Consider the following 72,089-nt stretch of genomic DNA (forward strand, 5'->3'; position numbering starts at 1 on the left):
TCTCAAATGTATTACACGGACACATTATTTTTAATTGTGTTATTAACCAAAATTAAAATTGTGCTTTTTAAGTTTTACAAAGAGTTGAAGTTTATTAACAGGACCATTTGTGACTTTGTATGATGAATGGAGTAAAGTAGCAGTAATTTGTCATAACTTAGAAGTAAGAAAAGGCAAAATACATACATTTTTTAATTTGTGTTTTAAAGTCCGGTTATTTTATTATAGTTTTATCATCATGTATCTCAAATTTATGATTTTATTTCTTTGTCTTTAAGAAGGATTCACAAAAAAAGAAAAAAAAAACTAGTTTCCTAACATATTTATTGTCTTCTAGTAACAAATTTTGATCAATAATTTAAAAAGTTGGCAAAATAATATTCTAAAACTAAATGTAATTTTAATGTATTAGCCGTTTATTTTAATAAATGTTCAATTTGCATCAATAAAATATATAAAATATGAATGTAATTCTTATATTAATATCAATTTTAATTCAAAATTTTAAGACAACAAATTTATAAACTTTAATTATTAATGTTTAATTTTTTCACGTTTACTCAATAAAAAAACTTATACTCACACTTCAATCTTTATTAACATCAACAATTATATTTTACTTTATCATTAACAACACATATCCCAATCTTTATTCTCAAAAGAAAAAACATCAAAAGTGATTCTAATGAAATTAAAAACTAAAACTATTCATGCTCCTATTAAGATCTAAAATTATTGACTACTTGAATGTTTAATTCAGCAAATTATATAATTTTATGTTTTAACCTTAATTTTCATATAAGAACTTTACCCCAAAACATTGACTAAAACTTCCAATACTATTTATTATCTCTTCTATAGTTTTAGAGCATAATGAAAACTGTAAAAATTATCCTATGATTAGATAAAAGGAACATTCCTACGAAACCTACGATAATATAGCAAATTATATAATTTTATGTTTTAACCTTAATTTTCATATAACATCAAACTTTACCCACACAGGACAAAACATTGACTAAAACTTCCAATACTATTTATTATCATTTTATAGTTTCAGAGCATAACAGCAATGAAAACCATGAAAATTACCCTATGATTGGATAAAAGGAACATTCCTACAACAATTATGATAATTATTGTCGAAGAACATAACCTCTCATCATCACCAACTTCACAACTACTTACCTAAACTAACCTGATAGGTATAATGCAACAGAAAAGTATCATAGAATATATCATACATATACCTAACAATTGTACTTTTGTGTAGTACATCCCTACAAAATCACAGTCACTTTTTTTTTTCTTCTTAATTCACGTAACTCGCTAAATTTAAGAGAAAATTAGAATCGGTTCCCTTCAAAATTTTTGATCAATTTAGTCCTTTAATTTTACAAATATATGAATTTAGTCCTTTTAACCAAATCTGGTTAAGTTTATTTAACGTTTCAAGCACATTTCATGATAATATTTGAATTGTTTACACCGTTTGACTCATTTTCGTTTAAATGCTAACTCAAATATTATTATAAAACGTCTATGAAACTTCAAATAAACTTAATAAAATTTGATTAAAAGGCTAAATCCATGCATTTCTAAAGATGAATGGCTAAATTGGTTCAAAAATTTCGATGAGGGACTAATTCTAAATTTCATTGAAATTTGAGGGAACAAAAACATATTTAACTCTATAATTTATATTGGTGTTACTGATTTAGATACTTATAACTTGATTTTACACATAAATTAGGAACTCCTTCTGGTAGAGAACACGCAACAAGAATAACACAAAATTTGTGCTAATTAGTTCTTAATTAATTCTTAACAACAATAACGTTGTTGAATACTTAAGATTTGTGTTTTGTGCGTGTGTAGGTGGATGAATATACTTGATCTTAAAGCAGAACAAAAGTGAAGTCAAAATTTGGCACTTCCAGACTAATCTCCAAACATTGAGTGGCTTTTAAGCAAAATAATTATGCATTAAACTTGTATTTTAATATTAGTGTCAACAACTTTCTATTCCATATATATATAAACCATACACGTGCTCAAGGTTTTCATCAAATCCTCATCACTTTTCCAGTTATTGCATTCCATAATTACTTGTTTCACTTCCAAAAAAAATGGCACTTTTGCCATATTCAGAATGCATTGTTCTTTGTGCAACCATTTTTCTCTTCTTCACATTATCATCATCATCAATGTCTCAAGCAGAGCTTGATGCTCATTACTACGATAAAACATGTCCACAAGCAGAGAAGATCATTTCAGACACTGTTCTCAGAGCTTCCAAATTTGACCCAAAAGTCCCAGCTCGGATCTTGAGGATGTTCTTCCATGATTGTTTCATAAGGGTAAGAAAAAATTAAGGTTAAATATGATTTTAGTCTCTCAAGTTTCAGTAAAATTTAGAATTAGTCTATTTTTAAAAATTTTGACTAATTTAGTCCTTACTCTTTAAAAATGCGTGAATTTAGTCATTTTAACTAAATTTTATTAAATTTATTCATTTCAAACATATTTCATGATAGTATTTGAATTATTTACACTATTTGACACATTTTCGTTTCAATGTTAACTCAAATATTATCATAAAATGTATTTAAAATGTCAACTAAACTTAACAAACTTTGGTAAGAAAGACTAAATTGGTATAAAATTTCGAAGAATGACTAATTTCAAAATTCACTTGAAACTTGAGGAAGCAAAAACATATTTAACATATTTAAGCCAAAAAACTAACCTCATTTCATGTCTATTCTTGATTAAGGCTAGTGTATGTTAAAATGGAGTATTTATTCTGTGTGTAACACATTATTATATTTGTAAAATACCTTTTTTGACATTTTTAATTATTACTTGTTTTTGAAAATAGCTTCTTCTTTTTTTTTTCTTTCTGAAATTTATATATTTCAGTAAGAATTTTGTTCTCTAAAACTCTTCCTCTTTGAACACTTGAACTGAGAAAAAAATATTGGTGTGAATGATAGGGTTGTGATGCATCAATATTGCTGGACTCAACTCCGAAAAACCTGGCTGAGAAAGATGGTCCACCTAATCTCTCTGTTCATTCATTCTATGTTATTGATGAAGCCAAGACCAAGCTTGAGAAAGCTTGTCCACACACTGTTTCCTGTGCTGATATAATCGCCATTGCAGCTAGAGATGTGGTAGCACTGGTAAAAAACTCCATTAATCCTTCAAACTATTTTATAATTGCTAAATTCTTGCTACAAGATCAATATTTCAAGACATATTAATGCGGAGTGTAATTGGCCCAGATAAAAGGCACTAATATACTATCATGTTTGAATCTAGTTGCATATCGAATAAAAAAAAGAAAAAATTAAACATTATACAAAAAAACTCATAAATCCAATACATTGAAATTTTGAGTTAAAAATGATGTTAATATTTTATGTGAGTTGAATTGATGTAACATTTATATAATCTCTCTAAAATAATAGACCCATCAATTAGATACTGATTTTTAAATAAGAGTTAAATATGTTTTTGATTTTTTAATTTTAAGTAAAAATTGGAATTACTCTCTCTTCAAAACTTCTTTCTCAACTAATATTTGAAAAAAAATTCTGTCAAATAATATAAATAATTCAAATATTATTCTGAAAGACGATAAGTTTTCATATGTTTAATGATCATTGTTCATAAATTTTCCTAGTCTGGAGGGCCATCTTGGAATGTGCTAAAAGGAAGAAAAGATGGAAGGGTGTCGAAGGCATCAGAAACAGTGAACTTGCCTGCTCCAACCTTAAATGTGAATCAACTGATTCAGAGTTTTGCAAAGAGAGGTTTAGGGGTGAAAGATATGGTGACTCTCTCTGGTGGCCACACTCTTGGATTTTCACACTGTTCTTCTTTCCAAGCCAGAGTTCATAACTTCAGTTTGTTGCATGACATTGACCCTAGTTTGAACACTCAGTTTGCACTAGACCTCAAAAGGAAGTGTCCTAAACAAAACACAAACCCCAGTGCTGGACACTTCCTGGACACAACATCATCGGTGTTTGACAATGATTACTACAGACAGTTGCTGGTCGGAAAGGGTTTGTTCTCATCAGATCAATCTCTCGTTGGGGATCAAAGAACTAGGTGGATTGTTGAAGCATTCGCCAAAGATCAGGGCTTGTTCTTCAGAGAGTTTGTGGCTTCAATGTTGAAGCTTGGGAATGTGGGGGTCTCTGAAAATGGGGAAGTGAGACTTAATTGCAAGGTTGTGAATTGAAGAAGAGAGAGATCGATGAACTTAGCATCGATCTTTTTTGCTTCTTCTTTTCTTCCACCTCTGGTCTTTGGAGAACAATTGTCCAATGATGTCTTGTTATTGTGTGTTTGAATAAGAGAAAAATGTTAACTTCTTCATCTATTTCTGTAGATTAGCTTATAAGGTTTTTAATGGTTGAAGAATAACAGTTGAAATAAGCTTTCATTTTACATTAACCAGTATTTAGAATATCCAATTTATAAGGAATGTTTTATTTTACCCAAATTTCCTATACTTGTTATAAGAACTAATAGTGGAAACTATAATTTTTCTGAACATAAAAGTTCTGCTTGTTTTATTTCTTCTAAAAAAGTTTTTTTTTTTTATAGTGATAAAGCTCTCGTGTAATAATCAAGAATAAATAAGTAATTATTTTTTGTGTTTTTTTATCTTATTGCTTATCATATTCATTTCAGTATTTATATTTTTAAATTAAAATAGAGTTTGAGAACACAAAAATTAAAACCAAATATAATATAATATGTACTATCTGACCTAAAATCTAAAATTGGTTCAATATCATATCAGAAGTTTAATAATAGAAGGTACACTATAATAATTATTATTATAATTATAATAACCCTTGATATCCAATAAGTCTTGTATCGCTTAACAGTCGATGTCAAGTGTAGTTTAAATACTCATTTCTTCCTCTACTCTTTGAGACACCTTTTAAGGACAAAACCGTGACAGATCTCCAAAACGAACAATAACTCAGAAACACAATGGTTGTTCTAAAGATGACTACTGGACGGACTTGGGTCGGAATCGAAACATCTATATTTAAATTATTATTTGAAAAGATATTACTCTTATATTCATATTGGGCCGGAATCAGAACATCTATATTTGAGTTATTATTTGAAAGGATATTACTCTTATATTCATGGATGTAAATTTGTTTAATATATCATTCTATCACCAGAATAATTCATTTAATAATCTTTTACTGAGATAAAGTTATATTATTATCATATTATTCATTCACTCTTACAATTTGATCATGAAATCGTGGTGATAGAAGGGAGTCTTGGCCTCCCAATTTTATTTTTATATTTATTTAAATTAATATATAATTTAAATTATTTATTTAATTTTAATATATTTGTCATCCAACAAATTTTTATATATTTATATAAAAATTTTAACACTCCAAAAATATTTGTTGAATATTTGTCACTGACTTTACAACAAAGATTCAATAATTAGAAATCTCTCATCCGCTCCTCTTCAAATTTCTGATAAGAACAATATGATTAAATTCATCGTACTATCTCATGAATAATATTCTCTTGTACTAATAATTTGAGTACCGGTGTGAACCTTGTAAGATTAAAAAAGATTCAGCAAACTCAAGTTACAAGGAGATGAAAGTAAAATTTGGAATGTTCCTGCATGGATAATGTTAAATCATTATGGGACCTAAACTTTATCTTACCACAATTTTCAAACTTCTCGGATGAATACTCCTCAGTTTTGTTCATTATGCCTTCGTCACTCGATGTTTGATAGAACATAGAGGGTTACCTGTAGAAAAAGGCTCTGACAATCAAGTCAGTAAAAGCTCTCAAAGTCAAATATTAGATTATGCACCAATGAGATGCATACCATTAATTATTAGGGTCCACTCTTATTTATAAAGGATTAATATGGTTTTTACCTTCGTTCAAACCATGGGCCTTGATTATGCTTATAGTAGCCCAATATTTATTAGGCTTGGTATGGATTTAGTAGGGCCCAAACTTCAGGCCCATCACTATTTCATAGTGGCTTTAATTGTCTTTTCCCCAAGTCGGAGTAGGCGGCATTCTCTTGCTACGACTGGTTGGTGTAGGTGCTATCTTTATTTTTAGTGAATCTGCCTAGTTGACTGACCTTTCCGTTATACACTTCGGTTGATTCGTGTTTATTGACTTGTACGTCGACATGTACCTGGTTATGGTATGTGTATAACTCCATTAGGCCTGACAGTTTGTTGAAGTTAACAACCTTTTAGGATAACGACTAATCTGGCTATTATAGTGTAGTTACCTTAAGTTGGTGACTTTTTAGGGTAACGGTCAATCTGACTACTAGGTACAATAACTAAATATATTTTTTGCTCAAACTAGTCTCAAATGAGATTTAAAGAGAAATTTGAAATATAGAGTTAAAGAAGATGATGATAAGTATATCATCTCAAATACAGGATAATATTGTGAGAATTCACCACTTGAATCAAACAAGATAAGAATAAAAAAAATGGGAAGAGAATCACATCGTTTGACACATTTTCACTTCAATGTTGATTGAGAAACGCGTTTAAAACGTCAAATAAACTTAAAAAAAAAATAATTGTTCAAAGGACTAAATCTACATATTTCGAAAAATGAAAGACTAAATTAGTTTAAGATTTACAAAAAAAACTAATTCCAATTTTTAATAAAATTCGAAGGATAAAAAACATATTTAACCCTTTTAAATAATTGATCGTAAAAAGAATGTTGAAATATGATTCCTATATATCCTAAGAGAGAAATTCAACCATTATATGACTAATGAGCAATCAAGTATTTGATATTTTTATTGGATGATTTTTTTTTTTCTTGAGGTAAAGGTGGATTGAAGTTTATCTGAACCATCTTGATCTTGTTCTTCAATTTTTTTATTTCTTGATTTTCTTGGAATCTGAATGTTTGTTGAATTTGAAAATTGGTTGAGTGTTCTTGGTTGATTAGATGATTACAGTAACTGAAGAGGTGCAAGCTGTGTCCTTAGAGAGCAGTGTTGAAAGTGGAACAGATGTTGGAGTAGATGAAGTTTAGTCCCTTTCTTTTCTAGTACTCTCAATCTTCTCCCACATCAATGCACCATCACCTTATTGTCTGCAACAACAAACATATTCAAAACTACTTGCTTCCACACTTTAAACTTTCAGTTCTGCGTTACGGAAATAAATTGTTACAAATTACTGTTCTTGTTATCTTTTTATGCGTAAATTTAGGATAGGTAAGATTTCTACTTGTAATAAATAAAATTTCAATTTATTATTAAACAACTGAGAATAATAAAATATAAATACCGTAACAAATTAGTTGGACTATATTTGATAGGTTTTTTTGAAGGAGACTGGTATATATACCTTCGATTTAAAATTTTAAGATATTAAATTTTTTTATATAGTTTTTAACTTTTTTTTATGACTTATATTTATTTGGATTTTCAATTATTTTTGTTGTTCATCGTAATAAGACATATTTGTTTAACTTTTCGTAGGAGAGATTTTAAATACATGGATGTATTTATGGTAATCATCAAAACGAAGCTTTTGACTCATTAAATTATTAAAAAAATACAACAGTAATAAAACATAAATAAGTGTAAGGAATTAAAACTGCATTAAATTTAAAATCTTCAGTGTGTCTTTTTTCTTATGTTCAATTTTGTTTGTCCAAAAAACAATTTATAAATCTTAGTCATAAAAAATATAATTATATTAAAATAATAATTGATAAAATAAGTTAGAAATCCGGTATGGAAACCTAAATTAACCTAAGAAAATATTTTATTATAAATAGGGGGATAAAAAAAATACATAACATTATAAGTGTTGAGTGCTCTAACTAGAGATCATTATATCTGTTGTTTGTTAGCTACAACACTTATAATACATATTATTTTGCTGTATAAATTTTAGTTACTTTCCTTAACATTTTATCATTTTTTAATTAGTAATTTGAATTTAAAAATTAGAAATATTTTTTTAATCTGATCATGAAATATCAGCCTTGCATATCCTTATTATTTTTAAAAAATAGAAGGATTGAATTAATATTTGTTTACAATTAATATTTTTTTTGGACTTTAGTCATTATAGTTTTTTTAAATTTTAATAAACACTTTTACTAATTAATTACTCGAAGATGAAAATCATAAAAAAAAACAATTGTTACTAAAAGCAATAGAATATTATTAAATTTAACGTTATATATTAACCGGTCAATAACAATAAAGCTTATCAAATTAAGCTTATAAGAAGCTAATTTTGACGAAACCAAACATAATTTTATGATTTTTTTTACTACCCTCTAATTTTTTTCGTTTTTATCCGTTTATGTGTGTGTTTTTTCTTTTCTTTTTTTTTTATCAGGCAGGTTAATTTTTTATGAAATTCTTAATTTGTTGTTGCATGGTAATAGGTTTTGACCTCTTCGGGTTGTCGGTTTAATTTTTTTTCGCTAATATATTTGAGAAATATAATAAGGTGGATTTGATGAGTTTGGAAGGAAGGGTGGAGAGGTTATAGGTTCAATTTCTTCCACTAATAAAATACTAATAACTAACATTTGATAAAAAAAATCAAATTTTATAAAAGAATGTTATAATTTAATTTATGATTTTTCTTATGCGTCTAAATATTGATTACAAATTTTGTATTTAGAGCACTTACAATCCAATAATATTAATGCATTATTTTCAAGCAGCTACCATTCTTTATTTGAACAAACGAAGTGACCTATATTTGAGTAGTTCTTTTAATCTTAAATATTATGTTTAGTAATAATAATAAAATGTTACTTTTTACTTTCCTCTTTTTTACTTTCTTGTTCTTTCAATGGGTAGTTGGAATGTCGAGATTAATTTATTCTAGAGAAATGATACATATTTTACTTATATTATGGTTGTTATAATTATACTTTAAATATTTGTCGTCTCTTCCTTGAGAAATTTTTAGTTTTTTTTTTAGTAATTGGTTTCTTTGATAGCCAAACAGTGATACACTACTATTATTATTTTAATATTATTTAACTGCTTGTGAAGGAGAAATGAGAGTTAAATTAAATATAAACTTATATTATTTTTAACTCAAAATCTTAAAAGTGGTGTATTTATGTATTCTTTTCTTATATATTATTTATTTTTATGATTAAAGTTGTCAAAAAGGGTTATTTAATCTTGTTCGGCTCACTCTACCACAGGTTGGTCATTTAGTAAGTCAATCCAATCTGGCTCATTTATTAGCAAGTAAAAAAAATGATTCCGATCTAGTCCACCATGGGTTGGTTGGTGAGTTAAACGGATTGATTCACTTAATTAAAAAAAAATTTTTCTTCCGTCCCAAAAAACTAAATTATAATAGTGATTAAAATCTAAATAAACTTATAAATACAATCTAAAATAATGTTCAACCCCAAATACAAACAAAAAATATTAAGTTTGCATTTGCCAACTCAATATGTTGGCTAAATAAAATAGCACAACTGAACCTAAATACAAAAAAATTGTGTGACTCTTTATCTGCGGGTGGGTTGGTGAGCCAACCTGGCTCATAATGGGTTCAACCCAGTTGAGTTGGGTTCTTGGTGGACCAAGTCAAAAATTAACTCGTATTGAAATTTGTAAAAGAATTTTAACCCAATCTGACCCAAACCCATGGTGGGCCGAGTTGACCCACAGATTCTGACCCACTTTGACTAATTTTTAATTAAAGTAAGAGTTAAACTCAAATTATTGTTTTACTATTTAATTTTTGTTATGAATTAATGATTGTCCATTGATTTGATACATTTACTGATATGATTCATTACTCTTTATGGTAAATATTTGTATTGACTAAGTTGATTTGTTTCCTTTATGGATTACATATTGTATCTATAAATAGGACTCTTCCTATCAATAATAATACACAGATGAGTTGCTCCCTATTCTCTCATTCTTTATTCTCTCTTGTTTCTTCTCTTCTCTATTATCTGTCGTCATTCTCTATGTTATTCGCTTTATTTCATAACACGTTATCAGCACGATGCTCCAACCAATTGAGGACTAGTGGAAGTTTTTTCTCTATAACGACAATGTTATGCGTGTCTCAATCCAGGCTCTTTCTAATCCTTTCTCAAATTATAATTTTACCTTATATTCTTCCTCTTGTGATAAGAATTATTTAACTTTATCAATTTTCATCTTCATCTTATTATTTTCATTTTTATTATGATGGTGATTATTATTATTATTAATATTATTATGTTATATGCTAGTTCTAAACACGCGAAAAGTTGCAAAATTTGGATTTGTGACTCTTGATATTACAAGGAAGAATTCCTTATATTGGAATTTTAAATGTTGAAATACATTTATATGCAATTGATATTGGGATACCATTGAATAAAGAAATAAAGCATCTAAGCAATTAATTTGCTCATGCGACAAAAATATTGTGAAAAGAGATTTCACAAATATTATGGATTTATTTCATGCCTATGTATGGCTGGCTGGACAAAGCAATAAAGATTTTGATGAAAAATCATGAGATCCGCCTAATATGCTTCATTCCCAGAAGTGAATGCAGCAATAAATATATGAATTTGTTTCATTACTTCATGCCTTTGTATGGCTGAACAAAGCAATGAGCTTTTGATAGAAAATCAAGAAACCTGTCCAAATTGGTTCTGCTCCATTCCCAGAAGTGAATGCCGCAACATTTGATTTATATTTTCATGATCGTGATCATGATATTGATTATGGACATGGTTATAAAGAAAATTTCAAAGACACATTTTGTCACCAGAAGTGACACAATAATGTGAAAAAGGGTAAAGAAAAATGTGAAAATGCTGACAAAAAGATGAAAGTATATATTATCATTATGGTGGTAAAGGCCATTTGAGTTGTACTTATTGTACACCAAAGCATCTTACAAATAATGAGAAAAACATAGAAACATATTTTACTTATGAAGATGGTGATTTTGATTATGGCCATATGGATGCTACTCATCTTAATATTGTTATTTTCTTTGCTAAAGCAAATGAAAGCATTGATCACCTAATTGATTATGAGAGTGTTGAAAAAAAATCTCATATTGATATTTACGTTTATATGAAAAACGAATGTTTTGCACTAGTACCAAAAGATATGCGTCTTATTGATAGTGCAACAACTTATACAATTCTCAAGAGTAATAAATTTTTCTCTTGTTTGATAATGTGAGACATCGATGTTAGTATTATTTATAGTACTACAAATATATTTGAAGACTCTAAAAGAGCTACTATACTTCTACCAAGAAGTTGAATAGAAACTTATTAAGTTTCAATGATATTTGTCTGAATGGATATTATATTGAGACAAACAATGAAAAAGATATGAAATATCTTTATATCTCTATGATTGAGTTGAAAAAGAAAGTGTATTGGAGAAATTATCAACATTCTCTTATAGTTTGTACTACAAGTTTATTAGTACAATTAAAATGCATGTCATGGTAAACCAGAAGTTTACAAATCAAAATGATTACCTTGTTTGACATGATCAGTTATTATGATGCGAAAAAAAAAAGGGTTGAAAAACTCATGTGGACACGTTTGAAGCGTGGTAGACCTATTGGTTCCAAAGATAAAAACTCTTAGAATGAGAAAGGGAGCTAATATGCAAAATGACCTAATCGAAAAGGTTGAAATCCCAAAAAGATTCATTTGACATAATTAATGGTTCGGTTCCAGAAGAACCTCAAGTACCTGAAATGGTTGAAAATGATGAGATCTCAATAAATTATGTCATCAATCATATAATATGGAACCAAAATAAAGTTAACATTGACGAAACTTTTACTTATAACATAGCGATGAATGCTATGAATGACAATGAGGATCAATAAGCAATGATCATTGAAGATTGTCGGCAAAGAAAAGATTGGCCAAAATGAAAATATGCAAAGAAGCATAATTATATTTGTTTGCTAAACGAAAGGTTTTTGAACATATAGTTCGCACACCTGAAGTTATGAAACCCGTTGGGTACATATGAATTTTTGCGCAAAAATCAAATTAAGAATGATGAAATTGTTAGATACAAAGCACAATTGGTTGCTCAAGGTTGTTCACAAAACCTTGTATTGATTTGTGAAAAAACATATTCACTAGTATTGGATGCAACAACATTGCAATATTCGATTATCCTAGTTGCACAACAAGGTTTGCATTTACATCTAATGGATGATGTTACAACCTATTCGTACGATTCTTTTGAGAATCATATTTATATGAAAATCCCTGAAGGATTTTATTTGCCCAACAAGACAAATTCTTAAGGGGGTTATTCAATAAAATTGAACATGCTCTTTTATTGATTAAAGAAATCAAGACGTGTGTGGCATAACCGTCTTATTGAGTACTTATTAAAAGAAGGATATAAAAAATGATCCTATTTGGTCTTGTATTTATATGAAAAGATCCAAATAATGAATTTGTCATAATTATTGTTTATGTAGATGACATAAACGTCGTTGAAACTACTAATAAGCTCACAAGGCAATTGAAAGAATTTGAGATTAATGATCTTTGAAGGGCAAAATCTTGTTTGAAATTAGAAATTGAGTATTTAAATAAAAGTATTTTTATACGTCAAGAGGCTTATATGATTAAGGTACTTAAAATGTTCTAAATGGACAAGTCATGTTCATTATGCACTCCAATAGTTGTGAGGTCGTTAGATGTTGATAAAGACTCTTCTTAGACCTCAAGAAAATGATGAAAATCTTCTTGGTCTAGAAGCACCAAATCTTAGTGTCATAGAAACACTAATGTATCTTGCGAATTATACTCGATCTAATATTGCATTTGCTATAAATTTGTTAAGCAAGATATAGTTCTTCAACTACAAGAAGAAAATGGTTTGGAGTAAAACATATACTTCGTTACTTTAAGGGTACTACGAATATGAGCTTATTCCATCCAAATGATTCAGATTCAGACTAATGGGTTATGGATATGCATGTTATTTTACATATTCTTACAATGTCACAATGGTTGATCACAAACAAGATGTTTGTTCACATGTGGTAGCACAATAGTTTCATGAAGGTATATGAAACAAACCATAGTAGCAACATCGTCTAATCATACAAATTACGAGGAAAGTTGTGAATATGTTTGGTTAAGGTTTATAATTCAACATGTGCAAGAAACTTGTGACTATCCCCGAGAAAGATGGAATCAACAACCATATATGAAGATAATAGTGTATTGTTCAATTGAAAGGATGATATAGATATCCAAAAATTCGTTCATCTGAAAATATGACAAGTCTATTTGTAAAGTTTTTGCCAAGAAAAACTTTTGAGCAAATGACTCACAAATTCGGACTCACCTTAATGATGTAAGTTTACATGAGGGGGAGAAATAGAATATGTGATGAACAATATTGTATTAAAGAATACAGAATGTTGTACTCTTTTTCCTTCACTAGGTTTTTTATCCCAAAGGGTTTTTCCTAGTAAGGTTTTAACGAGGCACATTTTTTATCAATGGACACTCAAGGGGGAGTGTTATGAATTAATGATTGTCCATTGATTTGATACATTTACTGATATGATTCATTACTCTTTATGGTAAATATTTGTATTGACTAAGTTGATTTGTTTCCTTTATGGATTACATATTGTATCTATAAATAGGACTCTTCCTATCAATAATAATACACAGATGAGTTGCTCCCTATTCTCTCATTCTTTATTCTCTCTTGTTTCTTCTCTTCTCTATTATCTGTCGTCATTCTCTATGTTATTCGCTTTATTTCATAACAATTTTCAATTTAATAAATAAATTGTTTTCATAGACATTAAATTTTGCTAAAAAGTATGAGTTATATCGAGGAAATAAGCATATGTGATTAATTAGATTCAACTAATTAAACCTATTTACTGAAATTTTAACATGGAATCTTGTTTGCTAGAATTGAATAGGCATATATTTTGGTGCTAGCTTGTGGAGTTGTATCAAAAAGTAAATTTTGAGTGAGGCTGAGTTTCTTGTTTTGAGACTATCTCATATGTGTATGGTTGAGAAGTTTTATATTTAGGTTTATAAGTTGTGGATTCAATTGTCACGCCATTAAAGATATATTATGATAACTATAATGCAATATCTATGGCATTAATGCAAATATATGAGTTAATTATACAAATAAACAAACTATGATTATAAAAAAAACGTAGTATATGCTAATATGTGATATTTTTAAAAATATTGTCAAAGATATGATTGAAAAAAAAAACACTGATTCCCTCAAGGAATTGTAGCCTAAAGTGAGACTATCTAGTCATAAGAGGACGTGTTAAGGATATTGACATTAATTATCTCGCTATGAGAGAATGTGTCAAGGAAAAGAAAGTGGTTGTTAAGCACGTTAACAATGAGTTGATGATTGTCCATCCTTTATGCCACCAAAGAATTTTAGCACAAATGGGACTTGGTTCCATGGTGTGACAATTAATAATTTTACTTTGACAAAACTCTTATTCAATTTAACGTGTTTTTCCTTTGTTGTGCACATATTTGTTTATTTTGATAAATTTGATTTAATTTGACCTAAAATAAACCTATGATTTATTCAATATAATAAGAAATCTTTAATGAAAGACTTGATATATTATGATACATAATAGAATCTATCGTCATGATTCATATATTTAATTTATAATTCTGATTGATAATAGGATAAATGCATTAAGTAGAAGAATGTTAGCACATCATTAGTTTCTATCTTATAAAAATATGGATATAACATGAGATATACCTAACAAATTACCCATGTACCAATTAACCCATATTACATCAAGTGTTGTCCATTTTCAATTATTATCAAAATGGTTGGATACAAGTTTTGGTATCACATTTACCACCATGTTCCCATGTTCTTTGGAACATTGTAGAGTTTTATAAATACCACATGTAATGTGTGCTTTTTGTAATAAAATGTGCTCTTTTCTATGGCATACTAAACCATTAAAGTTTTAAAGAGTAACTTAAAATCATAAGCACATTGGAAATAGGTTTTGCAACAACAACAATGATGGAAGGTTAATTTCATTCTCTATTTCGGCTTTTAAGATCTCAAGAACCCAACTTCACATTTAATTAATTCCTCACCAAAGTTTATTTTCTTTTTTATAAATTCCTTTATAAATTTTCTCTCCCTCTCAGTCTCACTTTTGAAAACTTGAAGCTAAATAAAATTATTGGTTTATATTTGTAAGCATTCGCATTCAGATTTTTGTGGCATTCATGATGTGGCCCTTGAAAATTGCTTTAGGGATAATAATTTTGGTGAAGAAAGCGCAGTTGAAGGAGAGAATAATTGTTGGCCTAACATTGATAATGGAAATTACAGCACGTGGGACAAAAACCCTTTGTTTCCACATTGATATGGTAAGGTATTTCACTCAGATACATAACAACCATTTCTGAACTCAAGACATTATTTCTCAAGAAACTTCATCGTTTACTTCTGCAACCTTTTACCTTGAAGACAACAAAAACATCATTTGATGGGTACGAAATGGTAAGTTTCATTGCTGGGGGGTAGTGTGTGTCTGTGCCTCTCTATTAACCAACTACGAGTTCAAATTCTCTAGTAATTTTTTTGTGTTATTCTATGCTGAATATTAAAAATACACTGTGTTGGTAATTTAAATATCCTTTTAATATATTTTAAAACATCAAAATTAATGATAATCAGTATATTATGAAGATACAATAAAAAAAAAAAACAGAGAATCCAAATTCACCAACTACATACCATAATCATCCCTAACCAAAACTGTCTAATTTATTTGTCTTTTTATTCAAAAAATTATGCAAAGTGTTGAATTATTGGGTAGAAGGGATGAATTAAGAAGGTAACTGGGAAAAGTTAATGGATAGTGACTCAATTGGACCATGGCACACAAGAAATCATCAATATCTTCATACTTGTCTTCTACCAATTTTGAGGTAGAATTTTACAACTAATTTTCAACATTTGCCTCCCCAAAATACAACAAAAATTCAAAACTCTCCCTATCGCTCCCTACAACTTGTACCAACTATCAATTAATCGATTCATATAATATTTAAACTAATTATTACAAAAATAAATAAATTAAATGATGGTACAAAAAAATTCTACATTGTCAACATTTTTTTTTATATTATTTTTTACCATAAAATATTTCTCACAGATAATATTAATTTGTTTTTACCACTAATTCTTGTACATTTTATATGTTCACTAAGTTATTATGACATCTGACCATTTAATAATGCAATACCTTTGTACTTTGCACAAATTTACATCATTTATTACTCCCATCATGTACTCATTTACAAGAAGAAAAATGTATATATATATATATATATATATATATATATATATATATATATATATAATAGGGGTAAATTTTAGTAAAACCACTTGATGTTTTCTTTTTTCAAATTGAACATGATACTTCGTGCCTATTTTTTTTAATGTTTATAATTTCCCTTACAAAAGTATATTATGTTTTTTCTCATAATTTTCTGGTAGAAACAGAAATTTTTTCAAATATCATTGTGACTTCTTAAAAATAATTAAGGTAGGGACAGACAAATGAAGGTACTGTGTGCAATAAAGAAAATATGGTTTAACTATATTTCTACAAAATCCCACGACTGATTAATATTATATATTTCGAATAATCTATTTTATACAAAACTATAATAAAGTGTTGGACATTCAAATTTGAATTTAAATCTCAAATCAAATCAAATAAATAAATCATAAGCTCACATGTTGATTTTAATTTGGTATTAATCTTTTCGGTAAATCTCTTCAACTTCCCAAAAAATTTTTAATTTTTTTAAATTTGTTAGTTTGATTTTTATTTCTTTTATAAAATATAGTATTTAATGTTAATAAATATTAAAAAAAGTATATAATAAAAAATAATAAAATTTGTTGAGATATTGTTTTTGTTATTTCTTATTTTAAATTTCTTATTTTGTTGAGATATATTACTCTTCTTGCATATTTTTATTTTTTTTAAAAAGAATAAAAAGTTAGACACAAATTTATTCTCATCACTCTCATCTCTCATTCGTTCTCTTTTAAAATAAAATAAAATAAGTAACTCTTTTGTATATTGATAAAAAAACATTAGTTTGATATATAGATTTTTTTTAACTTATGAGTTTTTTTGTATTATATGATTTTTCATATATTCATAATATATATATATATATATATATATATATATATATATATATTAATTATGAATACAAAAGAAAAGTTATGTATTATATATTTTTCCATAACCATTTTTTAAATATAACTTGATTATTATAGATTTTATTTTTTAGTAATTAAGTCTCTTACTTTTTTGTTAGATTTTGATAAATTATCTTTTAGTCTTAAAAACAATACAAATTTATTTTTGTTATATACTTTTGTTACATTAATAACATTAATTAAATATATTTTATCCCTTGAGCAAGAGGAAGAAAGTTTGGATGTAGTGAAAATGGATTTTTGAGGAGAAGGGTGGAGATGGTGATGTGTGTTGCAAGGATTATTGTTTTAGGTAAGTTGCATGAATAGGGAATGGGAGGGTCTGCCAAGAGTTTCATTTTTCTTTCCCATACTCAATAATGGTTGCTTTTAAGGCTGTAAAATTCAAACAATACCCAGACAATACCATCAGACACATATATACATGCTCTCTCCTCTCTTCCTTCCCATGGCTTACCCCATTACCACCCTACCCTACCCTAACAACACACGCTCCCCTCTTTTCCAATTACATTTTTCAATATTCAAACAAATCTTATTATCATCTTAACAATTCAAAACACTTCTAATTCAAAAACATAGATTATGGAGCAGTGTGTAAGAGGGTCAGGAATAATGTAAGGGGGAATCTGCCAAGTTTTGCGCAAAAACTGAATCTTGTTCTAAAGATGACCTCATGTGCACATTCAAAATTGATAAAAAAAAATGAAATAATACAGGATATTATTTATTTAATGTTCACATTTATTAATAATATAATTTAAAAACTAAAATGCAAACGAGTGTAACGGATAAGATGTTCCTTTCAAAATGCAAAACAACATCGTTTTGAGTTGAGACATCACTGCATTATTATCATGTTCTCTCTCACGTGCCCTCTCCAATGGTTTCAAATTTTCACAAGTTAGTTAACTCGGTTACCATTTTAAAACTTCGTTTCACTTCTGAAATGTTTCTCCCATATGTGAGCATGCATTGAAAAACTCGAAAACAGAGCATATGCATTGATTTGAGCGTTGAGTATATGAAATTGTTCATAAGATTTGGAAACAGAAAAAAAAATGCATATTATAAGTATTTATCTGTATCCTGTAATTTGATTTAGAAGGTAAAAAAAGTGTTGAAAGTTTCACATCGACTAAAGATAAGATCAATTAACAATATATAAGTGAGTGTAAATTTCACCGTACAAATCAGTTTTATAGAATTAAATTAGATTTAAAACACACTTCTAATATAATATCACTTCTAATATAATATCAGAGTCAAATTATCGATCAAACTTCTAACTAGAAGAGAGAATTTGAATAATGAGTTTGTTAATTTGAAGGTCCATAATTATGCAGGATGTATTATTGGGACCACTTTTACACAAGACTTCACTTTCGAAAACGACAGCACATTTAATTACCCAGCCATGTGAGATGTGTGGGAAACTAGAGTCATATCAAAGATTGAGAATAGAAACATTTGAAATCAAGGCCTTGTGGTCCCTTTAATAACATAACATGATTAATTACCACCATGCCAACAAAAAATATAATGTAATAATTTTACTTACCCTGACATATACAACATTGGGTAATTTTCTTATACTAGTTTCACCTGTCGGACAAAATGCACACACTTTTCTGATAATTATGCTGCCACACGCTTCAAAACTTCATCGTCTTCATTTTTTGTTCCTACTGTTCTTCATTCAAACGTAAAAGCTTCTTACGACATCAATTATGTTTGTCTCTCTACATTGGATTTGGATTAATTTGAAAGCAACTATCATTTGATTTTCCATGCGTGTTTCACCCAAATCCCTTTACTATATTGTTAACGTACACATCATATATATACATATATAACTAATTAACAACTATTTTCATATATTCTCTTTTCAACATTAGTATTATTGGAAAATTTTCATAATCATAATACTCAACAAAAAAATAGTTAAATCTTAAACTTGTCCACATTGATAAATAAAATCCATATTTTTGACGTAAAATTTTAGGATTTATACAAACTTTGCTCTTAATATATTTTTTTTGAGTAAATTATACTAATTACTTTTGAAATTTCCTGCAATTAAAGTTTTCACCTTCTTTTTATCAATATGATATATTTTTATTCTTTGACAAACTATTATAAGTTTAGAAAGTAAGAAGAAATGTTGAAAATATTAAGTTCCGACAAATCTTTGGTATAGAAATATATGTAAACTTCACTTTACAAGTTGATTTAAGTTGATTTTAAGATTGAGTTAGACTTAAATTTCATTTTTTAAGATGATATCAAAATAATTTGAAACTTATCATAATGAGATTTATTGTTTGTTACCACCTTTATGAGATTACTATTGTACTCATCGATGTTTAATCTCATACTTTATATGTACATATCTCAACATAATGAGATGTATTGGAGTTTTTACCTATGACTAAACATAAAAAACAATTACTATATAAATGGTACAAACCTTATCTTACCGGTCAATTTTCTAAGATTGAATTGTATTTATTTTAAAAAGAAAAATTATATAATTTTACAAAATTAATATGATATTTTTACATAAAACAACAATAAATTTTAAATATAAGATGTTTCATAAACTAATCAATTTTCTTACAATAATATTTTCTTTTTTACGGTACAAGGATTTTATTGTCCAAATAAATGTATACTCGGTATTAGTGTAGGTTAACCTAATATTTTGAATAAGAAAAGTTATTAAAAAGACAGTACTAAAAAATTTATTGGTCATGTGTTTGGCTATGATAGAGAAAGAGTTAAATCACCTGAGGGGAGAGGGGAATCAGGTGGTCATTTTCTGACATGATTGCCCTGCCCAAATTAATAATAAGTCAAATCTTCAACACTGTTGTGCACCAAATATTTTCTCACCCATTAATTTCCTGCTTCATAATTCTCATTCATTTTTGGTTGTTGATTTCTTAACAAAACCATTTAATTTCTTGCATTTGTTATTTACTCCATTTTAGCAACCACTTCACCAAATGCTTTATTTCACAAATTATTTAACTGGACGCAAGCTAAAAAAAACAATATTTTCTAATTTGCATGCTGCTCCTTAGAGAATGAACTCAACAAAATCTTGTATTTATGAGGTAGACAAGACAATGCACATGCACCAAAACAAACTTCACAGTGATTTTTCATTATGAGGGATACAAAAATGGCTCCTCAACTTAACTAACTAGTGAAATCACTTACTTTTTTATTATTTCATTTAGAAAGGAAACCCTACTCTACCATCTACTACAAAATTCAAAAGTATGGTGCATTAAACACTCCAAATTAATTACCACTAGATATTTCTAATGTAACTTTGAAATATATTGATATATTAAAAATGTTTATAATATATTTTAGGGTTAAATATGTTTTTGTCCCTTAACTTTCAGTGAATTTTGAAATTAGTCCATTTCGAATATTTGAACCAATTTAGTCATTTATCTTTCAAAATATGTGGATTTAGTCCTTTTAATCAAATTTTGTTAGGTTTATTTGATGTTTCATATGCATTTTAGGATTATATTTGAGTTGTTTATACTGTTTGACACATTTTTGTTTTAATGTTAAATCAAATACTATCGTGAAACGTGCTTGAAATATTAAATAAATTTAACAAAATTTGATTAAAAAGACTAAATCTACGTATTTCAAAAGATGAATGACTAAATTAGTTCAAAATTTCAAAATATACTTATTTCAAAATTCACTACGAGATAAGGGACCAAAAACATATTTAACCGAATATTTTAAAATATGGACAGCATAGAATTTAAATTTCTCAACACTAACTAAATATTTACGACATGAAACATTTATGACCAAATTATTGAACTTGGGTTTTATTCAAAACCAAACATTGTTTTTAAAACGATTATTACTGTATTTTTTTTTTAGTTTGAATATTGTTGTTACTTAGTTGAAGACTGAACTCTTATTCCCACCATAATAATAATAATGAATGCAAATGAATTCAATACAATTAATATTGGTAGATGAAGTTTGAAGTCTCTTTCAGTCTTTCTAGTTTCTTTCAAATTACCTTCATCGATTTCAAATGGAAGGTTATCAAGAAAAGTCAACAGAAACCTATTTGCAAGTGTTGGACATTTATGATTGATAATTGATAGGGAATTGAACTGGTCAATAATTTCACGCGTGGGAGCAAGTTTTATGTAATTTTTCGAGGTAGTGTAAAAACAATTCTTCAAAACCCAAAAAAAAAAAGTACTAAATTATAAACTATTTAGATTTATTGATAATTTTAACTTTTAAAATTTCTATATTTTCAACGTATGCGTGAACGAATTTATTTACCTTTTATTAAAATTATTCAAACTAATTGTGGTCGTCTAGACCCGAAACCCGAACAAGCTTTAACTTACGTTTAATGTGTCTTTCATTTGTAATATGCTTAATTTTATAGACAAATCACACTTTTTTTTATCACTTTGTCTATTATTTATAAAGGGGATTAATTGGTATAACTTAAAAAAATGATTACAAATTTAAAAAGCTTTTAGGGAATCTAATTAAACCCATACATACCACTGGCACGTTTGATTTTATATTGTTGGGAAGTATGGGAGAATATCCACGAGAGTTATAATGGACTAATAAAATAAAGATTTAATTTTTTTTTTCTGTTTTTTATCAGAATTATTTTATGTGATTATTTTATTTTATTTTTTTATTATAGTCTTTTTTTCGTTAAAAAAAATCAATGTACTTTCTTTCATGTTGCATCATTTACAATGTGATAATGTAGCAATGACATGTAACAACCGCCTTGAATATTTATAATATCGCATGTCATTTATACTATTTTGTTGTAACTGGCTAAACAGTGTCATTATCAATTTAACAAAAAAAAAATCATATTAAATCCTTTCACCACAAATGAAAACTATATTATAGAACAAAAAAAAAATTGAACGACCGCATTGAATAATTTCAATAAAATTTAGGATAAAAATAACATGAAACCTAAAATAAATTAATCCAAAAAATTATCATTTTTACACACAGAATAACACTACACGATTTTTATATTTATCAATGAATTTTTATTGATAAAAAGAAATCTGTCGATAAACCCAAATTGATTGTGGACAGACAAATTTTAGAATTTAAACTATTGATGAATATTTTTGTCAATAAAATTTATTGATAAATTTGAATTTGTATTGTTGACAAATATTTTTACAGATAGTATGAGCAACAATTTATTATCAAGTATGATGATTTTTTTTTTGTATATTAATAGAATGTGACGAGAAGAAAAAAAAAAGAATGAGAAAGAGGAAGAGGAAGACAAGAAGGACAAGAAAGGGGAGGAGGAGGCGTATCACCATTGGTGGCGAGAAAAAGGAGGAGGATTCGAAGGTCACATCAACAATGGAGGTGGAGGGGAAGGAGGAGGAGAGGATAGGAGGAAGAAGAAGAGGACGAAGAAGAGGAAGAAAAAAAGAGGAGGAATAGGTGGAAGAAAAAAAATGACCAAATCACAATATATACGGATAAATTTTATCGACAACCAAAATTTATTGGTAATTATCGATAGATATTTATCAACAAATTTGAGATTATTAGTAATTATTGACGAAATTAAGACTATCAGTAATTACTGACAAATATTTAATACATAATTCATATAACAATTTGAATGTATATGAAATATTATTAAACTTATACAAGAAAAGAAATGATTATTATTATCTCTTTGGCCCAAAATTTAAACCATGCATAGATATTTTTTAGTTTTCGAGCATCTAAATAGTCACTTAACTAATAGTACTCTAGAAGATCATCAAAAACAATTTTTCAAAACTATATTTGTTTACTCTAACTACTCCAACATGTTTGAAATGTCATTTTTTTACTTATATAGCACATAATTTCCTAACATGCCCATTATACCACAATTGGACTCTTCTAATCAAACATCAAGTTAAAAAAAGCAACTAATTCTCTTTAAACATTTAAAAGGAAAATATCAATACTAATGCACAATCTATATACTAAATATAGAATAAATTTAATTCCACTAATATAACCAAAAGTCACATTCTAAAACAATTACAACTTAAAATACATCAATTAAATCACATAACAAGATAAAATCTCAACACTTCTAAAAGTATTATATATGTTCCAAGCCAATAAAAACATAATTACAAACTCAAATCAATTCAAACACTTCAAAGTAAAATACTAACAATATTAACAAAAGATACTTCATGAATCATAATTAATCAAATTCAAGTACCTTTCTTTACCTTAATTCATACGTTCTTTAAGGAATTATTCCAGAAACTTAAAAAAAAAAAACTTGAGAATATCTAACTTACTCTCAAGACACTGTGGACCAAACATATTTTAGCATACATGTGCAACTCACATGACCAATGCAAGCAATGTCATTTTTTCTTCTATGTTGCAAGTGATTCTCTCTCTCATTGTCTACCCTATCACCATGCTTATCAATATATTCAATATCCTATCCTCCCAACTTTACCACATTCACAAAAATAATTATTGTTCTATCCTCTGTACTCTATTACATTACAAATATAATCTTCCTCTTGTTTTTATATAAAAGAATCTCAAATCGAAGAAAATACATACTATTTATATTGAAAATCAAATAAAAAAAACTAAAATTTACTCAATGCAACATATAACACAATTTTTCTGATATTTTGGTAATATAATATTCAAAATACAAACTTCCAAAAAGTAAAACAGTATAATTTGTTGTTTGTGTAGTACCTTCAAACTCAATACTAGTATGCTTGCCACCCAAATCAAAATATATTTAATAGAGTTAAGCAAAAAACTAAAAATTAAGGCAAAATATACCCACTACCTTGAATTTATCTAAAGCAAAAACTATGAAAAGATCACACAAGAGAGAAAGAGAAGCAAATAGAAGAGGAGAAAATAAGAGAATCGACGAATGAAAAATAGAAAAGTAAAGCGAAAATAAAAAAGTGTTGAAGCATAAAAGTAAGATCTGCTTTATATATGTTGTGTCTGTGATAAGAAACAGTATATAGTGTTAGTGTGCGTAATAATTTAAATAAAAGGTTTACAAGAAGAATATACGATGTTATTAGAAGACATGACAGGACATGATCCAATTTCAATTAAAGTTAGAGAAAAAAGTTGAAATCACATCAGAAAGTTGTGGGAATCACGTTGCGAAAGGAGGCACCTGGTGTAGGCATGTGTAGTGTACAGTACCTCTCTGTGCAACACGACCGTAGGATGATACGTATGTGGTTCTGTTCTGTAACTAACAATGAAAGAGAAGAGAGAATCAATATGCGTGGTCATGTCATACCCTCGTCTCTTCTCTCTCTCCATTCTTAATTCCTTAACCATTACACTTCCCAATAACAGAGCAGCCTCGCTTCTGCTCTTGGTCTGGTTTTCGTAATAGCTTGGAAGTGAGTGCTGTAAAGATAAAAAGGTACACAAAACAAACAAAAACTCTCTCTTTTTAAAACACACAACAAAAAAGAAAACATTTTTTTTAAAAAAAGTTAATTGAAATGTAAACAAAGCACACCCTCTTGTAAGTTTATAATACAGTTCCATGATTTTCAATTAAAGGTTCTTCTTTTATGAAGCAAGATAAAAAGAAGTACACGCTTTGTTTATGATAATAGAAAATGATCATTGCTACTATAATGAAACACAGATGAGAAAGAAAAAAAGATGGGCCATGTGAAAGATAAAAGTGAAAAATGAGTGGGAAATTAACAATACAATTATCTGAAAGTGAGTTGAATTTCTTATTGAACAGTCATAACTAACATTCAAAATGTGACATATATTTTAAAAAAACATGGTGTATATGAATGTGTATGTCTTGAGAGAAGAAGTTTTGGTCGATCGAGGGAGTTTTAAAATACATTTTTTCAAAAAAAGGGTGACGTCATGTTGAGTATGTTTATCATTCAAACAATTAAGAAGGTACATATTTTAATAATACATTTTATTTTGTTCCGAAATATTGAAAAGGTATAATTTATTATGGAGGTGGTGTTCTCAGCTCAGTGTACTTAATTCCTTACACTGTGACCGTTTTATGCTTCAAGGATCCGCTTTTCTCGCTTCTTCACTTGCAGATCCCACAAAGTTTTTGCTCTCTCTCTCTCTCTCTTTCTCTCTCTCTGAGGCCACTGCTTATTGTGTCATTTTCATTCTGATTTCATCACTTGTGTGACACCCCTTTTTCCACACCATCTTTCTTGTTTCTAAAGTTCAGCAAAGCCATAGGCTTACCAATTATGGGCAAGGAGGGTTATTTTGCTGGAAGATCATCAAAGAGAGGTGTAGTTGTTGGAGGAGGTGGTGGTGGTGCTGCTGCTGCTGCTGCTGATGCTGAAACACAAGCACCTTCTGGTTGCATGTGTGCTGTTTTTCAGTTCTTTGATTTCCATCCCTTTCACTTTCCCAACATAACCCAACAACAAAACTCTTTCAAACCACCCTCATGCACTTTAGAAGACCATGCCACAGTCTCCAAAGGTATTATTCTAGTTATTATTACTCATGTTTCAAACCACCCACCAACTACCTTTTTCTTTTCATTCTCATGTGGGTTTTGTGTAATTCAGGTGCTGAAGCACCTAGGAACAGCTTGGAATCAGAGGATGCTGATGGGCCTGTTTCATCTCTCTCATCAAAAGAAGAGGATTTTAAAATTCCTGTAAGTTTATCAGATTGTATGTGAGTTTTGTTTTTGTTTCTTTTATGAGTTTAGCTTCACACACACACACTCCTAGTTGGGTTTTTGTTTGTTTATTTGTAAAGTGAGTAATGATGGCACAGCACTATGGTGATTATTTTGATCACTTGTTTTGAAAACCCAGAAGAATATTATGCAAATTAAGACAAGTGGAGGCACAAGAACAGGTGGTGGAAATTTGAATGACTTGTCTGCAGAAATCACCAGCTCCCCAGGGACAAAGACACCAACTTTGGTTGCCAGGTTAATGGGTTTGGATCTTCTTCCACACTCACCCTCTTTTTCTTCTCCTTCTTCTTCTTCTTCATGTCTTTCTGCTCCAAACACACATGGCAATGCGCCACATCTACACCACCACCACCTGAGACACAAGCAACATGTCCAAACGAAGCACAGAAACAGCATTGACAGCAGTGAGATTGCAGCCACGAGATCTTTGCCTGAGACACCAAGAATCTCCTCAGCAAGAAGATCAGATGGTGATTATTACCACCACAGACTCTCACTCCAAATCAACAAGGAAAACATGAATCTTGCCGAGGATTTAGAGCTCCCTCGACTCTCGTTTTCCAAAAGAAAGTGTGATGAGAACAATGGCAGAAGTCCAAGCCACTATGCTAGGCAAATAGTCAAACAGGTTAAGGATAGTGTGAGCAGAAAAGTTGGCCAAGACATCACCAACACTCTCAAAACAAGAGAAGAAAATTCAGGCCAACAACACAAAAGCAAAAAATCTTCCAAAACATCACCACTGAAAGCAATTGACGAAACTGAAACTAGTCCACCCAAACCACACTCAAACACATCTTCCTATTCCCCGAGGCTTAGATTCATTGACAAACACAAACCATCGCCACTCACCCCAAAAGACCAAAACATGATGAAACTACCAGCACCTCCTCCTCCTGTTAACACTCAGCTTTCGAGAGTTTTAACAAAAGCAAAGGCTCAAACATTATCGTTGCCGGAGCAGCAAGATTTTCATCAGAACAGCAAATCTGTCCCAAAATGCAAAATGGGTAGCAATGAAAAGTTCAACTCAAGGCTGAAAAGGCCTCCTCAGACATCGGACATAATCAGAAACAAACAAGAAGAATCGTTCGTGATTCGTCCCACATCGCCTACTAGAGCCAGTGACACCAAAACTGCTAAAAGCAAGAAAACTCATCCATTGTCAAGTAATCTCCTCAATAACATCAACACTGTACCAAATCTTCTTCCTGTCAAGACAGACCCTTCTCCTCCAGCAACCAAAATTCCTCCAAAACAGGTAACTCATTATTCAATCTTCAACTATTTCAATTATTTTACTTTTTTCCTTTTTAAGTCCTCTCTTTTTACCAGTCCCTACATGGGATTCCATATGTTTAACTTTTTGTCATAAAAATACTATTTTTATCAACAAAATTTGCTTTTTGAAGTTTTAAATATTCGTGTTTAACTTTTTTAAGAAAAAGATCAAAAAAAAAAAAAAATCAAACTCCGAGTTGTTGTACAAATTTATTTTGAACATTTTCTTAAATAATCGTTTTTTTTTTCGAATTTACTTTGAGTACTTTTCGAAAGATTAACTCAACTTACCCTTTAAAGTAATTTATATATATATATATATATATATATATATATATATATTTAAAAGTTGTGGATGATTAAAAACATGTATCGAATTTTCTTGAATGTTATAATTTAAACTAATAAAAAATCATTATAGGCTTAAATTTTGAAATAGTTATTTATCAAATTGACAGTCTTCTTATAAAGACATGTCTATAACTAAATGACAATAAAAGAAACTTCCATCTTTTAAATTAACTTTTTTTATTGTTTTCATAAGAAGTTTTTAGGAAGAATATAATTTTTTAAAATTAACCGATAAAAAGATGGTGTGAATTATTTCCTATTGTTTTTTGAACCACCAAAACATTAAAAATCTATGTATGTCCCAAACAGTCACAGGTGTGTGATAGTCAAGAGTCCAAAAGCAGCTCACAGTTATCTAGTTGTTCGCGCCAGAGGTACAAACAAGAAGGAACAACCACACTCGCCACCCGAGAAACATCACAGAACAAACATAACAGTGCCTCCTCCGCCACCATTGGAGCACCGCAACCTCACTCTCACACCCCACAAGAGCTTCACTACATCACAGCAATCCTTGCCCGTACAACTGCCCTAAACGTAGAGGGCACCCCCACAAACCCACCATTACCGTCCCACCAACACCACCACTGGTTCTCCCCAACCCACCCACTTGACCCATCGATCTTCTTCCACCTCGAAGCCGACAAAGATCTTAGCTTTTCCCCGAAAGAACAACTGGGTCAGCACTGGAATCGGAAGTTGGTGTTCGATCTGGTGGACGAGGTTCTGAAGGAGATCCTGCAAGACAGAGGGAAGAACGGGCTTTGGTTTTCGAAGGGTGTGGGCGGTTGTTGGCACGGTGGGAACGTTGTGGAGAGGGTGTGGAAGAGGGTGGGTGAGTTCCCACGTGCGAAGTGTGAGGTGTTGGAGGACATTGATGGATTGATTGAGGGAGAAGACATGCAGAGAGATAAAGATGGTGAAAGGTTGGAGGAAGAAGGAGAAGGGTTGGTGGCAGAGATTGAAGGGAACATATGGGACACGTTAGTGCATGAAACGGTTATGCTCACAGATTGCTTGGGAAATGTGAGAAAAGAGAAGTTATTAGATGATGATGTGAAAATATCACATGTTTGTACTGTCTCTCAATTTTAACCTAATTCTAGTACATAATTGAGTTTCAATTTATTAGTTATGTATTATTAAAGATCATTTATTATAATAATCAGGAATTATTATTCATGAAAATTTTTGTTTTTTATTTAAAAATTGTTTAAAATTTTCTAAGTTTAGGATGAATTTATGTAGTGATTTTGCAAGATGAATGAGTGTATGTAAAGTATTATAGAATAATATGTGTGATGGATGTTAGTGGAAGTAAGGGTAGAAAGGAAGGATGTCACGTGACATGGTTGAGGGGTCCACGTGCATGGGTTTGAAGTTTGAACCCTTCGATTGTAGGGTCAGAGGAAGAATTTGACCCCTCGACAAGACTGCTCTATTCATTGGTCATTAAAAGACAAGATTTGACAGAGGAATCCACGCCCCACACTTTCTCTCTCTATATTCAATTTTATGTCAAGTACATATTTCTAGTATTTTTATAATTTCATTTGCTATTTAGTTATGCTTATCTTGAGTTTGGGTTTTTAATACTACCATATTTGAAGTATCCAACCCAGGTATTAATGTAGCTACCATTATATAAAAGATTATATTTTTTAATTTATCTTTTAGTTAAATTTAACTACTTTTTGAATTAAAATAACTAGTTTATTGTTTTTGTTTATAAAATATTTTTTAATGATTATTTATTTAAATTTGACTACTTCGAAGTTAAATTAATTGAATAAAAAACATACATTCATATAGTGCAAATGTTACAACTAGTAATTAATAAAAAAAAATTAATTTGTGATTTTTTTTATAATTTTATTTTATTTATCTTTTATTTTGTAACTTTTTTTCTGCTGATTTTAATATAAATACTCCTTTTATATAATTATAATTATATTAAAATTATTAAAACAATATTTTTAAGACTACTCTATATAGATTTAATATATGTTAGTAATATTATTATTTTAATAATTATCCTAATTTTTAAATTTATTTTTTATTATTTCAAAAAGATGGAGATGCAAATTGTGTTTCTACTTGTGCATATGAAAATTATTTTATATTTATGTTTATCAAACATATAAATTCTTAATAATTATTAAATTCCTAAGATCCATTTTTTATGTACTTATTCAACTCCCACCCTCTCTCTCTCTATATATATATATATATATATATATATATATAATCTCTTACATTTGTTATTTTATACCATTCAACAAAGTTTCATATATGTAGAACTCAAGAATGTATTATTTTAGAATTAAATATGTTTTTAGTCTTTAAATTTTAATTTAAAATTGAAATTTGTTTATGTCTAAAATTTCGATACATTTTCGTTTCCAAACTTCAAAATTGAAAGAATATAATTTTTTTAACCCAATTATGTCAATTTTTTCAAATGTGTCAAAAGCGTTTCATGTTAATATTGAAGTTGTTTATACCGTTTGACACATCCTAATTTAATATCTACTGAGAAATGACACCTAAAAAAGTTGACGTAATTGGTTTAAAAGAATTATATTAATTTATTTTTAAAGTTTAAGGACTAAAATATATTAAAATTTTGAACATGAACAAATTTCAATTTTAGATTAAAGTTCAGAAACTAAAAATATACTTAACCCATTATTTTACAACGACCTTGTGCAGACTGGTAAACAAAATTATCCTTGCATATGTCGGTCCATTTTATGAAGCCAAAATTAACATAGAAGTTTTACTTGGTTGATAATATTTCTAAAATTGATTTTTTTTTCTACAGTAAATACATGCATTTCTTTTGTATATAATTCCTTTTTTTATCATCAAATATAAAAAAATGGTCAGTAATCAAAGTAGAAGATATCGTGTTGTTCTTTTAAAATGCAAGTTTATTTGATTTTTAAAATTTTAAAATTTGATATTTATGTTAATATGACCAATTAAAGCGAATATATGGATAATCGATTATAAGGTTAGTTAAAAAGGTAATTATTTTAATTATTTAAGTTTCTATATCTTTTAGACTTAACACTGAAGACTTGTATACCTCGAATGCGGCTTTCCAAGACAAAAATCTGAAGAAAAAAAAAAACACTTTAATGTTAGTAATAAATACTATTCAAAATCAAATCAACTAAGTTAAGTTCTATTTACACTGTTTCTTATGGGCTTTTATCCTATTTTGGGCCTAGGTAGATAGTATAATAGATTTACTTAATTAACTTGTTAATTAGGTGTGATTTGATTAATTTGGATTTATGATATCGAATAGTTGGTCTACAATTGAAGTTTAACAAAACAGAGATGGGTTGGAAAAAAAATCAGTATATTTAATTACATTTGTTATTACATTTATTACAGTTTAACAATTTTTTATTACATTTATTATTTTCCATAATTTTTTATAATTATTTTTTATTTTTGGTTATGTAGATTTACAATTTGATTTATTTTAAAAAGTATATTGTGAATCAACCCCTCAACCGTTAATAAATCGGGTTGATTCACATATTTGACCAAAACACAATAAATATACTTGTTTAGCTTTTAAAAATAATTAAAAAACTTTAGCAAAATATTCTTTGATATACTATTTTTTCTATTATTATTATTATTTAAATTTGTTAGAGTTCATAAATTTTGATGGATGTCGTATCTTATTTGTTATCTTCATCTCTGGATTTTTCATAATTAGAATAAATTTCAAACAATTATGAAACGGTAACACACGTATGATATGAAAAGTAGATAAATTGTTTGGCTTTTAGCTTATGGGAGTTTGGGATTGTAAGGTAGAACAACCCTAAAAGTAAAGCTTTTATGTTTTAATTTTTATAAAGTGATTTTTGCATGGAGACATCAACTTTAATGCCACTTTTTCTTTTCTATCACAAAGAATGTTGAAAAAGAAACCCGAGACAACGACTATTTTTACTTTTATTTTATTTTATTTTGTTGTGAAACTCAACCAACGAAAACAAATCACATGAATGAATAATGTTCAAGAACTTGGATCCAAAAGCATGAGTTATATAGATGCGAAGATTCCTAGTATATAGATATATGACCATGCTTGATTTGGCAACCTAGTACTTTTGTTTTAAAATGGATAACAAATATTAAAAACTGATAACATTTTATTGAGATGTGTGATACCTGATGTTACCATCTCCTTAATACCTTAGACCATGTAAAAGCACATCAAATCTAAGCTTTACCAGGGTATTATGCTTTTATTCATATATATTTTTTTATTAATATATGAAAACCAAAATTAGTTTTGAAATTTTGGTCCAATTTAGTCTCTAATTTTAGAAATATGTAAATTTATTTTTTTAATTAAATTTTATTAAATATATTTAAATTTTTAAATGTATTGCATGATAGTATTTGGATTGTTTATCTCGCTTAATATATTTTCACTTTAATGTTAGTTAAAAAACGTATTTGAAACATCACATAAATTTAACAGATTTTGATAAAAAAGATTAAATCCATATATGTCTAAAATTTAGGAACTAAATTGATCAAGATTTTAAAAAATGACTAATTTTAATTTTTATTAAAAGTTAAATAATCAAAAATATATTTAACTTTTTTTTATTATATAGTAAGTAATATTACAAAGTTATCTAGAAAAGACTTAATGGGATTATAATTATTTTATTATAAGTTTCATAAACACATTCGAAAATCCTTCATTACAAACATAAAATTTACAATCTTTTTATTAATAGGTATTTGTTGAAAATTTAAAATATGAATTTAAATCTGATATTAAATAAAAATAAAAAAATTAAACAATATATAAAGTTGGATCGAGATCTTATTAATATTATATATATATTATTTAACAAGTTAATGAAAATAGTATTATATTGAAAACACAGCAGTGAAAATGTATCGTAAAATTGATAGTTTTTTTTATTGAGTGACCCATTTTGTACTAACACTTATTAAGATTTCTTTTCCTTTTTGGATACAAGTGCTCCATTAAATTGTTGAGTATGATTAAATAAGAAGAATGATATCTGTAATAATGATAGCATGTGTTAGTTATGATTAGAAGAAGTTGTGAAAGAAAAAAGAGCGCCAAAAATTCAAAGAGGAGGAAAAGTGAAGTAATGAGTCGGAGACATGTGAGTTTATGTTGTCTCAGCAAAAATGATGGAAACAGATAACACACTCTCTCACTCTCCATTTTAATCATCTTTACCTCTTAAATCTATCATTTCTTGCTGTTTATTATTTATCAATCTCTGTGCACTTTTGGTTCAATATTACTAAAATTAACATATTTAAGAAAAATTACTTTCGATAAGTTGGGTTTGCATTATATATAACTTTTGTTATTGTAAAAGTTTTTCTTTTTTGTCTTTATAAAACACAGACTTCAATTCCACATTTGACTTTTAATTAAAATTTTGATTAATAACGACAAATTTGATTATTGAAGTAGAATTCGTATAGGAGTGACAAATTTTAATAAAATTATAGAGAGTTTCAATGTTATAATGAATTATAAATAAATCCATATAATAAATTAAGACACAGTTTTTAATATAATTTTTTTAAAAATAAGACTTATAAATCATTATATTTATATGCTTCATCTTATTTATAACTAGGGTAAGATTTCAATTCATCTTGAATTTTTGATATTTTTTTATGTACAAACTATTATTCATAAAACTTTTGCATATACGAAAAACACTATATACTCTGAGGGTGAATTAAATATCTTTAATTAAAGTATAAACAATGCATTATTTTATGATTTTTTTATCTATGATTTCCAATAAAAGTATAAAATTATTTAACTATAGTGTATTATGGGTATAACTTTACGACTTTATCCTTTTCATATTCTTTGAATCCAAAAACGATACAGTTTTTAGGTTTTACAAAAATTTAAATCAATTGATTAGTTTTCAGTGAAATATTATTTTTTCTTATTTTAATTTATCCTCAAATAAATTATATTAGAATAAATATAACTAATATTTACCGAAAACTTTCCGTATTATATTCATTCCCATTAAAATAGTCTTTTCTATAAGTGTAATGTTTTTAAATTTGAAAGAGTACACGTATAATGAAAAAAAAAATAACAGTGTAATATTTCAAAAACGAAGATTTATGTAAAATTTAATGTAATGATATTTTATTATGAAATCAGAAAACCCCATGTCGAAGTAATTTATTCATTATTCTAATATTTATAGTTGTAACAAGTGAGATTATGTTAACAAAATTCTTTTAATATATGATATACTTGTTTTAAATCTAATTAGAAAACCTTGGCACTTTATAAAGAAGAAAGTGTTATTTTTGGAAAAGAAAAACATAATAGGCTTATGGATCTGTTTGTTTGAGTTTCCTTGTTCAATGATAGGGATTGTGATTTGTTGGGTACTTTTTATGAACTATTTTTAGAATATGAACTGAAGTTTGGTGAGATTATATGAACAATTAATTTATTGTATAATAATGAGTCATTGATTGGGAAGTAGCATCGAAAAAGGTGACACCCTTTTAATTAAATAAATAAAGAAAGTGCAATGGCTCAAACTTTTTGTTTAGTGTGAATTAATTAATGCAAATTAATTATGATTATCCACCTTTAACACTGCTCCCAAAGATGGGGATCTTTCCATACTTTCCAAAATTAAAAAGTTTAAACAATTGAGAGCAAATCTTTCCCACACTTTTTGTTTCACCAAAGTTCAAATATTTTCTCTCAAAACTCTAAAATATAATAACATGAATGGACTAAAATAATGAGCTAAATGTAGAGATAGTTTGTAATGAGATAGAAAACTAAAAATATTAGGTGTTGTTTGGATAGAAAATTTTACCTAAAATGTTATATTTTAATTATTTTTAACTACTAGTCGATAAAAGTATATCTTATAAAAGTTCATTAAATATATTATCTTAAGGTACTTATCAAACTATTTTTTTATCGATCAAATAACTTTTACTGATCGAACTAATTTATTCAATATTTAAACTAATAATAGTTAGTTTATTAAATTTATCTAACACACTCTGTAGTTAATTTGAATAATATACTAAAAATAGAAGAGAAATAACATACACTAAATGAAAAAGTAAATTAATTGCAATAGCTAAGAGGTATGAAGAAGGACAACACCAACCAGTGGATCATACTATGGTATGTTCAAATGAGTGGTAGTAGAGAAACCAGAAAAAAAAATAGAACTCTAGCTTATATTAAAATAGAGTTAAAAGAAAAAAATAAAAAATAAAGGAAATGTAATAGAATTCGACCAAATATATAATAGAATTCAACCTAATTTGAGTAGTATTAAATGTGTTTTCTTGTTTTACAAATTTAACAAATATGCATAAAAATTATCAATAGTTTATTTAATTGAAATTTGTTTTGGATATTCAATATGGCATATTTTGAATAATGTAGAAAATAAGGAGAAAAGTTTAGAAGTGATTTTAAATTTTAAAAGTTTCTTTGACTTTTGATGAAGAGAAGACACCCCAACTCATCTAAATTTTTGATACACACAAAAAAGATGGGTCACAGAGGTACATTAGAGAGACAAGGTGGCAGAAGATCATAATTGCAAGAAACACAGAGTCAGTAATGAGTAAATTCTTCTGAGAAACGTAATTCAATCAGAAATTTGATGCTGAAAACGGCTTTGCCCCCACCATCTGGACAATTGCAGATACCCATCTTCCTCAACTCGATTCATCAAAAAATTCAATCATGGTTTGAAAAATTGTCTCAAATGGGACCTTTTTGTTCCTTGATTTAATGAGTACAGTTCTAAATTTCACAGCAAACTATTCATTTGGTCATCTAACTCACTGTTAATTTTCAATTTGAGAATTCTAATTGGTAAGTCACATTTAAAGAAGAATGTATAGATAGAAAGTTATTCTTGAACTATAGACATTCATATCTTTGTCATTTACTGTGCTTCCAGGAATTCAAAAAATCAAGACTTTCGAATTGTATAATTCAAAATGAATAAAATGAAAATTTTATTTATATGGAGGTGGAAGAAGAAAGTTAGGAAGGTGCAAGAAGAAATTGTCCTAGTTTGATTGGTAGAAAAGTGTGATTGAATTATTATATTTGAGTTGGACTTCTTTAAACTAGTCAAATTTAGTGACAACTCTTAATTTCTTTCTACAATCTTGATCATCATTCATTGTGCACAGAATGGCTCCAAGGAACTCCTCTTCAAACTTTAATTTCATGCATTAGTAATTTATTTGTAACAATATTAGCATTTGGTTAACTAATTTCTTCAGAAATCAATAATTCCCTCATTTTTTTACTCTTGAACAAAAGAAAATAAAGAATGACGACGAAGAACAACTCTCTTAAAGTTATTTATGAAATAATTTAATTTTTCTTCTTTTTTCTATAAAATAAAAGGACACCAAAACTAAAATTAAACCTTAGACAATATAATTTCAGTAAAAGTTTCTATATACCTTCATTTCCACTCTACCGCACAGAAAAATTGTGCTTCACATTATATCTTTCTTTTCTTTTCCATTTTCTCTTCTCAACCAAACCTTTTCTTCTGAATTCTCTTCACCCATTTTCACCCTCAAACCAAGCAAAGTCAAAAGGTGAGGAAATCAAGTTCAAATAATTAAGCTTAATCTATAATTACTTTTTGACATAGCAGAGAATTGAATCAATCTTATGCTACCAAAATTTGCATATAGACAATTGAACCAACAATTGAACAACAAACTTATTGCATAGACAAAGAGGAAATTAGTTTCATCCCCACCATGATAAATTTCAAAATTTTGTCATTTTAAAAGTTTTTCTTAGGAAGCTTTTGAAGCAAACAGACACTGCATCTCTGGAGATGTCTATGAAGCAAAGGCAGTTCTTATCATTTCATCAGGAGATTGCCATGACAGTAGCCAAGAACAAGTGAAAGTCAACCACCAGTTCAAAACAAAGAAATCAAAATTGAGGTGTCATTTCAAAATCTGAAAAACAGAAGGACGAATCTAACTTGATGAATTGATCTTTCCTTCCATGAAAATATCCTATTCACAAGTTTGTACAAACCAGCAGTCTAGAAAAGATTAATCATTAGGTCAGACATTCTGTGGCAACAGTGAACAAAATAGGGAGAATTAAAGAATGGAAAATTGAAACATGTAATTACCTTCCGCAGATCGTAAAGATTTCTCAGCCAAATGTATCTGATGCAGTAACGCATTACCATAGTACCACTAGGTTCTGCCATCTACATCAAAACCAGAACCAGTCCAGTCAGGAGTTGAAGACCTAGTCTTGTGCACTGCACCAATTCCTTTACCTCTTAAGTTAACTTTCTTTTTATTTCTTTGTTCTCCTTCACTAGGAGGATGCGGTTTATGCTCATTGGCCGCTGGAACTTTCTGACCACTATTTTGGTACTGAACATTCTCAGCCGAATCTCCATTTGATTCCCTTGTGCTGGGAAGGGAGGAGGCATCTTGGATTGCACTATCCAGAGAGCTTGATTTCCCAGCCTAGCATAATTCACATGCAAACTTAATTTTTAGCATTCAGAAGAACAATATGGATTTGTTTAACGGGAGATGTAGCATGTCAGACAGAAACAAAACAAATGACAAAAGATTATCTACATATACAATCAAAAAGAAGCTGAAATGAAAGATTTTATCAGTAAGAAGCCATGCAACCAGTGAAAGATTTTATCAGTAAGAAGCCATGCAACCAGTGAAAGATTTTATCAGTAAGAAGCCATGCAACCAGTGCACATTCTCTTGTATCCAACAACCCATTACTGTGATAACAAAAAGTTCAGTTTGAAACTCCAAATGTTTAGAAAGTAGAATGTCATCCGTTTGACAGTAGGAAACCTTATTGGTTAAAAGTTAGGATATATAGTTCAAATATCAACTTTTAATGGCTTGGTCAGTACCTTTTACTTTATTAACGGTATTTCTTGGAGGCAGGTTTGACAAGATAGAGAATAGACATTATCATACGACAGGCAGATCAGTAAGTATTAAGGAAGGTACCTCAGGTCAATCACCAATGTAAATTTCATTAGGCTAATGCCATAGCAGCTATTGACAATATTGATCTGAGAATAAGGAATGTCTTAATAATAACATACACTGTGAGGACTACTTGACTGCCGGTTCGGATTCATAGCTTCCAATCGTCTTTTTAATTCCTCCAGCCTAGACAACTGAGAGTTATTGCTCTCTTCTACCTAGAAAAGATTGTTAATATATCAACACAAAGGATGAAAAATTAAAATATTGTGCCCGTTGAATCTGTTTACCAGTTTACTTAAGTCTTCACATAATTTCTGCTTTATTTGCTCTTCATCCCTCACTGCTTTGGATGCTGATTCCCACACCTGCAGCACATGCAGTCAACATACTATAACTGAAAAGGTAAATTACGATGCTTAACAATGTTTTTTGGGATCAATTATCCACTTTTCCATTAAATGGTTCAGGCAGTAAACCTCTTATCTAAATCGTAAGTTGTGCAATTTTATAATTTAAAAATAAGATGCCAATGAGATCTTTCGAAAAAGCATACAATAATATTTGGAAAAGTAAAAGTAAAGAAGCAATCAATTCATGTTATTAAGACAAGGAATGGTTAAGGAATCTTATTTTTAAAGTGCGATTGGTTCAACTTAATTTGAGTAACAAAATACACTTATTTTTGCATCCTAAGTGAGTTTCTGAAAAGAAAAAGAAAGAAGAAGCTATTATTTCCCTTAAAAAGTTGTTCCAAACATGCTGTTAATAGTGACATACTATCTTATTGACAAAGAAAAGGGGAAAACAAGTTAAGGTATATGTAATAATGTCTTTCCTTTACCATATACACTCCCATTTTAATCCTTAAGTTTATTAATATATGTTGCTTTAACCTCGCAAATGACAATAACTGTAATCCTTTTGAAGCAAAATGGCAGTCGAAAAGTGATAAAAAACTAAAATGAAAGACTTTTGAAAACTCAAGAACTAAAGTGAGGATTTGTAAAAAATGGATTAAAGTGACACACGCTTTGAATTTTAGAGACTAGAATGAGGATTTTAACTCTTATCCTATTCCTTTTACCTCTTTATTTATTATCATAACAAAATGAATTGATGAACAAGCATATGCATATGCACACCCTTGTTGAAGTTAAATGTTGAAAAATAAGCTATATCCCATATATGTGATAAAATGAGCTAATGGGTAAAAAGCTTATCTCACTCACTTTTCTAACCCTTGCAGTGCATGTGAATCACGAATGTTCTGAATGAGCCGATCATTCAGCTTTTTTATAAGCCACACACAGATTAACATTTAAAAAATTTGTTCAAGCTGTTTAAAAGTAGCACAGACCTTCTTTACATTTTCTTCTCTAGCATCGTTGTTACCTCATTGTAAACTCAAGAACTGAAGTCACACTGCTAACAGACATACCACAGACAGAGTATATGGCAACCATAACTCAAAAATATAAATATCATGAAAGCAGCGTGAAAAATAGTTAATATTATTACATAAAAGTAACATGCCTTATGTGCCTGCTCTTCCTTTAGCTTTGCCACACGAATTTTCTCTGTTGATGCCTCAATCTTTGTTCTCATATGTTCCAATGCTTAAAGTAAACATGGCATGCAAAAATGAAGCAACGTTATTTCATATTTCACTAATTAAAACTATGAGGAACAGAACAACTATTATTTATGCAAAAGGAAACAATGACACTCTTCATTTCCGCAAAGGAAAACAATTGATACATAAAAACCTGCTTTCTTTGGTCCAGATGTAAGTTTCATCTCCAATCCCAGATTTGCAAGCTCACGCTCCACGTCACGAATTTTAGAATAGTTTTCCTCAATATACCTGAAAACATGTTTAAAAATGAGAAAGGGAGATTTTTAAGTATAATTCAACACACTCAAGTCTAAAATTCAACATGTTGTACGAGAAAACGGATCATATTGATATATATTATAGGATTAAAGTGACACCAAAATAACAACAAAGGACTCAATTTAAATTTCTTGTTCCAAAAACTAATGTGAATGCATAGGACTAAAATGTTGTTTACCCATTACTATTTGTTTGATTTAAACACAAACTACATACATGTCTTATTTCCCTTTTATACATACTAATTTGCTTTAACTATATACATTGTTTGCTTTAAGAAAAACAATAATTTGGTTAAATTTATTATGAGTCACTTGTAGAAACCCAGGGAAATATTAATTATTTCCTCCATTTGCTTTTGTCCTTGAACATCTCCACTAAACAGAAAGGGAAACCTTGCAAATGGTTTACACCACCAATGTTGAATTGATTGAACAATAAGAATCAGTGGTCAAAATGTAAATTAAAAATTAAATAAATAACCAAAATTTAAACAACGAATTAAGAGGTGCTTAGAGAGAGAAAAGGGTTACTTCTTCAATTGAAGTTGCTCTGCTTCGATTATCTGAAAAGAAAGGAACAAGAGTGTGAGAGATTGAAGAGAAAAAAAAGGAGGAATATATAGAGAGAGAGAGAACCTGTTCTGTGTAACTGATAACCGGAGATTCTTTGGGAATACCATCGGGTCCGATCTCGAGAACAAACGCCGGGTTTGAACCCATTTTCTGTGAATCAGATCGACGAAGAAAGAAGCAGTATCTTCTCGCGCCAACACAGCCTCAAAATCCTATTTTCTTCTTCTTATTTATATATTACACCGTGATTTTGTTATCGACGTGGTTATATGGACCATTCCCTTTTATCTATACCGTTATAAAAATTATTTATATAATTATTATTCTTTTGTTTTATTCTTTAAATAACAAAATGTTTTTAATTAAAATTATTATTTTGTTAATTTTACCTTTTATATGATGTATTTTTTAAATTTAACTATTTTATTTGACATGATTGTTTTCTAAATTTAATCGGATATGGATAGTTTCAAATTTTACACATGTTGAGGTTATGGATAGTTTCAAATTTTACTAAAAACAAATATCTATTTTCAATGGAGGATGTCCTACATGACATACAAGATAAACAATTAGTATAATCCAAATTGTTTCAGAAATTCTTTATAGTTATTATAACTTACTATAAATTTTAATGCAAGTGCTACCGTCCATCCCTTAATATATAAATTCCAAACAATTTATTTTATCAAATATCTAATTTCTTTTATATTTTTAATTAAATGTCTAGTTAACTAAGTAATTTTAGAGTCCCAAACACAATATTCCAACTTTAAACAATAAAAAATGAAATTATAAATCAAATAAATTAAAATTGATCTAGTTTCAATCATCAATTGAAATTTCAGAGACTATATTCTATTTATATTTCTAAAAGAATGGTTTATAATGTATGTCTTTCAAACTACGGACAAATAATATTCATCTTTTTTTAATATTATATATATATATATATATATATATATATATATATATATATATTTGTTGTAACTTCTAAATTTACCCATACTAAGCACAAATGTCATACTAGTTAATAAACTTATAGAAACAAAATTCTCATCAAGAACACATTAATGCAATTAAGTGACAGAAATGTCAAAATTTGATTATTAAGTATAAATTTAAAGATATTAAATTAAAAATAATATTTTTAATTATAATTAAACTTATAAAATAATACAAAATTTGGAAAAGCTAAGACCTCATAAGTGAAAACTAACACCACTTATTTGGAGGATTTCATTCCCAAATTAGTAAAACCCACATGAATTTCACTAATAAGTGAGTGTTTTCAAAGTAGAAAATTAGAGAATATATTCCTAATACTTTTCATATTTAGAACAATTTCTTGTAACCTATTTCTTGTAACCTAATGCAGTTTTCTTCATTTCCTCTAAACAGGCATGAACAAAAGTTGCAGCAACATATATATGTTTGTGTTTAACCAAGTTTAAGTGTTAGCAACATATGCTTATGTGTTTAACTACGTGATTTAAGGTTCTAATCATAGTGAAACCACTATATATGTTCTGTTCTTGCGAAAGGGGAATCCAAGAAGCACACTGGTCACAATTTGACCTCTTTGTGATGTTTTACAAAGGAATATTTTCGTTTTTCCTTAGACTTGTCTTTTTCGTTTCTCTTTAGACATGTCTTTGGCAAAGAGGTCAAGTTGCAATCAGTGTGGACCTTGAATTCCCCTTTTGCGAGAACAAATATAAATTAAATCATGTTCACATTATACCTAGAGTTGATTAGTGAGCTCAGCTGACACACCTACCAAAACCAGAGCAAAAGGCAACTTGAATTTAATAAGAGAATTACAGAGTCAAGAGATTTAAACAGAAAAAGGAAAAAAGCTCAGAATCTCCTAAACTGTAGTTTAACAACAAATTATAACAAAAATATGTGAATTGTGTTATATTACAGCTGCTTCTAGTAAGAATTGCAAGATAGCTTCCCTTGTAGGAAGTGCAGGAATTGCACCTCTCTCAGTCACAGTGAGTGCACCACATATATTGGCAAAATATAAAGCCTTCCTAAGACGTTTCTCATCCTGAAAACCAAACCAAAATGTATAAATTTCTATGCAAGAACAATGATGAATTTCACAGTTACAGACATCATATAGCTAATTCTCATCACACTGTTCCAGTTTAGGCTTATCAAATAAGACCAGAAGAAAACATTACAAGAACAATAAAACATTATAATGATACAAGGCTTAATCTACACAACCAGAACAAGTCAAAATTCAAGAGTACCTGAAAAATAGTTTGATCAGTAGCTATACTGTATAAAATCCCACTAACAAATGCATCACCAGCACCAGTTGTGTCTACAGGTTTGACTTTAACACCTCCAATCCTTCCCTTAAATGCCTGCACAGAAATTTTGGCAATGACATGGTTAAGTCCTAAAAAGAAAACCTCATATCAGTTTTCACTAGCTATTAGAAGTCACAGTGATTAATTCAGCTCATAACTTATCAGTACAAGGGACATGATATTTGTGTAGAAAACAAAGCAAAGATATAAAGAGAAATTGTGCTTCCAATGAGACATTATAATTAAATGGATTTGGTAAGCATACTTTGGTGTAATATCTGCAACCCTGTGACCCTTCCGTAACGATTAAAAGCTTGAGATTTGGATGAAAAAGTTTCTTCAAAACAACATTATCGTCATAAGGATCGTCACCTCCAGTCAAAAATGTAATTTCATCCTCACTTATCTGTACATACACATAGGAAAATACCATGTCAACTCAATTTTAATGAATTTTTCTTTTTCAGAACTAAATAGTATAGTAGAGAGTCAAATTTGGATTCTCTGCTAGATTTTTTCTGTATTGTTCCTCTTTTGTGCCTAAAAAATCCACTGATGAGAACTGATTTTGATCTTTTAAAACATATTAAAAGATGTTAAAGTACCAATATTACAGTATTGTTAATGCTAAACAAAGGACATCACAAAAAAAATTCTGTAGAGAATCTGAACTCAGAGTCGTATAAGAATATCTTAGTCAAATATGTATACCTTTGTGACATCAGCCTGATCCCATATATCCATTATGCTTTTCCGAGCAGCATCAGCTGAAGGCCATAGAGCCAGTCTCAAATTTGGATCATAAGAGAGAATGCAACCAGAGTTTTTGGCTATTCTCATAGCAGCAAGGTGAGCTGACTTGCATGGTTCATCAATCAAGCTGATGGAGCCATAATGGAATATTCTAGCCTGAAATCAATGTTATCAATATCCTGATTTCAGACGAAAGGCCTAAAGGAAAACATTCATAAAATACACAAACAGGTACGCCACACACCTGCTTTAGGAGATTTTTATCAAGTTCTGATTCTTGAAGGAGCATATCAGCACTTGGATTGCGGAAAAACAAGAATTCACGTTCACCATCTTCTCTAAGTGTCACAAAAGCTAATGCAGTTCTTGCATTAGAGTCAAACCGCATGCCAGAAGTCTCAACATTGTTCTGCTTTAAAATGTCTGCCAGCATGTACCCAAATTCATCTGCTCCAACCTAATAAACAAATGGCAAATTGAAAAAGCACTTCAGATGTGAATTCTATTCTATCAGTTCAAGCAATCATTTCCCTTGAATCTTTCCCTGCTAAGAACAAGTGTGCAGGAACAACTTTCTTCAGAACTATTCAGTTTCAAACATAGCATATGACAAAGGAAATCAATAACCTACAATACCAACCAGCATTGATTGAGAAATGAGAACTAAACCTTGCCCATAAAAGCAGATGAACCTCCCAATCTAGAGATACCAACAGCTACATTTGCAGGAGCTCCACCGGGAGCTTTCTTGAAAGCAGGTGCTTCGGCCAGCGATACTCCTCCCACGGTCGGAACAAAGTCTATTAACATTTCCCCAAAACAAACAACCAGTGAACCTGTTTCCTTGCACTCTTCTTTTCTGAGATAATTGGAATGATCTGCACAAAGCATGATCTTCAGACCCAGATGAACCATGTTTTGTCATTACTTTTCATTACTAACAATGTGACTTCACAGAAAAAAAAGTGAAAAATCAAAAACTTCAAGACACTGCCATTAGGTGATCAGGGACAAAAGTTTCAAAAAATATATAACTTGATCTTCCTTTCTTAGGCTGCAAATCGTAAACCAGTGCTCTGTTTGTGATTCAAACATTCACACCGACACACTCGACAAAGGTCTCCATTTTATTCAGTTCAACAAACCCAAAAAGAGAAAGACCCACCATCCATTAAACCTTAAAGAAACAATCTTTATCTTAAAATTCTCCAACCCAGGTAAATAAATAAATAACAAAGTATCAAAAATTGCAATACAAGAACATTAAAAAACAAAAATGTGGGCAGATGAAAAGAGTGAGGGAAGAAAGGTAACAAAACCTGATGAGGTATGATGAGCCATTAATGAATGAAGTTGGAAGCAAGAAGAAAACAGAGATTATGTTGACTATGTTGTTGTGTTAAGAAGAGAGGAAAAATGAAGCAGTAAGAAAGTAGATGAGAAGAAGGAGAAAATTTGGTTGGTCTTTATAACAAGTGTGGTGACGAAAAAGAAAAAAGAAGCCAAATTTGAATTCAACAACAACAATCAACGCGCACAGCACCCAGATTCTCACTTTCTTTTCTACATTTCTTCTCCAAACACACTAAAACCTTCGCCACCAAAGTCTTCTGTTATTTTTTTTTTCTCTTCTTTTCCTGCAAATGTTACCACCGAGACATTCCCTTTGATACAGTTCATGTAGACACAATTTATAGAATTAAAATATTGTGAATTAATTAAGACGTAGATTAATAATAACTCAAATTTTAAATTGTGGTAAAAAAAATTCTTCTTTCTCTCAAATTTAGTTATTCTACAATCTGCATTTATAATAATTTTTCTAAAATTAAACATGTGATAACATAAAACTTTTAAAAGAACATGCATAACGTTAATCATTCATAAATAATCATAACAATGAAGAAATGTGGTTCCCTTCTTATAATAACTTATAACGAATGTGATCATGTAAACTATTTTTTTTGTCACATCTGATATTTTTCTTTGTTTCTCTCATTGTAGTAAATTTATTATTATTGAGAAATTGAATGACAAAAAAAAAACATAAAAATGATCTCTTTTTATGAGGCTACATTTGGTGTCATTGTCTCTTTCAGAAAAGGCATTATGCATATGCTTGACAAATAGGATGTCCGTGAAATACAGTTTTTTTTTTCTTTCTTTCTTACATTTTTTTTTCAAATTCTTCATAGAATTATATTTCTCTTAAGAAAAATAGAATGATATTGATATGATTGTTGTAACTTTACAAAATATATGAATATTCAATTTTTCTCTTTTCATTTTAACGTTATTCTAAATTATATTTTATTCTAATTATATATCACTAACATTTAAAATAGTTATTGATTTTTGACATATATAAATTACACCAGTAACTTACCTTATATATATATATATATATATATATATATATATATATATATATATATATATATATATATATATATATATATATATATATATATAGCCTTAAGTTTGATACATCTCATTTTCTTAAACGACCTAAAATATAAATAGCTTTATTTTAACATTTTTCTCTTATACCTCAATTATCAGACGATAAAATATAGGTTTAGATTCGAGATTAAATTATATGTAAAGAAAGAATTGATACTCCAGAGAATATGTCTTAAACGAATCTATCTAATTAAATACGTAAAATCTGTAATTTATCATATCTTTAAACTTTTATAAGCATTTGCAAGAGAAAAAATAAAGAAGAAGATATTATTATATATTTTTTTGTTTATTTTAACTTAAAAGACTTTCATTTAATCAAAGGAGGGAATATATCCATAAGGGCTATCGTTAAAGGTTTTTCTATAATAACTAAAAGAAGGTACATTTAAAATTATTGTCTTTCTTTATTTTTTTCTAAAGTTTATGTAATATTTGAATGGGAAAAAAATCGAAAAAAATATTATTAAATATTTGTTAAGCTTATTTATTATTTTCTAAAATATAAAAGATTTTCATCAAAATAGGGAGTTTCCAAGATATCTATCATCAAAGTGAAAGATTTTATGAATAACAAGTAAAAAGTAATTTAATATGATCAACTTTAATATATATTTTTTGTTTTATAATTATTCGTTTACTAGAAGAAGTCTATACTTTCTCAAATATAATTTAAAATAAAAATGTAATTAGAGTATAAATTTAAATCAATGAATAGTTTAATAAATTAAAAGAAAAATAAAACGATTTTACATTCTTTAAAAATTATTATTATTATTATTTTATTAAATTCTTATTAATATCTTAAAATTATTTCTGGCATAAGGTTGACAGCAGCTACGTTAATAATATATAAAATATAAAATCCTTTAAATTAATCTTAATGATAAATTTGACAGTAAAAACATCAAGAAGGATGTAAAAGGTTGGGCAAACTAGCACCGTCAAAATGGATTATTCCTTTGGCACACAGTTTCATCAATATTTGTTGATTTCCACAATTAAAATTTAAAAAATTGATGTGGCCTCTTCCCACATGCACAAAGTAATTGGACCCTCTCTGTGAATTATAAAGGTTAAAATATTTCGTTGATGCTCGATTTGGTTCAAAAATTTCAAATTGGTCCTTGTATTTTAATTGATCTCAATTTCGTTCTCGTTTTTGTAATTGAGTATTAAATAAGGGCAATCGGTAACAGTGTTAAATTTTGTAATGTTAACTTGTTTTTGAATTTCTAACGTGACGTTATGTATTATTTTTTAGTATTGCGACTGAGAATTAAAAAAAAAACGTTGTGCTTGAAACCCTAAATAATGTAATCTAGGGATTGGATTGGTAAAATCAGTAAGTGTGGGAATGCGAACAACTTCTTCACTTCCACCCTGTCCAATGAAATAAAAAACCCCCAATTGCAAAATTAGGTTTTCGAAAACCAAAATACAAAAACAACATCCACCAAAAAATAAAACTAAAATCATTTCCATATCTCATACCTTGAACTTTGGGCATCCCCGAAATTTTCTCCCTCTGTTCTTAGCAGTTTTAGCCCGTCTCGTGATTGCTTTCTCACCGCAATAGCATACAGGTGCGAAATCGAATCTCCTTCACACACCCCATGGGAAGAAACGCTAGAATTTTTCATTCCTCAACCATTGCAAGTGTAGGACGAGCAAGAATGAGAGGGAGACATTACCGGTGCAAACAAAGCAAAACGGAGGAGACAAGAAACCTTCTGCACCCTCTTTCAAACACTTACCCTCTCTCAACATTATCTTCTTAAAAGGGAAAATAACAATGGCTGTTTACGGTGCAAAAACAACTACTCAATGGCACGTAAGAATGAACATTACAGCCACATCATCACATAGAAACGTCATTTGTCAACCGTTAACGATTGCCCTGATTTAATACTCAATTACAAAAATGAGGATGAAATTGAGATAAATTAAAATACGATAATCAATTTGAGATTTCTGAACCAAACCGAGGACTAACGGAGTATTTTAACCTATTATAAACTATAAGGGCTAAATATAAATTTTTTGTCATTTAATTTTAACTAAAATTTAGGATTAGTCTCTTTTAAAAATTTTGAACTAATTTAGTCTCTTAACTATATAAATGAGTGGATTAAGTTCTTTTAACAAGATTTTATTAAATTTAGTTAATGTTTGAAACACATTTCATTATAACATTTTAGTTTGTTACACCGTTTGACATATTTTTATTTTAATGTTAATTGAGAAACGCGTTTTAAACATCAAATGAATTTTAAAAAAATTGGTTTAAAAAACTAAATACACACATATCTAAATATGAGAGACTAAATTAATTCAAAATTTTTAAAACAGATTAATTCTAATTTTTTCTAAAAGTTAAGGATAAAAAATATATTTAACTAAATATATAATAATTGAAGTTTCTACGTCATACGCGAATAATATTTTATAAATGAATAACTTTTTAGAATAATATTTATATGTTTTTATATTCCAGAAGAATTACATTTCTAGGCTTTTAGAATAATTTAAATTAGTTTATGTTAACATTCTTTAATAATATATTAATAAATTGCCTCAAACTAATTACATCAACAGTTGTATTTGTAATAAATAAATGAAATGTATTTATTGAGAAAACAATATTACCTTAAAGTTAGTTTAATAAATGACATATTTATTGTCATAGTTAATTTGTATAAATATAATAGCTAACACCGGCTTTGTTTTATTTTAGTTACAATTTAACAAAGTCCTGCATAATTAATTAATATTAAATATTATAAAATTTTATAATTGATTGTGATATAAAATTTTATAATTAATGTTTCATTTTATTTAGAGATAAAAATATTCAGATATTATATAACTATCATTTACAATTATATATATATATATATATATATATATATATATATATAATAAAATAAATAAATAATTTTAATATAATTCTATCTTTAAAATAATTAAATAATAAGATTTAATGTCATCAAATTTAATGTTCCTACGCTATTAATTATGTTCTCTGAAATTTTATAATTAATTTTTTATTTATCATTCAATTTAACTTTCTATTTTACTTTTAATTATACAATGAAATTATTTAATAACTTTTTATATTATTCATATTTTTAAAATAATTTTATTTAACTAAATTATAACTATGTTAAAATTATTTTATTATTTTATTATTTTATTATTTTAATTTTAATTTTTATGTATTAAATAAATTATCAATGATATATTTTTATTTTCTAAATAAAATAAAACTGTTTTAATAATTATTAAGATAAAACTAAATTAATGGCACACTTAATTAGAACTTCAATTTTATTGTTTATACCTTAACTAGTTGATGGTTAACATTCTCTTTAATGAAATCAATTATAGCAGACATTTTCTTTCAACACCCTAATCAATACACGTAAAGACTGTATAGTATAATAGAAGAAAATGAACAATTACCAGAAAGATAAAAAGTACAGTTCTTGTTAACCAGTATTATAAGACTATCAGATAGTTATGATATTAAATAAAATTTGATATAATTACAATTAATATATTTTATTTTATTTAAAAAAATACTTATGAACAGTATAATTGTTATAATATTTTATTTAATATTTATTAATAAAAGTTAAAAAATAATTAAATAATAAAATAACTATATTTTAATATTATTAAAAATTAAAATATAATTAAATATAAAAATTTTAAATTAATAGAAAAACTAACAAAAAATAAATAGTATTAAACATCTAAAAGATTTACAAAATAATAATAATTAAAGTATCAATTTAAAATTTAATTGAGTTTCTTAAATACTTATTTTTTTCTTACAAATTTTAAAAAATATTTTTGTCTTTATAAAATTAGTTATATATATTTATATTATTTTAATTAATAAAATTAATTATTTCTTAACCAATATAGTTACTGGTTAGCATTTTCAAAACAATATATTAAAATTAATTACATTTCTCATTATTTTTTAAGTCAAAACCTTAAAAACAAGATCATGAAAATAAACTCTAACAAAGTGTTGTCTAGGAATACTTTAATAATTCTTTCATGGGAAAGTGATGTTTATGGGATCCTTGCATGACATTTTCTATTTAAAATGTTGTCTTAGGTTAACACTTTTAAAGTACCTAATATGTAGAGGTGTCAATTTGGCCCCTAGCCCATGGGCCAGTCCTGGCCCACTCTTCATAAAGCCCCCTTTTAGGGAGCCCCCAAATGATGGGGCCAAAAAAAAGCCCCAGCCCCCAAAGGCCCCTCTCTAGTGGGTTAGGGCTAGGGCTAATGTGGGTTAGCCCCCCAAATAATACTACATTAAGTCAGAGTCAAAGATCAAGTTGAGCGACCCGAACGGGTCCGATGATCCGGACGAGTTCGACGACCCGAACGAGCCCAATGACCAGGACGAGCCCGAAAACCCGGACGGACCAGATGACCGAGATGGGCCCGACGACCCAAACGGGCCCGAAACCCGGACGGGCCAGAGGAGGCAGATGGGTCCTACGACCAAGACGAGCCCAACGATCTGAACGGACCGAATACCCGAACGGGCCCAACAACTCAAACATTCCCAATGATCCAGACATGCCCAACGATCCGAACGGACCCGACGACTCGTATGGACCTGACGACCCGAATGGGTCCGATGACATGTACGTGCCCAACGACCCGAATGGGGCCAACGAGCCGAACAGGCCCGACGACCTAAACGTGCCAGACGACCTAGACGTGCCAAACGACCCGAGGACCCGAATGAGCCCGATGACCCGAACGGGCCCGACGAACCAGATGGACCGGATGACCCAGACGTGCTAGATGACCGAATGGGCCCGACAACCTGAACGGGCCCGATGACCCAAACGGGCCCGACGACCCGATCGGGTTGTCTTCGGGCCCGTTTGGGTCGTCGGGTCCATACAGGTTGTCGGGCCCGTTGGGGTCGTTGGGCCTGTCTGGATCATTGGGCTCGTTCGGATCGGTGGGCCCATCCGTGTCTTCAAGCCTATACGTATGGCTCGTCTTGGTCATTAGGCCCATCCGACTTGTTGGGCCCGTTTGGGTCGTCGGGCCCGTTTAGGTTGTCGGGCATGTTTGTGTCGTCGGTCCCATCTGCGTTGTCAGGCTCGTCTGGGTTGTAGGACCTGTTCGGGTCGTCGCATCCATACGGGTCGTCGGGCTTGTTTGGGTCATAGGGCCTGTCAAGTTCGTCGGGCCTGTCCGGGTCATTGGGCCCGTCCAGGTCATTGAGCCCGTTCGGGTCGTCGGGCCCTTCCATGTCGTTGGGCTCGTTCGTGTTGTCGGGTTTGTCCTGTATTCGGGCCCGTCTGGGTCGTCGGGCCCATTCGGGTTGTTGGGCCTGTTTGGATCATCGGGCCCGTTCGAGTCGTCGTTCTTGTCGAGGTCGTCGGGCAGGTCCGAGTCGTTAGACCTATTCGGGTTGTCGTGCTTGTCCGGTTCGTTGGGTCTGTCCCACAGATAGTAATATATTTTAAAAAATAATATATTTTTCATGTGGAAGATGAAAGCCCATGGGTTGGCCCTGGCCCACAGGGCTTTTGTAGGGCTTTTGGCCCTGTGGGCTTCTTTGTTGGGGGCTTTTTTTTTGTGTGGACTTTTTTGACCCTAGCCCACATGGGCCAGGACAAAACCCTGTGGGCTGGGCCAAATTGACACCTCTACTAACATGTCTATAAAGCTATAAAGGAACATTTTTCGATGAGAATTTGTACAATAAATATATATAAAATTATATGACATACACAATTTTTCTCTTATAGAATGCATAATCTCTTAATGAGAGAGTGTTAAGTAGAAATAACATTTAGTTTATGAAAACTATGGTGTGAATAGCAATGCATGGGTAGCCTAAGTAAGTGTTTTTGGAAGATGTAAAATAAATTAACATTCACTACAACCATCCATTGCTTTTGGTGTGAGTGCTTTGGTTACCCTCTGTCCTCATTTCAATTGCTCTTTCTTTTGAACCAACTTCTTGGTGTTGAAACCTACTACAACAATATTTTTTTTTTCATCAAACGACAAAAAAATATTATATGTTTATATATAAATATCACTCCATACTTATAACATATTGAAGAGCTTTAACTTGTGTATCGAAACTAAAATTGTCTATTTTATGGAATTTTAAATGGAGAATGAAAATAAATCTATGAATTTTTTCTATATAAATATGATTTTATATGTATTAGAACATTTTTTATGTAATAGAGTATTTAACTAATAAAATCATGTAAAGTCTTTGCTAGTTGCAACCGTTTTTAATTGGGCCTTTTCACTTGGATTTTCGGGCCGATAATCTTTCATGGCCTGATTTATCTAATGATGGGGCTTTTCTCTGCACCTCCAAAACTTTCTTCGGTACTCCATTTTTTTTTTTAATTCTTCTTTTGTTCTTTTCAGTAAAAAGTAAAAATTAATTTTTTCTCTGTTATATTTATTACAGCAGCCCACATCTTTATAGGAGGAAAAAAATTAATTTTTACATTTTACTCAGAAAAACAAAGGTGAAATTAAAAGTCTTTTTAAAAATATAGAAGAAACATTTGAAAGTGCAGAGAGAAGTCCACTCTAATAATTTAGACTTAATCATGTCCCTTGTCTCCAATTTTTTTTTGTCTAGGAATTTGTAACCATAAAAATAATACAATATTAGTCTAATGAATAATTTTTAGTTTTAAAATTCCAAAAGATGGGGAAGGTAAAAATATTTATAGGTTTAATTAGAAACTTTCAAGGCTGATAGGGGAGTTTCATGGGTATGACCCAATGTAATTGTTTGTTTTTTGGAGTTTTCTCATTTTTGTTCTTAGTAAGGAATTTCACAATCTTTGATGAAAAAATTCAACATATAAATACCTTAAATGTGTTTACTAATAAATGATCATTTTTTTTATATTAACAAAAATATAAGGGATAAGAAAATCAATGCATACCATGTGTTTATTGTTGTTCCAGATTCAAATTGATCGGCTTGTGTAGCATGCAATTGAAAAAAATTGTTATTGTCAAGCATGAGGCTTGAGAATTCATCTTTTTCCTACAAAATAAATTTTAAAAATAATGCATAAAATCGTAAGAAAAAAATGTGAGCATGCTATGGCTTCTCTCAATTTTATTTACATGATTATTAAAATAAAGGAAAAAACCTTGGATTCCAATTGTTTGTTAAGATCTTCCAATTTGCGCACCTGCAAATATATATAACTAATACAAATTAATTTACAAGCCTTTTGAATCTATTTTAGTGAAGATAAATTTTGCTATTGATATTGATCTTTTGCTATTTATTTTCAAATATGACATTGTGAAAGAATAAACAAAAAAATATATATATATATATATATATATATATATATATATATATATATATATATATATATATATAAGTCAATCTGAAATAATGATCAATTTTAATGATAAAAATACTTTTGAAGATCAATTTAAAAACTAATTTTTTAAGTAGTTAAAATTTTAATAAATAATATTACTAACCAATTTAAATATAAATTCATAATAAAAACTATTTGAATTACCAATTTAAATACTAATTATTATTTCTTTTAATAGAAATTATTTTAGTTAAAATAATTTTTAGTTTGGAAATTAGTTTCTAAATTTATTATTATATTACTAAAATTTAAGAATCTTTACTGTTATTAGGATAAATAGAAAAATAATTTTTAATCCACTTATCAAGTCTTTGTTATTGACAGAACGTAATTTGGGACAACAATAACATACCCTCATTTAATTAGTAGTTTGAGACAATAACATACCTTTTCGCGTAATTCATCAGCCCGTGCCATGAGTTTCTTTGTCTGCAATTTAAAGACACACCCGACAATAATAATCAACATAAATAAATAAATAAATGTTTTTTTCTTCATTTTAATCTTTTTTTTTATTAAATATGTTTTTGTCCCTTAACTTGTAGTGATTTAGTCATTCATTTTTCGAAATACGTAAATTTAGTCATTTTAATCAAATTTTGTTAAATTTATTTCACATTTCAAACACTTTTCATAATGATATTTGACTTAACATTAAAACAAAAATGTATCAAACATTATAAATAACTCAAATACAATATTAAAATGCACACGTAGCATCAAATAAACCTAACAAAATTTGATTAAAAAGACTAAATCCACGTATTTTAAAAGATGAAGGACTAAATTGGTCCAAAGTTTCGAAACAGACTAATTTTAAAATTCTCTGAAAATTAAGCGACCAAAAATATATTTAATCACTTTTTTTTTTTTTTTCTGTTTGTGATTTTATTATTTTTTATTAATGCTGGCGCAGCATCCAAAACTTTTATTAATATATGCATGCACGAGATAGTGAGTTTACTTGCTGCTGTCGAGTTAATGCAAGTGTAATGTCTAGTTGTTTCTCAAGGCTCTGCAATTCTTTAAAGCTAAGAGGCTCAAGTTCTTCTCCTTGAAAATGCCTTAAAACACACAAAACAAACATTTAATAAACTAATATATACACAACATTTTTGTTTCTCAATATATCTAATTAATTCAAAGAAGGATAACAAACTGAAAAATATATGCCAAAAAATTTCACACTTATTTTCTACGTCTATATTAAGAGGATACCTTTGTGTCCGCTCAAGAGATTCGTATTTCGCTCTTAATTTCAAGAATTCATGATATGAACTCTGCAAGGGACAGTACTATTAATATGCATGCTCACATTGTCAAATAAAAATGCCAACATAATGTATTCATAGAAGCAAACCCTCCTAAAGAACAATATTTGTGTTAAAAAAAGTGTAAATAATTAATTAAGACATGGAGGTGTTTGCAACCAATTTCCTCTGAATAATTTTGAAAAATATTAAAAGTATAATAAACTTAATTATTTTAAAAAATACAATCAATAAAAATATTAAAAAAAAACTAATAGTATAATTAAAGTATGAGAATCATATCACTACAAGAAAAAGTTATTCAGAGGCATTGATTGGTGTCTGCATCGTGTGGGTAAAAAATCTACCCTCGAACTGTAGAAGCTACAACGTTTTGCGTCGGCTTGAGAGATTGACTACAGTATCTTCGATCAAGCCGTCACTTAAATTTTATTTTTTAAAAATAATATTGCTATAATAGTGTTTGTGTAGCCAACGCTCATTCTTTATTTTCTTAAAATGTAATTAACACTAATGTTGGTCTAGTCGATTCTCACTTTATAATTTTAAAAATTTATCAATGATAGTGTTTCTTTAACCAACATTTTTTATGATTTTTTTAAATAAAATAGTGGTAATAGAAAGAAAATTTGGAAACTGGTTTAAAATATTTTTATATAATTTTTACCAACACAGATGGATTTCTAATATATTTTGCATTCGATCGGAAGTGTCACATTTCAGATAAAACCAATTTAATATATATATATATATATATATATATATATATATATATATAAATAAAAGTGCAAATCTTATTTTATAATCTGATATAGAATTGAGTTAAATTTAAAGTCTATCTGTTAGCTTTTTAGTTATTATTTTTCATAAAAAAGGGGAAAAACATAATTCATAATATTTATTAGGATTAAATAGTTTCTAAACTTGAACGCAAAATTATAATTTATTCCTATTTGAAATTTTGATACATTTTTGTCCATCAACTTTAAAAATAAATGGATATAATCCTCTAGAATTTAAAGATGTTAACTTTTTATTTATGTATTTAACGATTTTTGAGACTGACATTTGAATTAAAATGTATCAAATATGATAAATAACTCAAATGTTAACTCAAAACGTTGTTCGATAATAAAAAAATTGAATGTAATTGGATTTAAAAGATTAGATACATTCAATTTTAAAGTTTGCAAATCAAATTATATCAAAGTTTTGAAAATAAATTCTAATTTCACGCTTTAGTAACTAAACACTTATCTATTACTAACAACTAAACTAATTAAAAATACCATAATAAAAAGTAATGAAAACGATGACTAGAAAATTCTCATTTAAAGTAAAAGTTTTAGACACTATGTTATATAATGAGATAAGATTAGAAAAGAAAATTGATATATATGAAAGAGAAGAAGAAGAAACCTGTGATTCGAGTTCCGAGTCACCGGTCTGTAACTTGCTGTAACGACATTGGCGATACCTCTCAACGATTTTGTTAAGACTGATCATAATAATAATAAAGAAAAAAGCATTATTAGTTTGTTAATTAATTTAAGTAATGCTAGATAGAGTAATGGAATATAATGTACATGAACAAACACTATTATAAAAGCTTATGATTAATGGTAAAATTCATCTACTTCAAATTGATTTACTAATTAGTATATACAGCAATTCTAGGGTTTTATGCAACGGTTATAATAGTTGCATCAAACTTTTAAACTTAGTATATATTAATTAACCATGTTTTACATCGCTTCAGCATAAGATATTTTATTAGATGATGATTAGCAGGTGAAGTATTGATCATGGACATGCAAATGCATGTTATATGGCTTAATTAACTTATTAGTTTGTTCCATCTTTAAAATTTTTCCTTTTTTTTTCTCAACTTTTTTGGTAGACTTCAACTCTTAGGACACTATCCTTTGTTAGGTTTACGGAGAGGGTTTTATTGGAGAAATATAATACCAGTGGTACCTGAGCTCAACCACATAAGGCATTGACATCATTATCAACTCAAAACCTTAAGATAATGAGTTTATGTGTCTTTATCCTTTGTTCTACTTTCTCATTTTTAGACAATATGAAACTTAGACTCACACTTAAATTCCTAACGTCCTCCAACTAATATAATCTCATATATGATCTCAGTAAAATCTGAATATTCTAGGCCCCTAACATAAAGCATATGGTATGCTTATGCATGCATGTGTAGGAAGCATGCTATATATACATCCGAGGAACTCAATTAAAACAAAGCATCAAAATGTTGGACCATATCTTTTTATCTTTTCTTTTGAGTTGTATACAACTTTTGAGGGTAATCTAAAATACCACCCTCGTATGATAAAACAAATTGAGAATCATTAAGCTCGTTAATATTCAATAAAGAACAAGATTAGCTATTAATCAGCTCAAATTAATGATTAACATGGGGTTCCTAAACAATAATCATGCTAGCATCATTCGTAGCACTCACCATGATAACCAAACCACAGAATATGACTGTGTAATCGTTTTTCAATACAGATTTGTAGGAAGAATATGAATTCAACAAACAAGATCTGATCGACTGAAAATTATTATAGTGACATGAAAAGATCAACTTCCATAGACTTTTATATGTCGAACTTAATTCTAGTAATTAGTTTATAAAGTAATTTGCAATGAAAGGTTAACAAATATAAAAAAAGAAATCTGCAAAAAGCTGAAAATTGTTAAAAGTTATAAATTTATGAGAGCTTAATTTCTTATTTTGTGAGTTTTCGAGTTTTCCTGGTTTGGTAGTTTTTAAGGTTGTATTAGAAATATCATCTTATAACCTTGTCTAAGCGGGTCACCACACGAATCTGACTCGGATACCACTGTTGGATCTTTTGAGAGAGGATCACTGAGAAGATAAACACCAATGAAATCTGAGTCCAACTACATAAGGGATTGACACCACTTTCAGCCTAAACCTTAAAGACAAGACAATAGATTTAAGGGTCTTTCATTTTTATATAATATTCTACTTTCTCATTTATAGTCAATGTGGGATTTAGACTCACACTTGGATTCCTAACATAGTCGACTTATGATCTTATGTAAATTTGGATTACTCTGACGTCTAAAATCTTGAGACATAAATTTGAATCACTCCATGCCCTAATTAACTATGCATGTACAGCGGCAACATCTGTTGGCAAATTCAATTAAGAAAGCAGAAGAAAGATGAAAGAGAAAGAGAGAAATTACTCAGTGCTGCTGTACTGAAAAAGCTTGCCACGGCTAGAAAAGATGATAAGGGCAACTTCTGCATCACAGAGCACAGAAAGTTCAAAGGCCTTCTTCAGCAACCCACTTCTGCGTTTTGAGAACGTTACTTGACGGTTGATCTTGTTCTCTATTCTCTCCAGAACAACCCTTCCTCTTCCCATGCTTTCTCTCTCTCACACAGTGACAGTAAAACGATAACTATATGCTTCTAAATTGCACTTTCTTTTTCTCTGTTTTACTTATATATTCAACTGCAGAAGGGGTTATAGATAAGCACATGCATAAGGGACAGCGAAGATAATACGATCAAGATTCCATATTCTACTTCTATCGCCAAACTAATGACCACGCTTTTCCCCGCAATATCAGGTCAAGAACTCATCGTGAACCTAAAGTTTTTGTGATTTACCAACTACTACTACTGCTACTACTAGTTATCATTATTGCTTTTCAAGTCGAAATGCATTCGTGTAAAGCGTAATCAAAAAGTTGAAAATGAGAACCACTCACTGTGTTTAAACCAATCACATAATAACCAGTTTTAAGTTTCAAACATAAACATGTAATAATTAAGATTTCTTTTAATAAAAAGCAAATTTTCATCAGTGAGCATTAAGATAGTAACAAGGTCAAGATCTTAATTATTTTATGAGACATATATTAGAAGGAATACAAAGAATACTCTAGTCAAGTGCGGAACACTTTACCCGTCACTTCTAATAACTTTATTCTGCATATTGGATTAATATGCAAGCAGAACCATAATATTACATTTGCAAGGACGTGTTTGGTTAGCAGCTTCAACTTTCATTCTCTGAGTTCCAACAAATTTAACTTGGCTAAACAAATCTGTTGGATTCTGCTTCAATAGCATCTCAACATCTTTACAAATACACTCGAAACTTTAGGTGTATTATTTAGAAGAATATATTCCAGAGAAAAGAAGAGAAGGAGAAATGAAAAATATCGTCTGAGGAATGTGCATGCGACAAAATGGTAACCTTGGATTTTCTCTTTTCCATGATGATGCTTTTTCTTTTTCGAATTATCCACTTTCTCCGATAGTGACTGCCATGCCAAATATCTGTATATATATATTTCAAAATTTAACAGATTTTAATATGTTATTTCCATTAAACATAAATAGATTATATACCGCATTATATCACACTGTAAAAAAACATCTTAGATATGAAGTGAATGAAATATTATCGTTAACAATTTAATTTTAAATTTAATTAAATCCTATAAAATCATCTTGTAAGATGAAATTTTTATTGATTTTATATATTATATATTGATCTTATTTACACTTCTAACACATCCTATCACACGGAGACATTTACATATTGAATATAAAACTAAATATTAGTGATCCGATAAATCCTATAAATAATAAATTTTGCTATAATAAACTTTAATATACAATTATAATATCATGTTAAAAAGTAAATTTTAAATTTAACTGAATCTTGCAAAATTGATTTGTAATACTGTATTTAACCACTTGTATATATATTATACATGGTTAAATATGTTTTTTGTCCCTTAACTTTCACTAGAAATTGGAATTAGTCCATCTTCGAAATCTTGGTCCAATTTAGTCATTTAACTTTAGAAATATTTTGATTTAGAGTCATTTTAACCAAATTTGGTTAAGTTATTTAATTTTTTTAAACACGTTTTACGATAGTATTTGAGTTGTTACACCTTTTTGACATATTTTTACTTTAATTTTAATTAAAAAATTATCTTGAAATGTGTTTGAAATGTAAAATAAATTTAACAAAATTTAGTTAAAATGACTAAATCTAAATATTTGTAAAATTAAAAACTAAATTAAATCAAAATTTTAAAGATAGATTAATTTCAATTTTTACTCCTATTTAACCCTGTTATATATTGCACTTATCTATGATCTATACAAAACTTTTAATAATTATGAAAATTTCACTTTATATTCGGTCTTAATTAAGACAACAAAGGGTGGTTTGCATCAAAGAAAGGCAATAAAAGGATGGTACAGTAATACGTGTCGATCAAGCTGAATAGAAATTTTGATGTTTGATTCATTTTCAGTCATAATAGCCATTGAAAATGTGTGGTGACTGTTCTGAATTTGGTTAACAATGTTCATCTTTGTTGTCATCGATTCTCAGTCACATTGTCACTTCAATCTCATCTAATCTATAAGGCAATTTCTACTTTTTTTTTTCTTTCTTTTTCAACTTTACCCTAGATGTTGTTGGACCAGAGAGACTTTTATCATTTGGATTCAATTCCACTGAACTTGGACACGTTTCAGAACCCTAATGGCTCTTTCCATTGCTACAAAAGCTGAAGTTCTCTTCACCTTTTGTTATTTTCCATGTAAAACATGTTCATCCATCTGCAACTCGACACCTTGCAGGCTCACAACTAGTGTAACAGAGCAGGGGAATTCAATGTTTTTTTTTCTTAATTTTTTCAAATTATGTGTTTATACTTTGTTCTCACATATATGACCATATTGTAGACCAAAGTTGGTACAAGAACCCCACACTTCAAATTTTTATTCTCTATATATATGATTTTTATTCTCATGTTTTTTTTTTTTTTTTTACATTTCCCTTTGCTAAAACAATCTTAGTAATCACCCATCTTTAAAAACTTGAAAAATGAAGTTTTTCAATTTTGAAATTTAAGTGGTACCAAACATGCCCACTTGACACATATGTTGTCGTTAATTAATTTAATTCTTTTATATAATAACTTTACCACTAATTAACTTGTAACCTGATGAATTAATGGTCACTATGTACTTAATTTTTTTTCACATAATTTAATATGTTTTTGAAAAGAAGCCAAGGAAAAATCTCACTTGGCACCCTTGTATGTTCTTATAAACTTGAGTGGAGTGAAAGAAAGAATAATTTTTTTTAGAAATGGGGATCCACTAGATATGAAGTGTACATTTAATAAACTGGTTCTGCCCCCTTCTTCTGTAGCAAAATTCTTTTTTTTTTTCTAGAAATAAATTGGATTATCTATCACTTTTCTGTTTTTTTTTTTAAATTAGTGTTGTGATTTATCAATAATGGTTGAGATTTTCAGGATATTAGTTGAAGAGTAGCTCAGCAGAAAGAGAAATCCATTTGTAATGGCATTTTTGAATGGCAACATAATTTCGTTCAGTAAATCAATGGCCGAAGGAAAAAAGAATCTAAGAAAGAAAAAAAAAATGCATTCCACTAGATGTGGTAGTGCCAAGAACTCACAAACAGAAAGGATATGTTAACAATATATAATATGTAGTTTTCTTTCTTCATTTAAAAACTACAACTAAAGAAGGCTAAATGAAAATAAAAATTTATAAGGTTAGCAGAGAACGAAAATATACCAATAAATGAATAAAGTTGGAACATTTTTTGTTGGAAGGGTGAGTGTGTCCTTTATAAAAGAAAAGGTAAATAAATAGCTGAAAAATGCTTTTGATTTTAGCCAGAAAATATAATATTTACACACATTTTATTTTTCTAACATATGGAGAGTCTCGATTTGTTTCATGGACAATGATACTATAATTCTTATTTGTTGACTCACATCCTTTACTTTCTGACATGGTTTAGTGTGTATTACTATATTGTTTTTTATAAAAAAATTAATAACTTACACTAAATCACGTCAAGAACTAGAAGATGATAGTCAAAAAATGAGTTATAATATAATATTTCTTGTTTTAATTATTTAAAAAACTTGCTTACTTGTCAAAAAGTAAAATTTAAGTCTAATTTAACTTTATAAAGTTGACAATTCAATAACAAGTGAAATAATTACTTAATAAACAATAAATATTGTTAAGATAAATTCTAACCCAGATATTATATCAAAATAATAGACTTTAAATTTAACTAAATCTAATAAAATAAGCTTGTACCAACGTTAGTACATAAAATATAATAAATTTATAAAAAAATAATAAAAAGTAAAATTAAAAATGAAAAGTTGTAAACTATAAGAGTGAAACTAAACCTAAACATAAATGGAGGGAATGGAAAAAAAGAAGAATATGTAGGTTAAATGGGTGACGAATTTCTTAGGACAAAACTGCTGACAGATAAGGCATCCTACGGTGGAGAAAGACTTTGCAAGAGAATCACTTGCAGGGGTTGTGATTGTGAAGCTAAGTTAGCACCATGTATTGTAGGGATGGTAAATAAATTTATTTTTGTGGATATTCTTTATTTAAATTAAATATATTTTTATCTCTGTTTTTATACCCGTTACAATAATATACTTATTAATTCACTTCTCATATTTTATTTAATTTAAATTATTAAAATATATTTAATTTGTAACTTACTTTTAAGATTGATATTTTTAATTTTATTTTAATTATTTAATCTTTATCTAATTCTTACTGGAGGTATGGTCTTTATATACATCATTCTAATATTAAATAGTTGATAATATTTTGTTTTTATTACACAAATTTCATACCAATTAAATGAACATAAATTAAGTTTTAGTTTTCAAATAAAATAAAATAGCCAAATTCACAGCTATTCGTCCTTTTGCCCTCGTATATATAATAATAATAATAATAATAATAATAATAATAATAATTAAAAAAAATCAAAATTCAATACTTGTTATAAAAAGGACATGACAAAGTAATCAGATTTTACGACTGTTTTAATTTTACTAAAGGATTATCAAATAAATTTAGAAGAAACTAAGGACACAAAAAGAATGAATGAGTGATACTGATTAAAAAAGGGTAAAATTGTTCATGCATATAGTGTTTGACTTAAACAATTAATTTACAAATTTAGAGAGAACGTTTTTATAAATTATTTTAATGCTAGTGGTTATAGTTTATAATTTAATTATGTTTTTAATCTTAAAATTGGAAATTAATTTTGTTTTGACATATAATTGAAAACAAAGTTTATTTTGCTCTTTTTAATCTATAAAACATGTGAATTTGGTTTTTATACATTAAGATCGAGAAACTAAAATCTTTATTTTAGTTCTTCAAATTTATTACTTAAAAATTAAAATCATCTTTCTAAAATTTTAAGAAGTATTTTTTTTCTAAATTCAGAAAACTAAAATCAAAATTATTATAAATTCTAGGTATTAAAAATATAATTAAATCTTCATTGCTCTTCGCAGCACGTAAATTTTAATTTGGCGACAAGATTGGACGGTCTAATTTTAATAATAATATAGGAGAAATACTGTGTCAAATATGATCATCACGCGTGAGGTTCAAACAAAAAGTAAATTTAATTGAGAATATTTAGGATTTATTAGAATATATTTTTCTAAAAAATATATGTTATAAAGTAGAAAAACTAAAATTAATTTTTTTATGAGTTAAAATTGAAATTTTTTTGTAAAATCACTTTCATGTATTCTTTTAACATTTATTTTAGCTGTATAATTCAATTTTAAATGAAAAATTAATGCTTTTTTTTTTTTCAAATAATCTTTCTAGAAAAAATCGTCCTTCTATACCTTTACTCTTGGATTATTTTTGTTTTCTTTTTTTTTTTTATCAAATTATTTGTCCACTTGAACCTAACCAATACCATGAGACAAAATCACACTCATTTTCACTCTAACATGATTATAATTAAAATTTTGAAGTTTGTGCATTATGCTTGTGGATTTATATGTTGTATTAGGTTTAAGTGATGTTTAGACTAAAAATTGAATAATAAGTTCTCTTTGCCTATCAAAACGATTTAAGAATTACATGGGACCTGAAAAATAAGGTTGTTGTTTACTAGTTCGATATTTTTTTCAAATAATTATTTAAATCAAATATAAAGATTAAGTGAAGCTCAATCTTAATGTAATATACCATTCAAACTAAATTAAATTAACATTTTAGGGTTGGATTTGAAATAGATAATATAAATGTTAAACATTTTCTCACTAAAATTTAAAATAATCTGATTTCATAAAAGAATTATTAATTTTTTTTAATAAAATATTGTTAAACAAAGAAATATATTGTGATTTTTTATATATTTTATTACTATTATCATATTCATAATTTCAACTTTATCTTATATTCATAAATAAATTATACAATTTTATTTTATGATTAAAAATTACAATATTAAATTTTATCATACTTTAATAAGTATAAATACAAAAGTAAAATAAAACCAATACATAAAATAATTTTAGAAAAAGGAATACTTATGTATATATTTGTTACTAATCAGTTATAAATATTATATCTAAATATAAAAAGTGATATTTTATTTAGTTTGTAATTTTTAATCTAAAGTCTAAATTAAACTGTTGCGTTGAAAAAATAGTAAATCTAAGAATTTAAAAAAAAAAATCAATTTTATCCTTTTTCAAATTTTTGAATCTGTTTTAGATAATTTTTTTCTTTCTGTTTAACTGATATTGGTACTACTATATTTTGATGCAAGTGTGAATTGATAATTTTCTTCATGGATGTCCACTATGTTAGAAAATGTATGAGGATGATGTGACTATTTTAAAGTTTATGAAGGTTAAATTATGATAATGGAAAGGAGTGCAACAAAGTGAGGTGCTTATGAATTCAGACAAGGATGATGTAACTATTATTACTTTATTTCATCAAGTTTGCTAAATTCATTCCAATTTAATAATTACTAATTTATTTTTTATTTATAAATCCTATGAATCTTAATTAAATTAATTTCATTAGCTTGAATATTATAGTTCTCAAATTGATTTAAATTGACTGAAATTTGATTATATTTTCTAAAGTTTAATTTAAATTTATACGTTCGTAAATTTTTTGGAAGAAAATTTGAGTGTCATCATTTTATGGTCGCCACCATAAAAGTTACGCATGGAAGGACATTTACTTTCATAAAGCTTAATTATTTAGTTTAAGGTTTCCAATACTTTTAGGAAGAAAAGCTTCTTGTGCTTCCAAGATATAAATGTATGTCTTTCCAATTATTTTCTACTTTCACATTTCATATTTTACTTGTTAAATCTCAATTTATTGTGATAGTTTAAGATTTGATTAAAATTTGTTATGTTGAAAAGAAGTCTCTCAAAATATGATGAGATTTTTTTTTATTATAGTATATGCTCAAGCAAAATTTAAGAATAAGACAATTGCAAATAAAATAAAGGTAGATTTAAACTAGAGACGGTTTAAATCAATGAAAAATATCATATTTTCATGTTTTCAACATAGAACAAAATTGTTAACATACATAGAACAAGAATTAGAGATAAAAATTCAAATTTGTGACCGAATTCTAAAATTACACCAAATCAACAATTAAACATAAATATTTATAATTAAATTTAGGGTTAAATATGTTTTTTGTTCCTGAATTTTCAGTGAAAATTTGAATTAGTACCTCTTCAAAACTTAAGCCCAATTTAGTCCCTTAACTTTAGAAATATATGAATTTAGTGATTTTAACCATGAATTTAGTCTTTTTAACCAAATTTTGTTAAGTTTATTTGACGTTTCAAACATATTTTTCAGCTAACATTCAAGTGAAAATATTTCAAACCGTATAAACAACTGAAATGCTATCATGAAACATATTTGAAACATCAAATAAACTTAATAAAATTGTGTTAAAAGGACTATCCACACATTTCTAAAATTGAGAAACTAAATTGGACCCAAGTTTCGAAGATAAACTAATTTCAATTTTCATTGTATGTAAAGGGACCAAAAACATATTTTAACCCTTGAATTTAGATATCAAATTATATGTTGCATATAAGAATAGGAAACTTCTATATGAACATAAACTAATAACAAGAGTTAAATCTTCTCATGTTTTACTATCATAAAATACTTCCACGATCAATTTTAAATAAAAAAGTACAGTTACAATTTCATAGTGTAAACTAAGAACAATACAAGAATTATAAGTTAGCAATGAATTAATTATGTAAATAAAGAAATAAAAAGATGATAAAGTTTAAAAATGATTGGTCACTTGTAGAAGAAAAAGAGTTTCTATCACCAATTTAAAAGTGACTTTTTATATCGGTTATATAGGACATATTACATTGGTTGTAAACTCGATATAGACTCGATCGAGTTGATAAATTTGACACATTTTACATTGATTGTATAATCGATTTAAAATAGGATCATACAACAACAATTATAAAATCACAACCAATTTAGTATTTAGTTTATTTAAAATATAAAAAAAGGGGCAAAACATATGACATCAAACTGAAGTAATATGTGATTGATTTAAAAAAAAAGAGTTATTACATTAATTAAAGCTAGAATCGGTGTGATATGTTATATATTACATCAGTTCTAACTTTAACATATGTAATAACTCATCTTTGTCTTTTTTTGAAAATTAGTTTTGTTTTTATACCAAACCCAATTAACCTGTTGTAATCATAATTCACCAATCTTAAGTAGCTACCAGACCACAAGAAATTTAAATATTATCATAATTTGAAGAAATAAGTACCTAAATTATACTTATACATAAAATATTATCAACATCAACAACAAACTAATTTTGTCTAAATAAAACATTAGGCTAAGACAACAAACACCAATTTTTAGAAAGCAAAAAATATCTTGTCCATTAGTTGCAAATTTCTTCAATTGTGTTTGTTTCAATGATTCGTTATCGAAAAAAGCTTCTTGTTGTGACATTTCAGATATGTGATTATATTGTGTTGCTGACTTGGCATAAGTGCACAACCCTAGCTCAGCTTCATTTGGATCATTCCTTGTGTAGCCTAATAGCACGTTAGATGGATAAAGGCATGCTATGTTGTGTTTGTTGACTTGGCATGAGTGCACAACCCCAGCTCAGCTTCATTTGGATCATTCCTTGTGTAACCGAATAACACGTTAGATGGATAGAGGCCTACTCTAAGCTTTGCTAATTGTACTAGTTTTTTTTTTTAAAAATGGCTTAAGCTCTATCTACCCATTGTAATCGCCTCCAACTTCCAAATTGAACTACAACTAGGTTAGAGCTTGAAAAAAATGTTATAGTACTCAATTAAAACTCGTTGAGTCTAGAATCCAACGCAAAAAGGCTAAACTCAATTAGACACTTGTAGAGAAAGTTATGAGCAAAACAATTAGCAAAAGTCAAAGTTGAAAATATTGCATTTTTCTGCTACACTAAGCGCAACAATGAATGCGTTGGGCAATGTTGTAGCTGTTAAACATCCTAAAATTTGATAAACCAAGCTAAAAATGAAAGATAAAAGAAATACAGATCATGATGGAGTATAATAAACCTTAATATGAGAATATAGAAATTATTGAGTGAGTTATCAATAGGGACTGTGTTAGTTACATGTTATTGGAGAGTTTACAATTTTGTCCAGAAAAATGTATAAGTTTTTTATCAGAAAAATTACATGAAAAGGTTTGCAAATTTTTTCAGAAAATTTGCATGAGAATGTTTGTAATTTTTTTTCAAATACTTTCATGTTAAATAATATATTACTATTTATTGATGTAGACTTTGATGCGCTGAATCACATTAAATTTCTTCTTATTTGTGAATGTGATTTCCATAGAAGATATTATTTTCTTATTGCATGATTCCCAAGAATGACATCAAAGCTATGAATTTTTTTTGTACAATGACTTTGTTGATATGTGAAATATAGCTTGGTTGGGACGATGTTAGTGATGAAGAAGAAGATAGTAGTAGAAAAGTACTATAAAAATGAAGAGTTAACTTGAGAGTTGTCATCATTACTCAAGTTTCCTAAATATATAAGGGACTTGGGATAATTTAGTGTCAGGATTTATAATTTTTTCTTAAAAAAGTTATATGAGAAAGTTTGCATTTTTTTTAAAAAAAAATTGTACCAGAATTTTGCATTTTTACTAAAAAAGTTGCATGATAATACTTTTTGCTAAAATTGTTCAAAAAGATTTACAATTTTTAACAAAAAACAAATGTTTATTGAGTAATAATACTTTTGGATATAGGTCTTAAATTGTTAAAGTACATTAAATTAATGTTATGTTTTTATTTTTATTCTTATTTGTGAGTATACTTCCTTTAAGAATATTATTTTCTTATCTATTCCCACCAAAACATAAGTTTAAACAAATAAGATTTTACTTGAGAAAATTATTGTCAAAGGTTAAACATCATCAAACTTTACGCTTCTATTGCATGAATACACTATGTTCGGTGCCAATGAAGTCTCGAATCTTCTAAAACTTGAAAAAGGATCTAGTGTTACATTGAGTGATTTTAGATAAATTAAATTTCATTCCTAAACAACAATTTAATTAAGTAGTTTTCTTTAATTCAAAACAATGATAACATTTTTATATAACAATCATGTTATAAAATAAGTATTAAAAAAAGTACATATTTATAGAGACACACTAATGTGTATATATTGGGAAGTTTGAGTTTGTTACATATAACCTCAATAGTGAAAAAGATTAACTACTCACTGCAACATTTACCAGCTTTAGTAACATTTTCTTAGTTACATCTTTTAAAATATGTTACTATAAAAAATATTACCAATAATATTGTAATATTTTGAAAAATGTTATCATAGATCATTACACTTTTTTTCATCTTTAGTAATATTTTCTTTATTATAATTATTAAAAATGTTGCTATAAATCAATTTTATAAATTATAGTAATTTTCTTTAAAAAAATATTATTATAAATTACATTAAGTTATATTTTAAATAAATATTATTATAAAAATATTAAAATTTATTAATAACTATATCGTCATTTTATAGTAATTATAGTAATTATAGTAGTTTTATTAAATTCTAGGTGGCCGCTATTTGGCACAAGTTTCTTTATTTTTATTTTTTTTGTTTCTCATATTTTCTTTTCATTTCGAATGTTAAATTTCTTCTCGTGTTCCTCCTCTGTTTTCTCTCTCACTTTCATCACATAACTCAAGTGCAAAGGTTACTCTTTGTCTCTCTCGCACATTGCTTCCTTATTTAGGGTTTGTTGTGTTATTCTCTAGCACTTATCGCGCTCTGTTCACTTTTCTTACTTTTGCGTTCGAGTTCAAAATATTGTATGCACTATTAAAAAAATTCATGTCAATTTTGTTTTGAATTTTTTTTTAAGAAATATCTATAAATTTTGTTATGAAGAAAAAAATTACAGAAAATTGCTGTTATTTTTTTGTAAAATATTTTATATAAGACATTTTTTAAAACAAATTTTGTAAGAAAGACTTACAAATTTTATAATTTTGTAGGAAATAAGTATCCACGAAAGAATTAACTGTCAATTAAGATTTTTAGAAAAAATAACAGGAAAAAGTCTTCTCTGCAAAAATTTTAACAAATTTGCAAGAAAAATTTCATGTAATATGAGAATTTTTAGTTTCGATGTAAGTTTTTGTTTCTCCTACATTTTGTTATTTTGGAAGACGTGTTTTGTATCTTTTGGGTTTAGGGTTTTTGTGTGCTTTATTTTGTTGGATCTATGTCGTGATTAGTTTTATTTTGAGTAATATTTTTAATACAAAAAATGGGGTAAGGTTGTAAGGCCCATTAAAAATCTTTTAATTCTTTTCTGCCCTAAAATTAGTGGACTGCTCTTGTAAGTGGGCCTAAGGCCGGCCCAACAGATAAGGTCCCCAAGTCTGCCCTAAACCTAACATTTCTCTCATTCTCAGAAACTGTCCCTAATCCTAAAGAGCCGCAGCCGCACTTCTGCTAAGGTTTACCTCCTCACCGTTCCAAGTTCGATCAAGCTGTTCTCACTCCACGTAAGTTATCTTTCAGCTCACACTTCTTTCCATGAGCATCTGTTCGTTATACAGTAGGGTTTCACCGTGAGCTTAGTTCCTAACTCTGTTCCACTGTCTTGTTCAGCTTGCAAGTCCCCTCCTTGAGCTGCCGTTCTCCGTTGGTTAGAGTCGAGGCACCTTCTAGCTACTTCCAGGTAAGGGAAGCTAGACCCTCTTCGTGTGGTGTATTTTGACTTGTATCGTTGTGGTTTGTGGATTCCTTGAGATTGTGTATTGCTATGGGTGTTTGGACTGGCTGGAAATCTCTGTTGGGTGTGTGTATGCGTTGTACAGGTGCGAACAGTGGCAGACACTGATAGTCTCGCCCAGGCGAGATGTGCAGGGGCTCGCCCAGGCGACCAGAGTGTGATTTTGAGCGAGTAGACAACTCGCCCAGGCGAGAGGGGTCTCGCCTAAGCGAGATCCCGCGTTGTTCCTGTTCCTGTTTTGTGCCCTCGCCTAGGCGGAGGGGAAACTCGCCTGAGCGAGATTGTCTCGCCTGAGCGAGACCCCTCAGCCCGAGCGAGGTGCTGGGCGAGACAACGCTGTGTTTGGACATTTGCTTATTTCTGAATGATCTATTTTGGTTGGGCATTAATGTTGGGATGAGGGACATGCATATAATGGAGTGTGATGCATACGTAGCATGATTCATGAATTATAAATGATGGGTTTGGCATGAGTATTGACATGTGAACTAAATGAGTTTGGTGTTGTTAAAGTGGCATGATAATGAGATGTGTTGGATTCTATGTACATGGATGGATTTTGATGAGTTGGAATGGGTTGGATCTAGAAATGTGAAAGGTAATGGCTTTAAAGGTTGATATAATGAGGGTATCTTTGCATGGTGAATATTGTTTGATTGTATGATCGTATTTGGTTTGTGTTAGTGCATAAATCCTTGGGGTCTCTGGGTGAGACTTTCAGGGTCGCGCTTCAGTGGTCGGGACGTAATTCCATGGCCCCTGTTAGTGGGTGTTCATGGTGGTGCCCCATCTGTATAGCTAGGTAAGGATTCAAGGTAAGGTTGCATCCTGACACTCTGAGGAGTCAGTTAGTCTCACCTAGAGCGGACTGACTCCTGTGGTGAGAGTAGCAGGAGGCCCGAAATTCAATAAGGGCTAACCTTGTGGTGAGGGAAATTTGATTCATTGTAACACTTGTAACACATAGCTCGGGGGTGAGCAGAGGTATCCACCACAAGTGCAAGCATCCGCTAAATCCGACCAGGTTATACGTATCTGGATGAGTCGAGTCGAGTCGTAGTGTATTGAATGAAGAGTCATGACATGCTTGGTTGTTGTATGGATATGGATGGTGAAAATATAATTGACTGTATGATGAATATGTTATTGGCTCTAGCTTACCCGTTTTGTTGTATGGTTGTATTGTATGTGGCTGTTCTTTCTTGCAATGATCATCAATTTGATTGATGGGAGCAGATGGGCGAGGTTCTCGTGGCCAACAAGGGAATGGTGATTCCGCTGCTTAGCCATCTGGGTTGGAGTTTTTCTTCATGTTTTCTTTAGGGCTATGGCCCATGTATCGCTTTATGTATTTCTACCATACACTCTTTGTTAGACTTGTATCTGGTTTCCGTTGACATCGTGGTGTGCCCAGGTTGTAGGGGTTGGGTTAAGGACCCCAAGACCATGTTACTGCACTATCATTTGCGTGACGTTTCCTTTAATTCCGTTTAATAATTAAATGGAACGTTACAAAGGTTGTTTACATGGTTTCAATTTTTTTAAATAACCAAATGTGTTCCAAGAATTAAGTAGCAAATATAAATTTATTATACGACAAACTAGATTATAAGTTTTGCACACTCATGAGTAGGTTATAGGTTAACATGCATGAAAATCACAAATGGTGATTTGAAAAAGTTATAACTTTGTTTGTCACATAATAAATTTGTATTTGATACTTAATTCTTGGAATACATTTGAAACATGTGCATAAAAAATCACAAATGAGGAGCTCCTCGTAAATCCAATATTAGGCCGCTAGTAAATTAATAAAATTGATTCACTAGTTAGGCTTTTATTTCTAACCACATTGTTCATCGTCAAGATAACATATTCTTTTGAGAAGTTTATTCTTTAGTTTTTAATCTCACTTATTAAAAATGTATTATGAAACGATATTAGAAGCTCTTTTGTATTCGATTGAAGCTTTTATCATTTTTTCCCCTTTTAAAAGTATTTTTCATTTCTTGTTTGGACATTTTCCCCATTTCGCTCTTAGATGCTCTGTCTATTTGTCAAATATAGAGTGTATTGTCGTTTACTATTTTGGTTATACTATGATAGTGAAAATATTACCAAGTGTGTTGAAAACGTTATGAAGTTTGGATTATGTTTGTGTTTTTTTTTCTCACTCCACTATTCCCCTACTAAGATACTTTACATGTGCAAGTTTTACTACTATTTTGTTTAGGAATAACAACTGGTCGGATCAGATTCGGATAGTCTCTTCCCACTATTTGATTTGCAACAAA

At 28.8% G+C, this 72,089-nt stretch overlaps 5 protein-coding genes across 15 annotated transcripts; 2 read left to right on the top strand and 3 right to left on the bottom strand.

The window, feature by feature from the left end:
• The first annotated feature begins 2,071 nt into the window (after window positions 1-2,071).
• Window positions 2,072-4,389, top strand: LOC114181500 (peroxidase 66). Its single transcript, XM_028067973.1, has 3 exons — window positions 2,072-2,360; window positions 2,997-3,185; window positions 3,689-4,389. The coding sequence occupies exons 1-3, from the start codon at window positions 2,130-2,132 to the stop codon at window positions 4,250-4,252; spliced, it is 984 nt and encodes a 327-aa protein (XP_027923774.1). The 5' UTR covers window positions 2,072-2,129; the 3' UTR covers window positions 4,253-4,389.
• A 21,052-nt stretch (window positions 4,390-25,441) lies between these two features.
• Window positions 25,442-29,308, top strand: LOC114181010. 2 transcript variants are annotated; one of them, XM_028067321.1, is made up of 4 exons: window positions 25,442-25,912; window positions 26,002-26,093; window positions 26,260-27,402; window positions 28,083-29,308. In XM_028067321.1, the coding sequence occupies exons 1-4, from the start codon at window positions 25,672-25,674 to the stop codon at window positions 28,866-28,868; spliced, it is 2,262 nt and encodes a 753-aa protein (XP_027923122.1). In that variant the 5' UTR covers window positions 25,442-25,671; the 3' UTR covers window positions 28,869-29,308. The 2 variants fall into 2 exon arrangements, with proteins under 2 accessions (XP_027923122.1, XP_027923121.1); XM_028067320.1 differs by having other exon boundaries at window positions 26,257-27,402; window positions 28,083-29,304.
• Window positions 29,309-35,372: 6,064 nt separating this feature from the next.
• LOC114181167 lies at window positions 35,373-40,583 on the bottom strand. Of its 7 annotated transcripts, none has more exons than XR_003603762.1 (9): window positions 40,383-40,583; window positions 40,278-40,309; window positions 39,617-39,714; window positions 39,384-39,466; window positions 38,138-38,215; window positions 37,967-38,065; window positions 37,157-37,352; window positions 37,004-37,084; window positions 35,373-36,881 (listed from the first exon to the last, which is right to left on the bottom strand). XR_003603762.1 is itself a non-coding variant. In XM_028067528.1 (8 exons), the coding sequence occupies exons 1-8, from the start codon at window positions 40,464-40,466 to the stop codon at window positions 37,071-37,073; spliced, it is 684 nt and encodes a 227-aa protein (XP_027923329.1). In that variant the 5' UTR covers window positions 40,467-40,583; the 3' UTR covers window positions 36,848-37,070. The 7 variants fall into 7 exon arrangements, 2 of the variants coding, with proteins under 2 accessions (XP_027923329.1, XP_027923328.1); XR_003603761.1 differs by having other exon boundaries at window positions 35,374-36,910; XR_003603760.1 differs by having other exon boundaries at window positions 35,375-36,821; window positions 37,004-37,352.
• A 1,528-nt stretch (window positions 40,584-42,111) lies between these two features.
• Window positions 42,112-45,044, bottom strand: LOC114181412 (probable fructokinase-7). Of its 2 annotated transcripts, XM_028067863.1 has the most exons (7): window positions 44,719-45,044; window positions 44,069-44,277; window positions 43,644-43,856; window positions 43,358-43,555; window positions 42,912-43,052; window positions 42,584-42,700; window positions 42,112-42,375 (listed from the first exon to the last, which is right to left on the bottom strand). In XM_028067863.1, the coding sequence occupies exons 1-7, from the start codon at window positions 44,738-44,740 to the stop codon at window positions 42,238-42,240; spliced, it is 1,038 nt and encodes a 345-aa protein (XP_027923664.1). In that variant the 5' UTR covers window positions 44,741-45,044; the 3' UTR covers window positions 42,112-42,237. The 2 variants fall into 2 exon arrangements, with proteins under 2 accessions (XP_027923664.1, XP_027923665.1); XM_028067864.1 differs by lacking the exons at window positions 44,069-44,277; window positions 44,719-45,044 and adding an exon at window positions 44,040-44,060.
• A 6,590-nt stretch (window positions 45,045-51,634) lies between these two features.
• On the bottom strand, window positions 51,635-58,711 carry LOC114181616 (truncated transcription factor CAULIFLOWER D-like). Of its 3 annotated transcripts, XM_028068117.1 has the most exons (9): window positions 58,529-58,711; window positions 57,801-58,072; window positions 55,983-56,061; window positions 54,511-54,572; window positions 54,257-54,356; window positions 53,680-53,721; window positions 53,050-53,091; window positions 52,837-52,940; window positions 51,635-51,891 (listed from the first exon to the last, which is right to left on the bottom strand). In XM_028068117.1, the coding sequence occupies exons 2-9, from the start codon at window positions 57,980-57,982 to the stop codon at window positions 51,792-51,794; spliced, it is 711 nt and encodes a 236-aa protein (XP_027923918.1). In that variant the 5' UTR covers window positions 57,983-58,072; window positions 58,529-58,711; the 3' UTR covers window positions 51,635-51,791. The 3 variants fall into 3 exon arrangements, with proteins under 3 accessions (XP_027923918.1, XP_027923917.1, XP_027923919.1); XM_028068116.1 differs by lacking the exon at window positions 58,529-58,711 and having other exon boundaries at window positions 57,801-58,251; XM_028068118.1 differs by lacking the exon at window positions 58,529-58,711 and having other exon boundaries at window positions 51,635-51,888; window positions 57,801-58,250.
• Between the last annotated feature and the right edge of the window lie 13,378 nt (window positions 58,712-72,089).

The sequence above is a fragment of the Vigna unguiculata genome, chromosome 4, assembly GCF_004118075.2.
Source record: "Vigna unguiculata cultivar IT97K-499-35 chromosome 4, ASM411807v1, whole genome shotgun sequence".
Lineage (NCBI taxonomy): Eukaryota > Viridiplantae > Streptophyta > Magnoliopsida > Fabales > Fabaceae > Vigna > Vigna unguiculata.

Bases quoted from the DNA above. Each gene is read 5' to 3' on its own strand.
- LOC114181500 (XM_028067973.1), top strand. From the start codon at position 2,130: ATGGCACTTTTGCCATATTCAGAATGCATTGTTCTTTGTGCAACCATT. The intron at 2,361-2,996 runs GTAAGAAAAAAT...TGTGAATGATAG, and splicing joins TCCATGATTGTTTCATAAGG to GGTTGTGATGCATCAATATT. The intron at 3,186-3,688 runs GTAAAAAACTCC...AAATTTTCCTAG, and splicing joins CTAGAGATGTGGTAGCACTG to TCTGGAGGGCCATCTTGGAA.
- LOC114181010 (XM_028067320.1), top strand. From the start codon at position 25,672: ATGGGCAAGGAGGGTTATTTTGCTGGAAGATCATCAAAGAGAGGTGTA. The intron at 25,913-26,001 runs GTATTATTCTAG...TGTGTAATTCAG, and splicing joins CCATGCCACAGTCTCCAAAG to GTGCTGAAGCACCTAGGAAC. The intron at 27,403-28,082 runs GTAACTCATTAT...TGTCCCAAACAG, and splicing joins CCAAAATTCCTCCAAAACAG to TCACAGGTGTGTGATAGTCA.
- LOC114181167 (XM_028067527.1), bottom strand. From the start codon at position 40,466: ATGGGTTCAAACCCGGCGTTTGTTCTCGAGATCGGACCCGATGGTATT. The intron at 39,715-40,277 runs GTAACCCTTTTC...ACATGTTTTCAG, and splicing joins GAGCAACTTCAATTGAAGAA to GTATATTGAGGAAAACTATT. The intron at 39,467-39,616 runs GTTTTTATGTAT...GTTTACTTTAAG, and splicing joins ATCTGGACCAAAGAAAGCAG to CATTGGAACATATGAGAACA.
- LOC114181412 (XM_028067863.1), bottom strand. From the start codon at position 44,740: ATGGCTCATCATACCTCATCAG. The intron at 44,278-44,718 runs GTTTTGTTACCT...TGCTTTGTGCAG, and splicing joins GGCTCATCATACCTCATCAG to ATCATTCCAATTATCTCAGA. The intron at 43,857-44,068 runs GTTTAGTTCTCA...TTTGTTTATTAG, and splicing joins CATCTGCTTTTATGGGCAAG to GTTGGAGCAGATGAATTTGG.
- LOC114181616 (XM_028068117.1), bottom strand. From the start codon at position 57,982: ATGGGAAGAGGAAGGGTTGTTCTGGAGAGAATAGAGAACAAGATCAAC. The intron at 56,062-57,800 runs GTAATTTCTCTC...TATTATGATCAG, and splicing joins TTTCAGTACAGCAGCACTGA to TCTTAACAAAATCGTTGAGA. The intron at 54,573-55,982 runs GTTTCTTCTTCT...TGTCCCTTGCAG, and splicing joins ACTCGGAACTCGAATCACAG to AGTTCATATCATGAATTCTT.